At 45.6% G+C, this 72089-nt stretch overlaps 1 protein-coding gene across 3 annotated transcripts; it reads right to left on the reverse strand.

Moving 5' to 3' along the window:
• Positions 1-2643: 2643 nt before the first annotated feature.
• On the reverse strand, positions 2644-42888 carry BDNF (brain derived neurotrophic factor). 3 transcript variants are annotated; one of them, XM_030950286.1, is made up of 2 exons: positions 42574-42888; positions 2644-6351 (listed from the first exon to the last, which is right to left on the reverse strand). In XM_030950286.1, exons 1-2 carry the CDS (start codon positions 42574-42576, stop codon positions 5590-5592), a joined length of 765 nt encoding a protein of 254 aa, XP_030806146.1. In that variant the 5' UTR covers positions 42577-42888; the 3' UTR covers positions 2644-5589. The 3 variants fall into 3 exon arrangements, with proteins under 3 accessions (XP_030806146.1, XP_030806145.1, XP_030806144.1); XM_030950285.1 differs by lacking the exon at positions 42574-42888 and adding an exon at positions 24325-24601; XM_030950284.1 differs by lacking the exon at positions 42574-42888 and adding an exon at positions 23448-23761.
• Between the last annotated feature and the right edge of the window lie 29201 nt (positions 42889-72089).

Raw genomic sequence — 72089 nt, forward strand, 5'->3', positions numbered from 1 at the left:
CCACGTGTGGGACTGCAGGCTGGAGGATGGAGCAGGTCACAGGCAGGTTCTATAGACTGCACAGCAAAGCAAAAACCTGCAGCTCTGTGCCCCTGGCTCAGGAGAGACAAAGAGCAGTTTGTCTCCAAGTGCTTTCTGCCACTGTCTAACAGGATTTAAAAGACTTGAAAGACTTACCAGAAGTGTTTAAAATTCCACAGTTGAGCCCAGATCTTGTGTGGAAAAACAGGATCACTTGTGCTATCTCCAGTCCATCTCCCACAGGCATCAAAATAAAGCTATCACACTAAATTTTCTGGTTTATAGAACACCACAGTCTCTGAGTACTCAAAATGGTAGGAAGTTGTTTTAAAAAACCAAACTCTACATATGAAAAAAATTCAGGAAAAAAAATCTCCTCCTCTTCCAAAACACCACCTACAGACACTCCCTGACTTTAAAATTCCAATTCCTTCATAAGGTCAGATGTCAGTGCTCTTTATATTTACTCAAAACAAGTGCATCAATTACTTTTTCATTTTAATTGACCTGCCAGAAGGTGTCTCCTCAATGAGGACCCAATTAGGGGAAGGAGCCTGTGGAAGCCATGTATTAGATCCACTTGGGACAAACTGAAATAAACATCCTACCCCTCTCATTACACTTCACTGTAGCCTTCACTTCTCTTCAAAAACCTTTTACTGCTTTCTATTATTTTTTTTTTGTTGAGTAATTTTAAAGTCTAGCTATGGATCTATTTTTTTCCTTCTCCAGGTGAGAAAAGCCATGGGAATTCCTTTGTTTTCCCTTCCAGAGCTAGGACTCAGTAGAGTGGCTGGCTGTATGGTTAGCCCAGCATCTTTACCTTCCTGTGCAGCTCAAATCTGTATTTTGAGTGTGTGCATTCCATTCCCTGGGCACCCATGTCATACCATCAACACATATTTAATTGCTGAAGCAAATTCTCTGGGCTGCCTCTGGATGGAAGGAGGCAGGGTCCAAGCAGGGGCAGGCAGGTGGCATGGCCAAAATGCAGCTCTGCTCATCCACATCCCAAAGGCTGCAGCATCCATCACGGTTCCTGCTGGCTCATGGGGGGTGAAAATAAAAAAGCAATGTGTATTTGCTTTTTTAAGTTGTGTTTAATATCAGTGACCATCTGCAGAAGAATAATTCCCTCAGTTTTTGTGAGATATTGCTGGTACTGGGCTCCTGAAAAATCTGCAGCAATAGGGTTTTTTTGGGGAGAGTCTGGGTTTGTGCTCCCCCCCACGCCCCTCCTTAAGTTATATGCAAGTTTTCTACTCATCTTGAGGATTTATTGATTATTAAAGGTCTGTGGGATAACTAAATGTACAGGCTTGGCAGTTGTAGTAGAGATTATTTTAGAAATGCTAACAAGGTGTTAAATCTGAGGAATCCCACTCCTAGTACTCTGTAGGGTCATAAATCTGTGCAGGGGATATAAATATAAATGTTAAAGATATAAATTTAAAAAATAAATTTAAAAATAATCATTTAAAAATCAGGTACATGACTGTAGCTATTGAGTTTATGTGTCACTTATCCCTTAGCTACTAAGGGTAGAAACTCCCTGCCCCTTATGCTCTTTATTTTATACTTGAGTAAAACCATATATATGTCATTCATGGGCTTTTAGTTCATGAGAACTTTTGTGCTGGAATTAAATGGAAATGCATCATCCTGCAAGTATCCCCAGCTTTCATGTGAAGTAAATTCTTGCTATCCCTCCCCTCCCAATGCTAACTATGAAACAGGGGGCTACCTGCCCTCCGAGTGAGATTTTATTGCTAAAATAGAGTAAAAATTGTTTTAAAACAAAGAACACACATATTTATAGTAAAACTCAAGTTTGTTTTACAATTAGAGAAAAGTCACATGGTCCCCCAAAAAACCCCATTTTATATATATATATGTATTTCGAAAATATATTTAAAAACATAAAAAACTCTAGTTAAACATATATTATGTTAATCAGTACACTTAAATATAGCTCAATTATATTTACAATATGACGCAGTTGCTTTTAAATTTTAATGCCAATTTCAGTATTTTCCCAAAAAACCATAAAATTATATAAATATACAATAAATATTTATGTTACACAAGATGAATAATAGAGAACAAGGCCACAGACATGAACTTACAGTTGCAAGAGTCCTTTAACACAGCACTAGGCCTGCTGACATGCATGGAATACTTCTGTCACCAACAGACCACAGCAAGAGTTAATGAAGTTTAATTAAGAGTTTAATGAAGTGATGTGAAGGAAAACCAACCCTCCCCTCTGTGTCTGTGTTAACTAAAACTGCCCAGCCTGTGAGCATGGATGTCTAATGTCAGAGCTGTGGGGCTGCAGGTTAATTGCCAATATCAATAATATCAACAGATCAATCACTATTGCAGGTTAATTGCCAATATCAATAATATCAATTATTGATCAGTTATTGAGCACAGAGCTGGCATGTTCTGGGGAATACCACTCTGGTGTAGGTGTCAGGCACAGTTCTCCAGGTTAATTGCCAATATCAATAATGTCAATAGTATCAATAATGTCAATTACTGATCACTTACTGAGCACAGAGCTGGCATGTTCTGGTGAATATCACTCTGGTGTAGGTACCAGGCACAGTTCTCCAGGTTAATTGCCAATATCAATAATGTCAATTATTGATCAGTTACTGAGCACAGAGCTGGCATGTTCTGGTGAATATTGCTCTGGTGTAGGTGCCAGGCACAGTTCTCCAGGTTGATTGCCAATATCAATAATGTCAATAGTATCAATAATATCAATTACTGATCACTTACTGAGCACAGAGCTGGCATGTTCTCAATCACATCTCTACAATCTCTACATCACTCTGGTGCAGGTACCAGGCACAGCTCTCTGGGCTTCCAGCTCCACCCTCAGTGCCCTCAGCTCCGTGGGCTGTCCTTCATCCTTCTGAAGCCACCATCCCACTCCTCTCATTCTGCCACACCTGCACCACCCTCACCGTGCCAGCTGAGGATTTACAAGTAAAGGATATAGCCACAGTTAACTCTGGGAAGGAAGAAGATTTATTTCTAGCATGATTTGGGCATTAACAGTTCTCTTTTGGAAATTTCTTTGAACTGGCAGTTACTGGATTCCTGTATGTGAATTAGACTCCTGTCAGATCCAAGCTATCTCTTGCAGTCTAGCTGAGTGATTTGTTTGTTATTCCCACATCAGCATCATTCTTTCCTTCCCAGCAGCCAGCCCATGTTTTGAGAGGAGCCGGCATTACAGCACTTGTCTGCTGCAGGTGAGGAGTGCTGCTGAGAGCAGCTCCTGAGTCACACTGGCTTTACTCAACGCAAATTACAACACACACACAGGTGTGGCCCCAGGGGAGTGAAATGCTCAGGAGGAAGGTGGACCTGCCCATGATAAAAATGATCTTTAAGGTCCCTTCCAACACAAAACAGTCTTTGATTCCATGATTTATTTTGCATGAAGATTATCTGAGATGAAGTTTTGAGAATTTCGATAAGGTTTTGGGTTGGGTTGTTTTTTTTTTTTTTTTTTCTATGTGGGAAATGCCCATCAGCAATCAATGGGGAAGGCTGAAGTTTGAAGCTCAGGTGGGTCACACAACCCTCTCTTCTCACTCCGTCTGGTGTGCACATGGCCACTGGCACTTTGACAGGCAGTTACCCTCAGGAAGGGGCTGCCCTTCTACCCAAAGCAGCAGAAATCACTGATGTGAAAGTGTCTGTTACCTTCCAGCATAGGTTTCTACCAGTGATGACACAAAATCAGTTTTAAATATGCTCTTCAAAGAGCATTACTGGGGCAAACATATTTCTGTCAGCTTTACCCAGTCAGAGTTTTAATAAATACAGATTCTACAGCATTCAGAAGCAGATTATATTTTGCAGTATTCTCCTACCTCTTCAGCTATTTTTTATCTCCAGGAACTACAAATATAGCCTGAGCCTCCAGTGAGCTTTCTAAGGAGCTATTTCAGTGCTCAGCCCACTGTGGCCAGTGTGCTGTGCACAGCTCTCAGCCTCACAACCTGCCTTTCTAGCAGTACTTCTGTCAGCAGAGGGGGAGCACAGAGTGAGCACATCCCTCAGACCTAAGCAAGCTAAGCCAGCACTTGCTCCTGATTTGCTTCCAGAGTGGATTTCTAGTGGCAGTATTTGTTTCACAAGGTAAGCCACATGAACACAATGCCAATTGCTTTCTGCTGGAAGCAGCTCCTCTCTGTCCCATTCCCAAGCTGGTTTCCAGGGCTCTTTCAGGCATAGATGCCCCAGAGTTTGCCCACCAGCTCTGCAGGCCTGGGGCTGCTGGCATGCTCTGCAGGGGAAAGGCATCCACGCACATGGCCAAGCTCTTGCTCTCTAACAGAATGCACATTCAGTAATGATTGCAACGGGGACAACCTCAGCCAACCCAAAGCAGTGTTATTTGTTCCCAAACTGGCTGAACTATAAAGTCCCACAACCAGCCTGATTTCAGACCCTCCATCCACTTTTCTAGACCTTTGCTAGTGACACTCTCACCGTGCTTCACCAAGACATTTGATTCAAGCACAGTCTTTTATTATAGGAAAATAATTGCTCTGAACACTATAGAATATTCTCTATATGACAAGCTCCAGTTCTATGGTAAGTGAAATACTTAAAGATCACAACCAATGTCCCTCCAGAGGGAGAAAAGGGGAAAAAAAATTCTCAAACACAAGCAAACATGGTATAAGCAAATGCATGTCTCAAGACTGAAAATGGAAAAAGACCAAAAAAAAAAAAACCCAACAACAACAAACCACCCCCCCAACAACCAAAAAAGCGTGTTGCCATACAGTTAAATAAGTGTTGTCTTTAAGCCTGAAGTTCAACAATGTGAAGTGGAACATCACCATTCTTTTTCAGTTGCCTCTTTTTATTATTTTTTGTCAGTAGTCGGACTGCTATTGCAAACACCTTCACAACATACAAAAACCAAATTTTTTTTCTAATCCAGAATAAGGTAATGATTTTTTTGTTTTTTAATCTGATGGGAGTTCAAAAGTAAAAGAGAAACAGTAAAACTATGACAACAGCACCTTGACATTGTTTTAATTTCAACGCTATCAGAAGTTAGAAGCAGTAAACATATATACTAACAGACTAAAGATACTTACTGTCTAAAATGTAAACAGAATGTTTTGGTTCAATTTATTTTTCTGAAAGAGGACAGTTTATCATTAATTCACAATTGAAGCAGCATGCAATTTTATTTTTTTTTTAAAATTTTTTATATTTTCAATTCTTGGCAACGGCGACAAACCACAATGTTATGGAGGAATGTAATGCAGACTTTTTTGTTCGCTTGATTTCCTTTTTTTTTTTTTTTTTTTTTTTTTTGTTTCTTTGTTTAAACTTGTGCGCAAATGACTATTGTTCCCCTTCAGGTCATGGATATGTTCAATAAATAGATTGTGTAACCACTGTACTGTATAAACTTCAGTCATACATGCAGTCCATAAAATTATTTTTTACCGAATAATTTACCCTGTTATGTATATATACAAATAGATAATTTTGTCTCAATATAATCTATACAACACGAATCCACTATCTTCCCCTTTTAATGGTCAATGTACATACACAAGAAGTGTCTATCCTTATGAAGCGCCAGCCAACTCTCTTTTTGTTATCCATGGTGAGAGCTCTCACGTAAGACTGCGTAGTTCGGCACTGCGAGTTCCAGTGCCTCTTGTCTATGCCCCGGCAGCCCTCCTTTGTGTACCCCTTGGGGTTGCATTTGGTCTCGTAGAAGTATTGCTTCAGCTGGCCTTTGGGCACGGGGACTTTCTCCAGCACGGTGACGGTGGCCCCAGACATGTCCACCGCAGTCTTTTTCTCGGCGGCCGTCACCCACTCGCTGGTGCTGTCACAGACGCTCAGCTCCCCGCGGCGCGCGGGGTCCGAGTGGCGCCGCACGCGCATCGACATGTTGGCGGCATCCAGGTAGTTTTTGTACTCCTCCAGCAGGAACAGCAGCGGGGGTTCCAAAGGCACTTGGCTGCTTAGCATCACTCGGGATGTGTACAAGTCTGCATCCTTGTTTCCCTCGCCGGGCTGGATGTCCTGCTCCTCGTCCAAGAGCTCCTCTATGACGTGCTCAAAGGTGTCTGCCAACGATGTCAGCGCCCTGGAACCGGCACTGGGCCCGTTTATGCTCTCCAGAGTCCCGTGGGTCCGGAGACCTGGGTAAGCCAAGCTGCCTTGTCCTCTTAGACTGGCTTCTTTCATTGGGGCAGCTTTCATGCAAGTGAAGTATGAGATAACCATAGTAAAGAAAAGGATGGTCATCACTCTTCTCACTTGGTGGAACTGTAAAAACCAAGAAAAACAAATTAACTTACGAGGTTTGGAGTAATAAAAACTCACAAGACTCTGCATTTTCTACAGAGGTGTTCGGCATGCAGTTGCAACTCATTACCAGTGATAAAGCATACTCTTGTTAAAGAGTGCTCTTTAATTTAGAGTTTCAGAAAAAGCACAGGCTGCAGCACAGGCAACATTGATCCCAGCAACTCGGTTCCTACACGCTAAAATCACTCAGTGTAAGTATTAGATTAGATACTACACAGACTCCTTATTTATTGACCAATTACACCTATTCCAAGTAACAGCAAAAGCAGAACTGCTATTTGGCAATGCAACATTTCAGCAATAAAAGACAGCTCCACAGCTGTGAGAGGCAAGACTTCCATTTCAAGTGCAAATGTAAATACTTGATTTTGAGGATCTCTCTATGGCAGAAAATAGCTCATCATTCTGCCCACAAAAAAACCCCAAAAACTGAGCAGCACCAGGATGAACTGCATTTGTGTTTTGAAAGCAATCTTCAAAACACAGGAAGAAGCCATACAATTGTCAATCTCTCATCCAAACATAGAAGGTATATATACATAAATACAGAACAGGAAAATGGCCTGGGGCAGTAAACTTGAGCAGGACAGATGCTTGCATCATGTGAACAGCATGGAAAGGGCGTGCTGGAACATAGAGCTGGGAAGAGCTACACTGAAGCGACAGCAGCAGAACCACTGCTCTGTACTTCTCCAGGGCCCCACAGCACCTGTTCTCAGGTGGGCAAAGCATTTATTTACACCTAGTTAGAGCCCAGAGGCCATCATGAAACCCAGCATCACCAGACCTAATGTCACGCTGAAACACAGCAGTTGGCCTGTCTCTCGTATTCTGCCCCCAAATCTGGCAGGTGTTACAGGTTTATGTGCATGCTCATCTCTGTCCTCACTGGGAGGGGAGGGGTAGCACCAGAGAGGAGTGCTGGCCAGGCAATTTCTCACCAGGCTTGGAATCAGCACAGCTCACTCCTGTCAGGACTCCCAGCCGCAGGGAGCTCACATGAACTCCTCCCCAAGTGCTTTGCAAGGCTGCTCAGGTAGAAAATGTTTCCTCCTCAAGGGCAGAGTAGATGCTGTTAAGTCCTGTTACAAGAACCACCCCCAAATCCTGCAGTGACAGAGAGCCATGCCTTCTGTCTGATCCCCAGCGCTACTACAACATCTAGCAGACCAGCTGTTATTTTTTTCCCTTCCAATCCCTCTTCTCACCAGTTCTGTTTGCTAGAAAGCAATGGCATTGTTCACATTTTTGAAAAAGCAGCTAATGCATGTTTCAGAGCTTTTGAACTTCATTTGGAAGTACCTCATACTTGGCAACACACATTGGAGTAAATGCTATTTTTACACAGCCGACAGGGTGCTGTGTAAAAAGACTTACTTTAGCTCCAGCAAATGTACTGTGGGAAATAAGTACGCATGGCTTAACACGGAAAGGCAATTTATCATAAAACATACAAATAAAATGAAATATGCACTAGAAAGGCAATGCCCAAAATGTACTTAATGAAGGCAGGGTGGGAAGTGTTCAGGTTTATGCCCATGCCCCCCTCATCCAGACTCCCACTAAACAAGATTTTGGCCAAGAATCCTTTCTAACCCGGCACAACTCTTCCTTCATCCCTCATCCCTCTTCCTGTTTAATAGTGTTGTTGTGGCATAGATTTATTAAGATTAAACAAACCTGATATCTGTGACTCACAGGAACATAGTGTTTGCTCTAACCATGCAGAACATTAATATTTTGCAGTTTTTTCCTGTTGGAATTTTCAAAACATTCTACAGGGAGTGTCAGATTTCTTCCTCAAAGGGGAGGAAAAGAGGCATTACAGAGGTGATTTACAGGAGAAGGAAAAAGATTGCTAGTCTTCCTTTACCAAATGAGAGACAAAACAACTTGTCTTGAAGATGAGTGGCTCAGCTAACATACAAATGCAGAGCCAGTGGAACAGAAAAATAATATTTATACACTTTCTCTTCAGAGAATTGTTTAATATAAAACCTAAAATGAAAAGAACCTCAAACACTCACATCACACTCTGTGGCCACCAGAGCAATGAACAGAAAACAGATCTTCTGGCTCCTAACCAAGTTCCTGTTCTTTTTATGGAAGCAGTGCCCAGAGGTCCTGGCCAGGTCCCGACTCTGTGGGACACAGTCTCTCTGAGCACGTAGGGCAAAAGAGGCACCAAACAAGCACAGAGCAGAGAGAAGTTTTCCCCATCAGGTAAGCACACCAGCTGGAGCTGCTCTGTGCTTTTCAAGCTAGACAGGTGAACAAAGCAGAGAAGAACCCTGGATCAGGCCACATCCTTCATCCCTGTCACTAGGCTGTTCGCCTCACACGGGGGGAGAACAGAACAGAGGCTGGGCAGCTTCACTCACAACGACCTGCAAGAAACTGTGTACAACTAGACTCTGAAAAGCAACAATTTTTAGACATGCATTACCCACATAACATCGTGATTATACACTGTTTAAAAGCCAATCCTCTTCCTCCCATTTAAAACTGTAGAAGAGCATGTCAAAGTAAGCTTTAGCAGCGCAGATAAAGGAATACTGCCAGCAAGAACCCACAGATCAAACATCTACTGCTCTGCAAGTGAGCCCCAGACTAAGCTGAACTCTAGAAGCAGGATGTAAAAAAATTCTTCTCTCTATCTTGACAGTGACTTGAGCACTATACAGAGTCCTTATCTTTGGCAGCAAAATTATATGAAGTGATTTAATACAAGGGTGTAGTGTTTTATCACCTGGGAAATATCTTCATTTTAGACACCACAGCAATTCATATTAGCAGTTCATAAATATCAACGAGTTTAACATGCTGTAGCAGAATAAGATATGTCACAGGTAGAATCCCACAACCTTTCAGCTACTGTTGAACTGACACACCAATACATGTGTGCTGGTTTTACCTGGCTTGATATTTTGATGAGGAGAGAATAAGCCAGCCACAGTAGTGATTTTTTAAAATACCTTTTTAAGTTTTGAGCCTATTTTGCCCTTCAAGTATTTCTTCCCAATCCTTAACTCATTAGCCCCTTTGGGTTTTTTTCTCCCCTCCTCTGCTCAACTATAGCAGAGGAGAATGGCTGAAGAGTTTTTTCCTGGGTTCCTGGCATTTAGCCAGCATCAAAGCACGACAGCATGGTTCATCTCCTTCTTAATGAGGCAGGACTAATATCCCAATGTAGCACCAAAAAGGTCGCTGGAACACTTTGGATGGCAGCTTCCAGTCCTTTTCCTCTCTGTTCTCCAACCACCAAACCTTCACTGTATTGCAAAGATTAAAGATACTGCCTGTCCTGTTACCTTAAGTGTCTTGTAAACCCCAAACATTAACATATTGTGCACATCCTTCTGATTATGAGCCAGTCAGTGTGCCACCCTGTGGAAGGGGAACTGAGTTGGGAACATGGAAGAAAACTATTTTCCTATTTTCCCAGCCTGCTACTACCACGGGAGGTATTGATCCTTTCTGTGCTGGGCACAGCCAGCAGTGAGAGGCCTTGCATGGAGATGCCCCAGCACTTCTGTGTACATCCATGCCTGAGCCTATGCTGGCAGACTGAGCCACTATTTCCCACAGAGGCTCACCACTGGAGCAACCTGGCTGATAATGCATGCCACACTAACAGCGCAGCCATGACTACTTGTAGTAAGATGTGCACCCAGAAACACACAATAAAAAAAAATCACTGATGTTACAACATCACTCTGTAGTCCTACAATACACTCATTTTCCCTCCCTTCTCAGGTGTAGGAGGTTCAAGTCTCTACACTACACCTTCTAGAAACAACAAGTAAAGGCTGCAACCCTTCTGCACTCCTGTTCAGCCACGCCTCTGGGCATCAAAGATTGCAGACCTCTCTAGGAGAAGAGATCTTGGTCCAGCTGTTCTCCCAGGCACTGAACACCCACTAACATGTACAACACGGATACACACCAGCCTCCCTGAGGTGCTCCCTCAGGACATGAGGTGTGTCCATCAGAAATCCCATCTGAGACCAGCTTTGGGAACACTGTCCATTCTCACGGCCACAAGAACGTACCCTCTCTGCTTTCACACAGCACAGTGAAGCTGGAGCAATGAAAAGAGGTCACCCATTGGAATGGATCTCAGGAAGATGTGACCTACTTCACAGCCCAATAAAGTCCAACAGTTACAGCTAGAGTAAGGACACGGAATTGTGTCAGGCATCTCCACTAATGGGAAGCAGGCTCATTAAATGAAGGTCATGTCAATTAGCTACAGCTACTTTACATATGCAGCCAATTACCTCGCTGTACTATTTATTTCAGTATTTGTATTTAATGAAGATTCATGAGTTAATTGTTTTATTTCATTAATTTTAGGTCTTTTAAACAAAAAAGCAGCCGCTTAACAGGTTATATTTCCAGCAGAGGGACCTAAGGAATAGCTGTGAACACGTACTTGCTTTCCTGCATCCCAATATGTGCCATGTGAGTTGAAGTAACTTTCAGTGGTGAATAGATTCATGCTTTAATCTCCAGAAAGGAGTGCATGAAGGAAGATAAAATTAGCAGCAAGTGACATTCGTTTTGTGCCTTGCCATTTTCTAAGATCTTTACACAAAAGTTCAATTTACTAAACCCTACCGAATGCCACAGGCATGAGTTCCTGCTTTATGCATCATTACCAGAGTGTGTGAACAGATATCAAAATAGGATGCATGTCAGCACATGATTTGCAAAGACTAAATGTACTGAGAACAAATAGTATTAACCTTTATCACATGCATAACTGGATGTCTGACACACTCTACTCATCCTTGAGGCTATTTATGCCGCAAACTATATAATTACATTTTATTACTGCAAATAAAGCACCCACTCCCCCAATACATATACATGCACACCCATATCCAATTTGTATTCTTTTAAGCTGGTGCTTCTTGTCAGGAAGAATAAACCTATTTTATTTTTATTCTCATGTTGGTTTTCCCTGAGGTAATGAAATCTACTTAGTCTTAATGCCAGAGATAGCAGAGACTATGAAGTATTTTGAAGTCCAAGACAAACAGCAAGCAAATTTACAAGTAATGTTAACTTTAACTAGAACTTTTAGCATGAGAAATTGACTTTCATCTTATGTTGCTAAATATGGTCTGTGGTACAGCTTCCGAGAGCAAAGAAACTCAAGCAATGTCTATATTGGCTCTGGAAAAGCACGCATCTGTCTAAAGGAATACAAGGCATTTTTTGTGGGGTTCCAAGGTTTTATTGGACTCTCTCCTCAGTACATACAGGAATCAGTTTCTGACAACAAGAGGTGAGAAAGCACCCAAAGAAAATAATGGCAAAATAAAAATGCCATGACATCACAGTCCTGATCCTTCACAGAGCCACGTATCAGAGTTTCCTACAGACTTTTCTCATACCTTCCTAGACACTCAAGCAGACCTCAAACACTCACTGAGTGAGAATTCAGCTGTTTTAATGAGTGCAGAGCGGATTCATTGCAAACATGCTTAATTGCATTTAAATTGGCTAAGTGCAGGACTGCAAGGCGTTCCCAGCAGGATCTCTGTTGGACACACTCAGACCCAGTCTGCCCATACCAGTAAACAGGAAGGATGAGTTTTGACAGTGTGCACAAGTGAAGAAACAGACCAGATTCACAGATGGTATCATACATTTTCAGAGAGACATCTTTAGAAGAGATGTGCACTTTTTTTACGCTGTGACAATGGGAACTGATGATTGATCCAGTGACACACTTAGCTGCCTTTGCAGCTGTTTGTGCAACATACCACACTTGGGGCACTCAAACCACAGGAAGCTGTGATTCCAGCTGTACTCAAAGAAACTCAGCTCCCAAAGGAGCCTCTGTGTGTGCCACCATTCCCATCAAACACAATATGTTTCACCACAACAGTTTTTGCCAAAATTTCACGTTCAAATCCCAAGGTATTCACTGAAATGCCCTCCACAAATAAAAGCATTACCAACAGGTTTATTTCTGCTTTTCAGAGTACCATGGGTAGAGTAACATGCTGCACTTCTATTCCTGTGTCACAAATACTGTACAGTAGGGGTGATACTCAAAGGTCAACACTTGTGCATTAGCAAATTCCAATTTCAAAAATGACTTCAGAAATCTGCATTTATCACTTTAGAGTATACATCGAGGTATGTTCATGCCATTACTGTGGTCATTCAGAAGTAACATGAAACTAATCTCTGTGAAAGGAAGGTTCACCTATAGAATAGGGTACACACTCCCCCCCAACCCCCCATGAAACCAATCCATTTAGTAATGACTCCATGCAAAGATGCCCCCTCCATGGGGGCAGATAATTACAGTTCTCTGAAATCATTTGCTTCAATAGCCACTAGAGCTTTATAAAATGCTAATTCAACCTGTGTGCAAAAGAGCGTTAAGGCAGAACCTCAGACCTTTGAGCAGCATCTGTAGTTTGTCTTCTGTTTCACTAGGGCTCTTTGATATGAAACATTGCACTGAATCATCACAGGACTAAGCTATTCTGCCAAGTACACACATGAAGCTCACAGAGGAGACAAGGATAATTGGTGCCCAGAAGCAGGAACAGAACAGACCATGTTGTGCAATCTAGCACAAGTTGGATCCCTTGAACAGTGACATGTGCCCAGCACCCTGGAACAACCCAGGAGTTCCTGCACCAGTTGAGCTTGGATCTCAGAGTGCCTGCAAACTATTGAACAGCATGTGAAGCATCCCACACAGACCTCAATTCTGCTGCACGTGGCAGCTTCCTAGGACCTACAGAACACTGGGCACCCAACAGGAACCTAAGTGAAGATTTGCCAAGAAAAAGAAATGGTTAAAAAGCATGATGATCATATGGAGCAGTTACCAGCGGTTTGGGCAGGCAGTGCTTTCACCAGGGTGCAGAGAGGAGAGCAAGGGCTTGTTGCAAGGCTCTTACCTTTGCAGAGATCCTGACTGCGTGTGGCACTACTGTGAGACAATGCCTCACTTTTAGCCATAGCCAGTACTTGAAATGCAGCTGTGCATTGTGATGTGCAGGAACCAGAAACCAGAACTGCTTGTTGTGAGAGCCCTGACAGGTATTAACAGTCCTCCTGCATTTGCTAGTGGAGTTTCAGTCATCTTTTGGCTGTCTGCCCTTGTGTGTGGATTCTCCTGACACATGCTCAGTCCAGCTGTCAGCACAGCATCTCCATGGAAATAATTTCCATACACAGGGCAAGGAAAAAAGCTTACTCTGAGGTACCACAGCACTTCCTGGGAGTATTCAAGTCCAAAGTTACATGGAGCAGAATGACAGCAGAAGCAGGAATCTGTAGGTTTTCAGATTTCACCTCAATCAATGCTAACAGGACTTGTATAAGGATGGAAGGATTTGCTTATTGGGAATTCACGGCACTGGGCAGCCAGCCCTGTATTTGTCTTGCTGTGACAACAGCTTTATCTTTGGAGATAACACTACTGGAAAATTATGTCACTATGTTAACATAACTGTACTGAAAACACTTTGGCAAGAAGTGCTCTTTCACCAATGATATTTACAATGACAATACAGCTTCCCACAGATTTCAAAGCATTATAGTTTTCAGCTTTTTTTTCCCCCACCTTATAAGTGGTTTCATGTTGAAACAAGACTTTTGCACTTCCTATGGTTGGTACTCTATCCCTAATCTATTTTAAAAATCTGGGGCCAACTTCAGCCAGATTCAGCAGAGGGATACACAGGGTCACGTTGTATAACCAGCATGCCAGCACCTGAGAGTGACCAAACAAGCTCTTCTCCTCCTCCACCCTTGGGCAAACACCAGTGTACACTGTATTTTCCCTTTCATTTCACAAGCTCCACTGAGGGAAAGAGTTTGGAATCCCTAGAAGGAGTGAGGAGGGTACATCTGGCAAAGGTGCAAAGGTTTGAAAACAATCTTCATTAGTTGTACTGCTCAAGGTACAAACATTTAATGGAACATGTAAAACAAAAGGCCCTCCCTGAATTCTTACAGGAAAAATTAATTTATCCAACTCCTGCATTCTCCCAGCTGTATAATGGTGAAATTTCTTTTACCAAGAAGTGTTACACTGTGATTTCTGTGAATTACACAGACATTGGAACCTTCCCTTTCCTGATTAAAAATGAGGTTACATGGTTCCTGACTTTTCATACTTGCCACCAGATATACCAGATTGTGGCCTCATGGGGAATTATATCCACAAAAATTATGGAAGCTCCTTGAAGCAGTAAGTTCCAGTGGACCTAATTCTAGTGGACATGGTCCCTGCCTGGTATAAATTCACAGTGTTTCATTCATAGATTTATATCAGTTGCAAAGGTGACCAGTATTTATGTGGTCAGAAAATCAGATGGGGTCACAACCTAAACTACAGCTAATAGCTGTATCGGAACAAAATGTGACAGGTTCCAGCAAAGCAGCTTCCTCAGGAGTCCTGAGGGATACATGGATACTTGGTAATACAGTTTAAAGAGAAAGGAAAAAACCTTTCTAGGTGTGCAGGCTATCTCTTCTCTTCCCTCACTGATATAAGCACATAAACAGCCTAGACATGTCTATAAAGAGAAGTATGCAAAATCCAGCCCAACACCATCTAATGTTCCTCACTTGGGTGTCCCATTTCATGCACAACCCCCCATCGAAGAAAGTGGCTTTGCTGCCAGCAAAGCGCTGTTCTCACTGTAAGAGCCCTTAAGCTCCAAAGGGTAGGTTTGTATATGAGATTTCAGTCTTTAAATAAACACGTCTCTAGAAAAACTTCAATACCTGTCCCTTCATGTAAGCAGATCCCATTATGCTGCAGGGAAGGACAGCTTCTCTTCTAATAGCTGGGGGTGGGGGAGGAAAGGGAAAGTTAAAGCAAGAAACATTAAATTACACAATTAGTCTTGGAAACAGCCGAGTATTCTCTCTCTCCCAAACTTCTCCACAACATAAGAGAAGAGCTGTAGAAGTCACTGTCCTATTCAAAATCAAAAGCAAAAATGTCACACAAGACATAATTAGTAGTTACAGAGAGGAAAAGAGGTTGCCAAAGCTAAGAAATCTGGTACTTAAGCTGTTGTAACTCCAATTGTACAACACTTTTTGGAGAACACGCTATCAAAGCCTGCAAAGTCCTTTGCAAACACTGAATCCCAACATCCTTAGGTGAGAAGAAACCACACCAGAAACTGTGTTTTCCCTCTGGGTAGCCTAAAGCCCACAAGTATTTTAAACATTTTACCCCAGATTGCAGCAAGTCACTGCTGAACCAGAGGAGAACAGGGGAGCTCTTGCTCCAAACCCCTCAATTCAGCCACTACACAAAGCTGCCTTTACCATGTGTACCACAGACATATTTTGCTAATCTCTCCACAGCAATTTAGATGCCCGACACAGAAAGATGCTGATTAAAACCTGAGGGGTATTACTTTGAATACATATGCTAGCTCACTTCCATCTGTGTCATTATTAGTTCCTGACTGTAGGTTAACTATAGGGCATGTTGTCACGAGCCTAAGGTGGGGTGGCAGAAACTCCTGCTATTGCCATATGGCTTTTTGTTTCTGCTTGCATTTTGCAGCTTTTAGCCTCATGCTTCCAATTTGTGGGCTCAAGCACTACATAACAAAGAGCAACAAGGAAAACAAAACTAGTGTTAAAATACAAATATTCTTCACCATTAAAACCTCTAAGTTAGATTTGAAATACAACACAAGTTCCTATCTCATCCAGACCAGAGACTGCTTTTACCTGTAGCAAACTTGTTATGAAATTTAGGGGAGACCTATTCCCATAAAGAAGTACTACTGCACAAGCAGGTATTTACCAGCCCTACAAACACAAACCAGGCAGCTTTGCAAGGACCAAGGGTCAGCCTTAATTTAGATAAAATGGAAAACAGCAAGTTTATGCCTACTTGTAATATGGGTAGCAGCACCACCACCATCAAAGCAATAAAAGGAAAAATGACGACTGAGTTCCAGTCATCTTTATTCCCAATGCACATCCACAGATCCAGCTTTATGTTAAAATACCAATGGCTCAATGCTGTCCTTAAAAAAAAACTACAGGTCGTGTTTTGATGTACACCTGATCATGACAAATTACAAAATATGCAGAATATCAGCAGTTCCCCTGCAGCCATTTTCTAGTGAGCACAATTTGAATACTAAAAGGTCTGTCTGGTGGTGCTTTGCAACTGAAGACTTGCTCCAAAGTGTTTAATTCAAAGCAGACATGGAAGTTATTTATTGTGTTTTCTAGGTCTCACTGCATACCTGTCCTTCCATTAGCTAAAGGCAGGGAAAATGATTTATAGTATTTCCAAGCAAAAGAGTCTGTAAATTTTGTAACAGTTACAGGAATCAGAGCAGGATAAAAATATACAACTATTTCCAAGCTGGACAAAATTGATTAGGAAATAGGTGATATGACTCCATTCTTGAAGTTTATGGACTTCAAGATGTTGCCTACAGGTTTGTCACTCTCAAAGGTAGACTTCTTGGAGGCTTAAACTTCTAACTTATTCTTAAGCATTATTTCTGCCTTTTTTTTTTAATGGAGGCATGTGGAATTCACTCATTCTTTTGCAAGGACCTTGTTCATTGGTGACAGTGCTCATACTTTTCCAATTACAATGGCAAAAAAGTATTGCACAGGGGACAGCAGAAATTTATCATTAGTGCAAAATCAAGAGAGACAAAGGACTAAATGAGTCTTTCAAGGAAGGCAGCGTCATTCCTTGTTTTAAATTCATGTGCCAATCATTAGCCTTTAAGGGGAAAGAAAGCTCATTTCCAGACACCTCTTGCTAGTCAAAAAATCCGTATGTCTGTGGAAGATGTAAAGAAGCACCTGCTTCTTCTCTTTGCACCATTTCTCTGGCATCCATTGCCAATGCCACACCAGTAAATGCTCTGTGGCTGTAATGACATGTGAAGCATCCTTCTTTGCCTCCCATAAAACAAAAACAATCCTTCACCAGCCTACAAGACATAAACTGACAACAACAACAAAAAAATCATGACATTGACATTAACAGTAGTGTTTATATCTGGAAAAGCAAAAATGCAGAACTTCAGATGTGTTTATTTCTAGTTGTGGTTCAACCCATTATAAAGGGTGGTCATGGTGTTCAGAAGGACATTCATAGTTCACCAGAGTTTCCTGGCACAGGTTCTGGTTAAATCACTCTTGCCAGCTCCAACTTGTTATTGAATTTGCTTCCTCCTCACACTGGCTTTCTCAGTACAAATTCTATCAAACATTGCATTTCTCTCTCAGCATTTACGGCTCAGTCAAACTGGATTATCAACTCAGAAGGAATGCAAATAGCAAGAGAAGATCCAAGTCTTAATGGAGGCAGCCAGCAGGCAGAATTACCTAGAAATACTTCAAAACAAGTCCTGTCACTCATTCCAACAGCATCCACACACTTCTGTGTTGGAAACACAGTGGAGCCACAACCAACACCTAAGAAGGCTTCAGCCATCTGCTCTTCATTGTTCCTCAGTACAACCTTTTATACTCTTGATCTTGCATGGATTCCCCTGGGTGCCCTCTGCTCCCTGTGTGGCTGCTCAGCACACCTGGGCACTCCATGGCTTACTGCTGTCAGTGCTGTTCATCTGTCCTGCACAGCTGGAGCCACTGGGGATGAGGCTGGGCCACAGCCCCACTCCCAGTCACCACAAACTGTGTGCCCACAACACTTCTGTGCTACGCTGAGAGCTGTAACTAAGGGCAGAGGTTGGCTTTACTAACCCAACTTTTCAACAAAGTTTAGATTTCATTTCTTTTCTTCTCAGTGTATCATGTACTGAATGCTCTACAAGAGCACCATGGCCAGTGTAAAGATGGATAGATTAAACCATATGGATACTAGATGTTGCACCAAGCTTTAAAAGTGAATGACTAAGGAATCCAGAGATCAGAACCTTTAATTTCTTGATCAAGATGAAACAGCATTTCTCCAGGAGCAGTTAAAAAAACAACAGGATTTAGATCACATTAGATAAGGCACAATATGCACACAAGATTAAGCTTAACTCACGTTAAAAAGATATACAGTAAAGGATTCTGGGTTGAGTCTTTTACATGCTGAATTAATAAAGAACATATAACAGCATTTTGCTCAAGGTTTTACCTAGTTCCATTTTTTCCCAGATTCCTCCTGCATTCATGCAAAGCCTACTTGTAACTCGGTGCACATACCGGAAAGGTTGAGGCTGATGTGGAACTCCAGCGAGCCAAGAACAGTTTTTCAAACTCTAGTTTGCTATTACAACTCTCACGCACCCTGATACGGTACAAGCAGTTTGCAGTTGCCTCCTGACTTGTGGCAAATATCCCTGTATCACAGTTTCCCACTTTCCCACAGGAGAGTTCTGTTCCAGCAGAAGTTTTGGATTAAGCTCCTATCCCAGTCCCACTGACAGACTTCAAATATCTTAAGAAATGTTAAAAACCATCATCTGGGAAGTAACACAGTACATGCAATCAACTAGTGGGTCTCATTTTCGGGGCTCTGTGAGATGATGTTATCAGCTCCAGGCTTAGTTGTGTTGCTTTGCTTATTCCAGAAGGCATTTGATAGCTGAGAGCTAGCAGTTATATAAGCTCCAAAATGTAGGGGGGCAGTAGAATGTAATGGTACCCCTCCATGAGCTGCAGCTGAGATTAATTACCAGAGATTAAGAACACCTGTAACTAATGAGAAAAAGTGCCATAAAAGGGTGTAGCAAGAAGAGGAGTCAGATGGCTGCTGCAAGGATCCAGAGGAGTCACTGCTCAGAGGAGCTGCCCCACGAGAAGCATTAAGAAAGTATGAAGCTTAGAAGCTATGGGATCCTTGCAGCTTAATGATAATAGAACTGTTGCTGTGCACTGTTCTAATATATAAAGCAACACCAAAACATACTGTGTCTCTAAGAGTCAAACAGAAATAACTGAACATGAGATTAGGAGTTCAGGGGGTAAAAAAAGGCTCATTGTTTCCCTCTGTAATCAGGAAACAAATTAAGTAGGGAACACTGCTTTTCTCTCAAATGCAGAGGAAGAAACTGGTATAGCAGTTTGATGTACAAAACAAAAAAACAAGGAGCAGATACTAGTATGTTCCATGTTGTTAGATTTGAGATAGTAATAAATAGATACATATTAAACTATATTTTGATACTTAATTTTTAAATCGAGAAAATTCTCAATCTAGTGAAACCAGTCTAAAGACTGCTGAGTTCATACATTTGGGGAAATCACTGTTTTTCTATTCCAGCAAATATACACTAAAGGACAGTCCCCAACAAGTAGACTTCAAAGATGGGATAGGGAACAAACCAACCTTCAAATGAACTCAAATCCTTAAATCCTAATCCTACACTGCACATTATTGGTGTAGGCTTTACAAAGGCTATGGAGTCTCAGCAGCAGCTGCATCGAACTCTTATAAATTTGACTTGCAAATACTTATTTAGGCGCAGTCTAAATTAAATCAGCAAATGCTTTACTGAAAGTGATGCTTCTTTGCTTACCTACTTGCCACCCAAGGAAGACTGCATAAAACTTACAGGTAATCATCAGTTACAGGGCTAAAAAAGTCTGCACTCATGCACTAAATCTATACTGTGGAGTAAGGACTGGAATTATTGACTCATTTTCAAGGTGCAGGCTCCCTTGCCAGAGGCAGCCCAAGCACCCTGTGTGGTTCGTGCATCTCTAGGTGGCAGCAGCTGCTCAGATTTTGAGATACTGTAAGATGCTTATCTCAAATTTAGCAACCAGTATCCTTCCATCCTCCTAGAATTGCCTTTCCCAACGTGAAATGTGACCCCCTCCCCCATTTCTTCATAATTTATAGTAGTCTGTAGCTGAGTCACAAGGATTTCTGCATTTTCCTAACCAAGTACACAAGAAAAGAACTGAACTGCCAAAGGATTGAGGTAATTTATAGCGTAAAGCATTGAGAGCTTCTAGTCGATCAAAGGACTCGGAGAAACAAATATAAGAACAATCGTGCCTTCTGTTCTCTACAAATGCCACGGCCAGAAATAACTGTCCTAATTAACTGGTTTCAGAAAATGACTTGTCTGAAAAATACAATATTCTTACCAAGGAAAGTATACGACTGCTACAGCCATATGGCAGCTGTCGGCAGGGCATGAAAAAACACTAAATGAAGCTTCCCTTTGCTTCCTCTGGCTGTGCATGGTACTCATCTTTATAGACAGCTGGATCTATTCATGGTGCCTAAATGATGCTGTAAGGGGACATTCCAGCACCCCTGGTATCAGTGTTACCAAGAATCACAATCACATCAGGCCAGTACCAGCCCAGCCAACCTCTGTTCACTGGTTATAAAGGGCAGACATTGTACCTGAGATGAGGTTGGCTTTTTAAAATTTTTGGTAAGACTGTTGCCTGGTCAGTCATGCCCACGGCATTTCCAGTATTCCAGACAGTTTTGTGTTCACTGCTGCTGTTGGGTGTAGCAGTTGAACTCCACCAGTCCACAGCTGCCTGACAGTGAGGTCCTGAATGTTGGAAAGGAGAAAAGGTTGAGGCTGACCCTACAGATCACCCACACGTCACACATAAGACTGTTTGCCCTGTTCCACATGGGCAACTCCTGCAAACAGTGTTCCTCCCTGGACTGCTCAGCGCCTGGAATTGGTAACGTGCAAGTTTAAGGTGCCATGGCAGAGTTGCCTGTATGCACTGCACAGCAAAATCTGTTATTTATTGTTTGTATTACAAGAGCATCAGTGAGTTCTTGTTGGGTACCAGAAAGAGCAGACAGGCAAGACTACCTCTGCCTCAAAGAGCCTGCAGCCAAAGGTAAGACTGAATGGTAGATAGATAAAGAAACACAGTAAGTAAGATTTGTGAGCTGACAGACGGGGGCACAGCCTACCAGCCCCATCCCAACTCGTGTATCAGGCAGCTCACTCAGTGCACACCTGTGCTGCTTCCTAACGGGCTATCACAGCATCCACGGGCTGCTACAGAGCCTTCCCCGCTGGAACTGAAGGCAGTGAGTTATTGGTTAACAGTTCACTTCAGCAATGCACAAAACCAGCTTAGCTTCAGTCCCTTTAAAAGCTTCCTTTTAAAGGGTGTTTACAACTAAGGATTACCAAGAATGCCAGTGTATGAACTGATCTAAGATATGATTGAGAGTTTCCCAATTAAGCAGCATTTCAGCTATTTAGAAGAAACCAAGTGCTCACAACATACGCTTGAAAACAGGTCAAGACAAGTTGGCAATTAACCTATTAAAAGCACATATCCTTCTCTAGTGGAGCCTCCAACAATTCACACAATGCCTCGTGAGATTTCTAGTGTAGGCATGGGGCACATTCTTAGAAGAACTTTTCAGCCTTTTATACAAACCAGGAAGGCAGGTATGATAAATACCTTTTTTTTTTTTTAATAGGATCATACTTACTGCACAAGTCACTCAGTGGAGTGACTTGTTTCTCCTCTTCATACAGTGCTTACCCATAGGAGGGCTGAGAGGGTCTCCTTATCCCAAGTTTCTTGTGACCTGCTTTTCTATGGGCACTCCCTGAGAGAATTCTTATCTGAGCAAAATGTGCAGCTTCTGTGTTTCCCTTACAGCAACAGCAGAGTTGCACAAATGCTTCAGCCACTGCAAGGACTTTTTAAGTGCAGCCACTTTCAGCTCAGCACTATCACATATACAAAGCTTTTAAGCAAAAGCACAGAACCTTATTTTCCCCTGTATTTTTTCACATATTAACTAGCCTTTGAATACCTTTGCAACTGTGCACTACATTCTGTAGTATTCCAGCATATTGCAGTACTTCCCAAGCACTACTGTTACAACATAATGCCTTGCTGCTTAACAGCTTGAAGTTGCACTTTTTTTCAGTTTAGTCCTGCTCTGTCTAAGATAAAAGTCTTTTCCCATCTTCCTCCACCATTATATCTGGATTTATTCAGATGAAATGCTCTTCATCTTTCTGACCTGGTTTACCCTGATTTCACAGCCACGTAACAACAGGATCTACCCTGCAGTTCCGGAAAGCAGAGAGCACTTGCAGCACGAACAGAAGGCACACTGCTTACAAATGGGTTTTCCCAGACAAGGTTCAGTGAAGCTGAACATTAGTGGTAGTACTACAGCAGAAAATAGATATGTTCGAGTTGAAACAGAGGCGCTGCTTTGCTCTGAGACCCAGGCGAGGGACGGCACTCATTCCTGCAGAACATCGCTGCCTGTCTTCTCCCTTCCCCGGCTCTGTTTACCCAGGCAGTGCCCTGGAACTCTGCTCACAGGAAGCTGCAGCATCCCCCGGCAGCTGCTGCCTCCTCTCACATGCCGAACTACGGGATCCGCAGCGTGCCTGACGCCAAGAGCATCCCCTCCGCTGACGTCCTTCCATCCCCACACCAACCCTGGGCCATCACTGGGCTGCAGCTCTCACCTGAGGGCTTGCAGGCAGCAAGCAGCTTTGTAAGCAGAGCCCACGGCTCACACAAACGTGCTACCCGACACAAAATAGCAGGCAACATGATGATCTTCTTACTTAGGACAGCCACTCGTGTTAACAGAGCAGAGTCCTCACGTTTGTGACCAAAAAGCCATTAAAAACTTGGTGCTGTGAAAGTTCCTCCTGCCCACAAGTAGGAGGCTCATTATCCAGCCTTTTGCTCGTATCTATAGACAACCAAGGAAATTCATTTATCTATTTATCACCATGAATTAAAGATTACAGAAATACTGGCTGAAGAAAAATGTATTGCCAAGATAGATTCTTTGCATTCATTAGAACTGTGTTACTAGAAACATAAATAAGTAATGACTATTGATCTTGCATAACCTCAGAAGAGCAAACTACAATAAACTGAGAGGAAAAGGACAGATCTTAACTGGAATGTACAAACCAAAACACCAACAGCACCTCTTAAAAACAACCAAGCAAAGCAAGCGTGGCCAACAGCTGTGACACCTCACGCTTTTAATCCTAAGGGGAAAAAAAGAATACATCTGTGGGACAGCCCAAGGTTCCCAAAGTATTAACTAAACCTCCGCCGAACAAATTTACCATTTAAGCCCAGTTTTTTTTTCCTGGGTGCGGGCGTGTCTGACCCCGATATGAATCCACAGCCGGTGGGTCGAGGCCAGTCGCCGCTCCTCGCCGAGCCCCGACAACTCCGGCCGCTCCGTGCGCCACCCTGCCTTCCCCTCGCTGCCGGCGGCACCGGGCTGCCCGCGCCCGCTGCACCGCGACGGGCAGAGGAGCGGGCGCCCGCGGCACCGGCTCCCGGAGACGGTGCCGGGCATGCTTCACATTCCAGCGACGGTCCAGCTTCAACAAGTGCATCGCGCCCCTCCCTGACGGCGCCCGGCCCTCCCCGCTCTCCGGCTGCTCCGCGCCGCCCGCCCCACGGCCGGGCCCCGCCGCTCCGGCCCCACAGCCGCGCCCCGCCGCCGCTGCCGCCCCACGGCTGGGCTCCGTCGCTCCCCCCGGTCACGGCCCCGCCGCCGCTGCCGCCCCCGGCCCCACCGCTGCCCCGTCACGGCCGGGCCCCGCCGCCGCTGCTGCCGCCGCGCACGGAGGGAGGAGGCCGGGCCGCCGCCCCATCGCGCGCCCGCCGCCAGGGGCGCGCCCCGCCGCCCGAGGGGCCCCGCCGCGCCCCGCGCCGGGCGCTCGCTGCCGTCGGGGAAGCGCCGCCGGGCCCCGCGCTCCGCGGGCCCCGCGCCGCCGGCACCGCGCTCCCGCTCCCGCCCGCCCCGGCAAAAGCCCCGCCGGGCACCGGCCGCACCGACAGGTGCGGGAACAAAGGGGCGCAGGGCGCGCCGGCCCTCGCCCGCTCTTACCGCTCCCCGACGCCTCTCGCCGGCCGGCGCCCGCCCGGCTCCGCGGCCGCCCGCACCCCCTGCTCCCGGCCCCTTAAGTTTCCCGGCGGGGCGCCGCGTACCTTGTCGTCCACACAAAGCCTGTCCGGGTTCCCTCCGGGAAGTCACATCCTCTCCCGGGCGCCCAGTCCCACCGACCGCCTCCCGCCGCCTCGACAACACAGGCGGCGTCTCAAGTGTCTCATCAAAGCTTTATGAGGGGCGGGAGGGCAGCGCGGCCGGATCCCACACTCCCGCCGCTCCGCCGGAGCCTCCCGGCCCAGCCCCGCCGCCTTCTCCTCGCCGAGCGGCTTCGCCCCCGGCCAGCGGCTGCGGCGGCCGTAGGCACCGCGCTGCCCCGCTCCGAGTCTCCGCACCGCCTCCCGGCCCCGCCACCGCCCCCGCCCCGCCCGCCCGGCCCCGCTCCGCTCCGCTCCCCCGGCGCTTCCCGAGCGGGGAGCGGGGCGGGGGGGTGCCGGTCCGCCCGCGGCGGGATATTGGCTTACTCCGCCGGGTATTAAGCAAGCCCAATCCATTTAAATATCGCTCCCGCGCTGACCTCTCCGTAGTTCGCCTATTAAGAATGCAATCAAGATAATAACAGGCATTGCTTATTAATGAGCGCCCCAGGTAACGTTACACCGGTGACTTTCTGCAGGCGCCCAGCGGGAGCTCAGTCCCGGCGGTCCCGAGGCGGCTCTGCCCAGCCCGGGACCGGGATGGCACCGGCACCGGGACCGACAGCGGGGCCGCCCGTCGCATCAGCGCCCGCAGGCGGAGTCGGGGCCGAGCGCGGAGCCCGGGGATGTCGGGCGGAACGGGCGGCTCGGCTCTGCCCGGCCGGCTGGCCGGCCGCCCGCGGGGAGCATTCTGTACCCCCTGACAAAAATCTGTTTGGCCATCTCCTCCTCCTCCTCCTCCCGCGCGTGCAGAGAGCGCAGTAAATTATTGATAGTGGAAATTGAATGGCGGAGGCAATAATGGTATCCCCTGATTGACCGGCTCCATTTGATCTCGGTAAAGACAGAGGGATGGCACGCTCCGGGCTGGGCTGGGCGGGCCACGGCCAGCGGGAGCGCACGCGTGTGCCGCCGGCAGGAGCGAGCCGAGCCGAGCCGAGCCGTGCGAGAGGAGCTGGCTTCACCCCCTGCCTGGCATGGGCTCCGGCAGCCTCGCCTCTCCCCTTCCCTCTTCCCCCACAGGTAAAATTGGAAACAGCTGATTTTCAGGAGAAGCTAGCGCAACTCTTTCACGAACTGGTTAAAACGTATTTTTCTACGCCTCAAAGCCTGACTACCATCTAATTTGCAATTAATGCCAAGGGCCCATTCAGTCCAAGCACTTGTGAAAATTTATTTATCCTAGGAGAAATGTGTGCAACTCATTGCTGCCCTCAGACAGTCTGATTGTCTGTATGCTTTTGCTATGAAACACCTGCATTTATCAGTAAATAACCCAGGTGTTTGAAATTCGAGTACACCTAAGGCCTTCCATATAAATCAGCTTTTAATATATAATAAAGGAAAGATTCCTGGTGGTTAATAACCTTTGCAGCTTTAAGAACTTTAAAAAAAATCATGCTTGAGTACCACATCACCATCTTTCTTGCACTTGGGGGTTTGGTTTTGCATGTTTGAACTAAAAATGTCAGCGAGAGTGAAGTGTTTTCCAGTCCAAATCTATCCAATTTATGAGAAAGGAGACATTTTCAAAGCCTTCACTAACAGCCTGGGCCTGAGGAATCATGTCCAGTCCTTGCTGGCTGGTGGATAGTCACTAATCCAGGTAGCTCTTCACGCCAAGGCCTGCTCTGCTATTTCTGTGTTATTCAAATTCTGCCATTGGGGGATACATCAACCATTCCTTTCCCCACTCTGATAGACCAGTATAAGCTTACAACTCCCAGCAGCAGTGCCAGGTGGATGTTCCAGAGGCATTTCAAACCCGTGGTTGTACCTGGAATCTGCAAAGTTAATGTGTGCATTTTATTTTTCTGTTTTAGCCTTGGCTCCACAGCACCGTTTAACTTTTCAGGTGTGACTGTGTTAGTGGGGGTACCTGATTTCACCAAGGCAGCACATTTTCAGCAGCCCTTTTGCACAGTCACAAAACAGCAGAGTTCCAATATTCAGTGTTTATTAGGTGGTGTGTGCAAGTATTTGGATGATCTAGCAGATAAGTTAAACAGCAGCAGGAGAGGCTGCTTCAATCAGCTGTAATGTAATACATTGCACACTTGTTATTCCTGGAGGAAAGGCTCTTCTGCTAGGACACAAGACATGCAGATGAGCAGCAGCAAATATCATGCTTTAGAAACACTGCTGGCTTTTTCTCAGGTGTGAAGGAGAAGGGATATACTCTGAAAAAAAAATCTGCTTGCAATCAGATTTTTTTTTTAATTTTGGAAAGGAAGCATGTTACAGACAGCCTGACACGTGCTCACTCTGTGGGAAGCGCTTCAGCTCAGCTCTGCTGAGAACATGAGGACCATTAATTCCATGCACCCATGAAATTCCCACTTTTCTCTGCTACAAATGTGTTGCCTTTTGCATCAGTGTAGAGGTTTTCCCAGGGAAGAGGTGTGGTCAGAGGAGCTGCTGTTTCTTGCTGGTGTAATCAGCCCTTGGAGCATTATTACCAGCCAGTGCTTGATTACTCAGAAAATGAAAAATAGCGTAAATAATGACTTGTTTGGATTTTTAATGCACATGCAAGGTGGGTTCTGTGTTGTTAAATCAGATCCTGACTTCCAAGAGAATTTTTATGAATGAACCCCCCAAAAATTGTGTCTTCAAGGTATTAGTTTGTGAAGCAACTGATAGTCCTGGGGACATGGAGACACTGCTCTGGTTGGAGCTCTGCTCCTTAGTCCATAAAATGCACTATAAATTTGGAGGTTACATGAGTAAATCCCTTTGGGATTTGTGGGATACATAGGATGCAAAGGTCAGGCATCCTGATGTTTTCTGGGTACACCCAAAAGGAGTTCTCTCTTGTTCTGTCTTCCAGCTGTGTTTTCCCCATTTGGATTGTACAGATGTCACATGTAAGAGGCTCTTGAAAAGAAAGTAACACCACAATTGCACGGGGAAGAAAAGGGCAGGCGGATCCTATTCTGGTGGTTTCAGATAATTCAGTGTATCAAGCCTCTTGGTGCTGTCCCAGTATGCCCACCTTAGGCATTCACCTTGGAACCAAGTGTTTTTTCTATTCATGACTAATGAAAATAATTTTTTGCATACACAAATCATACTTCGCCATTTTCCAAAGAGCAGCAGGGAAAGAGTATGAGTTGTCAGTCAATAAAATGTTGATTTATCCCTGAAGTAATATTGCTTGCAGGAGGGTAAGACCATTGCTTTTTGCTGAATTCAATTTAAACTCTAGCATTGGCACTAAGGATGCTGTAGATACTATAAAGAAGAAAGCAGAAGCACGCACACCTGGTTTCTGTCTCAGTGGAGGTTTATGCATTATAGTGATTGATGTATGAGGTCCAAATTTACTGATAAACTAATTATATGATAAAGTAGTTTGTGGGGCTCTTAAATTCCCCCATTGCAATTGTAGGAGAAGCAATAAAAAAGTCGGTATTTGAAAAGAGTAACATTCATAAAAGGTACATAATTAGACAAAAGGCAGCGGGAGATTGAGTCTCTCCTCCCCCAGACTGTCTTTACACTCCCCATTTTATTCACGTAGGATCTTGGCCTGTTTTTGAATGAGAATAAGGTCAAGAAGCTGTAATTTGGAATTTGTCTCACTTGGCTGTCAGGAAATATAAACTAATCCTGATTACAAAAAGGACAATGCTATTGATGTACTTGGGTTTTGATGCTACAGGGTTTTTTTTCTGTTTAAAATTTTAATTGGCTGAAGTAATTCCTTATATTATTACAAGCATTTTATATTTGATTATGTTTATTCGTGTTTCCTAGTTACCTTTATCTGCTATTTTTTTCACATGAAAGAGATGGAAAATTCATGGAAATAAACTTTCCCAACTCCAGCAATGCTAAGAATTGCAGTGGATTATATACACAAGTTATATACACAGCCAGGGTTGCAGACATGGTGCATTTGTAGGATGACAGGGTTATGATGCTGCTCTACAATGATTCAGTGGCTGCAGCACACACAAGAGTGTCCCTGATGCCCCACACCAACATCAGTGCACTGGAAAAATTTCAGCATCTTTGAGGACCAAAGCTAAATTCTGCGTAACTTTGTAAAATCTTCCTATTTTAGAGGCTTTGACTGAGAGATGAGGAGAGAAAGATGGTGGGGGTGACCTGCCCAGCTTTCCCCTTGCATTCAGGGGCTGGCCAAGCTGTGGGCACAGCCCCAGCCAGCCCTCAGTGTTGTGTGTCAATACGCTGGGGCTGCTGGCTCTTGGGTCTCACAAGCCCAAGGTTTACATTGGTTCAGCCTACAGAGTTGCTGCTGTTCTGGTCTGCAAGAGGCTTGCTGGCTGGCCAGAACAGACCCTTACAGTCCCTTAAGTAGTGCAGGGTAGCTGCTCTTAATTTCAAGCATAAGTTCACCTTCAGTGAACAGCAGTTCTTGAGAGGCTTCATTTTAGCAGGGAAAGTATTAAGTGAAACAGCAAGGATGGAAATACAAACCCAAAGATCTTAGACATGGTTTGAAGGCTGCATGTATACAGGATAAAGCAGGAAAACCTACTCTTCAAATTGCAGGCACCAAAACCACAACATTTTTCCTGGAGAAAATACCACTTAATAGCTCAGAATTGTCACCCTGCAGCTGCAGCAAAAGTGACTTTAAAACTCTAACCAACAATTAAAATAATTGTTTTCTTCTCATGTCCGCTAAAGGTATGCCAGCTTTCCATCCCATGGCAGGATCTGTACCCTGAATTGTGTCCCATGCCTTCTAATCAGGGATTTCAGCACAATTTATGTGCATGAAACCACTTCTCTGACAGAGTTCTGTGGTAGGTGCAGATTAGCCTTTTGCAAACAAGGAAATGCATGTGTCTATCACACATCCATCTATTAAGCTGCTCATGAACATACTTGTTTGGTGAGCACGCCTGGTCTGGGTTTGTTCCCTGCCACTGCTCATGTAGCTGTCTCTGCTCTGGCATGAAGTGTTGTAGAAATAGAACATGTGATATGTGGCAATTACCACCTGCAGTGACCTGCACACACACACCAAACCCTCCCCATCCAAACCTCTGGGCTTTTCTTTTGGGGCTTTGCATGATCTCCACGCGCTGCTGGGACAGAGGGACTCCTAAAGCCCATGTGAAGGGCTGGGGGAAGCCAGGAGGATAACTCACCCTTCCTTCTGACACCTGCTCCCATGGCCAGTGCTCAGCCACACCAGGCTTGCCCCACACTCTGGGGTGCAGGGCAGCTGTTTAGGATGATGGCACAGAAAAAAGAAAGGTGAGAACAAGGAAAAGGAAAAAAGTAAGGAGAGAATTAATCCAACCCCGCAGAAACATTAAAAGTTTGGTTTGTCATTTCCTGATGCTCTGACATTCACTAAAGCTGGCAATTCATCTCCTGAGTGTCTCTGCCTTACTGCTGTTGTTTTGGAGGCATTAAACACCCACTACCTGAGCAAAGAGGAGAGTGTCTGGGCTGTGCCCAGGAGTATCCAGTGTACCAGGTGTCTAGTGTGCAGTGCCTGAGCCTTCCTCCCTCAGCCCTGACCCTCCTGCCAACAGCCCAGCCAAGGCTCCAGCGCAGCAGACAGAAAAGAGGGCCCGGGACAAGAACAACAAAAATGCAGAATCTGAGGGAGCAGCAGACATGGGAAGGGAGAAGAAAATCCCCTCTTCCCCAAAGAGGTTGTGTGTGATTCCTTGGGATGGTGGAAACCTGAGCCAGGTGTGGAAAGGTTAGATGGCTAGAGATGCACTCCTGTGACGAATCAGGCCATTGGAGCTCTAGGATTAAGGGAGATCAGAAAACTGGTGGTGCACTTGTGGGTGAAAGGTGTTGGGATTGACTCATCTCTCCTTTCCTCTGAGTATTCAGTGGGTTTCAGTTAGATGCAATATAGTGGATTATTTTTAATATTTAAAGGGATCAGATTCCAAGGGCTTTATAAACTTAGCCAGGCATCTTATCAGAGCAGGTTTATGCCTTAGCAAACCCTGCTCAGTTCATAACTTTGGAGAGCTTATTTTGAGTGTGTGCTAAAAATAAGCAAGCCCCAAAATCCCAGGTCCGCAGCCCTATGAACGCTCTTTTGCAGCTTATTTCTGTTGAAGCCACAAAGATCTCCTCTGGCATCAAGCTCGAGCTCTGCCTTGGCCAGGTGCAGCAGCTCAGCGATACTGCCCGAGGGTGATGGCGATAAGGGATCTGCAAGCAGCAGGGGAGGGGAGGGCAGGTGCAGGTGGAGCTTGGCACCAGGGCCAGGGGCTGTCCCGGGGTGCCCACCACCCACCGGGTCCCACTCTGCCAGGAGCTGGCAGGAGGGATCCTCCTTGGGTACACAGAAATCCTTGGGAATGCAAAGCATGTGTAAACATTAAATAGTTCTGCTGGCTCTCCTGCCCTTCAGGACTTTCAGATTAACATATTTTATGCTGCACTTAGATGGTTGTCTTCCTCTTTCTGAAGGGGTTAAGGTACCTTGGCTCCATCCCTTTTCAAAGCAGAGCCACACCAATGCTTTAAACAAGCTGATGTGTTTAAAGATAAATTCAGGATATTTTTTCTTTAAATAGCATATTAAGCTATTTCACCTAAGAAACAAAACATAAGAGTTCAAAACATTTTCTATGTTAACCACCTAAAGCATTAAAGAGAGAAGTGTCTGCGAAACAGTAGATATTTTTGTTAATTGCAAACTAAAATTATCAATGCAGCAATAGACATTAAAGAGAGTCCTCAAAATGAAACTCAGACCCCATTAGGTTCTCCTCCTCCAGTCACTGTGACTTGTGGCTCAAGAAACAAGTACTGGATTAGTCACATAAAAGCAAAAGTTTCCCTTGACTGAAACATTTCATTTGTGTGGTGTAATTTCTGTATGTTGAATACTTGGGATTGTTAATCCTTGGATAATTTAATGGCTGGAAGCATGTTGTGTGTTACTGCATTCCCCTCTGGAGATCAGTGGGCAGCCATGTGTCTGCCCAGGCGTTCTCATTTGTCCAGCTGAAAGAAATGGTCTGCTCATCCATGGCAGAGGGGTGGTGCTCCCCCACTCCTCAGGGCGTGCTAATACACAAAAAATGCAACAAAGAAGGTGCAGTCCTCACTTCCTCTGTCCTCCCACTGCAACACCCAGCTCCAAGGAGCGGGAATTGCACAGGGGTTGTGATTAACTCTGCACTGGCCAGGTGACATTATTTCACTGACTTGCATGGCAGAATTGCTTTAAATGGTGCCAGTACAGCTGGGTTTTGGTACCACTATTAAAACCTTCTTTTCCACCTCACTAGCACAGCACGGGGGTAGTAGGATGCATGGCTGGTTCTCTCTCTACAGCATGTGATGTGCTTAGACTATCATTTCCAGATGCAGAGAGAGGGGAACAAAACCCAGGCGGATGTACGACTACTCGGGAATTCAGAAATCCTGAAATATCGACCCACAAAATCAATACAAATCTGAAGCTATTTTAAAATAACTTTCCTCACGTTCCACACCATTTCTCAAATGGGGAAACATATTGATTTCTGTGCCCCAGCCTGCACAAGGTTCAGGGTGGCTTTTGAGGGGTAAGGGGTGGTTGGGGTGGGCATGTCCAGCAGTGGAGACAGGGCCACCACCACAAACTTCATTTGAATATAATCTAAAGCAATCCTGCATTCTGATGCTCAAAGGCCCTGTATTTTTAGTGTTGGATATGACTCAAAGAATACCCAAGTAAAATCTACCCCTGGCTTTGGCAAGACATTTAGTGGGGCCTTGGTGGTTCGGGACTTGTGCCATTAGAGTATAAACTCATAAACAACATAATATACATTTATTTTCTGGACAATGTTTATTTTTCACATAGTTTATACATCTGAAATAGAAATGCTTACAAGGGAGTGTTTTAAACACCTCTTTGTATTTCATTAGCTGGCTGTTTAATCTGCTATAATTTATTGCAAATTGCAGTTGTACTATATGGCCTCATGGTGCCTTTACTTATTTGAACATAAACACCACTGAAGTCAGCAGGAATGCAAAGTTTTTAAATCAGAAAGGAGCCAGATGCTAGGTTTTCAGCAAGGACTTTGCACCAAGGCATTAAACCTCTTATTTTAGACTTTTGTTATGTTTCAGTTTGATGCTTTCCCCTGCTATGTGCTCCAAGCAGAATCATTTTCCCTTACAGGCATGTATAGCTCCTTCCCCTTTGGTTTCTTAATTTGGGTTAGATCTCGTAATATGAAAAATATACTCAGATATTGCACCTAGAGCACATTGATGAGACCTAAAGAGCTCTTCTGTGAAGGGAATTAAGATCAAAAAGAATGTGGAATTTAAATATTCAACATTTCTTCTTGGATATGAAACAGAAAAATTGTTTTGATGCAAAAGTTCTTGTGACAGAATACGTTACTTAGACTCTGAGACCATATTAGGATAAAATGCCTTTTTTATATAGGAATTGCACTCCTTCATATGGAAATTATGACATTTTGCCTATTGCCTCTTACTACAAATGTTTAAAGGATCTGTTAAAAATATTCTTTTTAGAAGTTGTATTGAGATAAAAGAAAGTAAATAAGAGCCAGTACAATTTTCAGGCTTATTTCTGATTAGTTTCTTGATTTATACCCCATTAGCTGCCAGAAAATTGCACCAGCTACCAGAGCTGGGGAAGCATGTAGCTGACACCACAGTTCACTTTGCAGTTGGGGTTTGCTGTGCTTTTGCCAGACCCTCACCCTGGCAGAAAAGGAACACTGTGTTAATTCCATGAACTGATGGGCTTACAGAGACCCAGGGAAAAGGGCTGAGCCTGAGTGCTGACACAAATGAAAAACAAGCAGATGAAATACCCATTCTCATGGTCTGACAAACTGCTACTAGACCTTCATCTACATTTAGCTGATGGATTTTTAACTGACCATTCATCTTTACTAACACCCCACAAAAAGCATGGACTGGGAGGGTGGTGGGCAGCTTCCCCCAGCAAAGCCTCAATTAAATAGGGGCAGGACACTTGCAGGTGACTGAGGGATTGCCAGATTGTTGGGAAGGCAGAGGCAAAGGGAAGAACCTTCACCCTGTGCTCTTCCACAGGAGGCAAGACTCAGTGCTATTTCTTTTCCGTCCAAGCACTGCTCCCCCAGTGTGGGAGGGCTCCAGCCAGGACTCCAGCACTCTCCACCACTTCTGTCTGCCCTTCCCACACCTCCTCGCTGGCAGAGCCCCGTGGGGGTCCCAGGAGCCCTGCAGGGCTTCCCTGCAGGCAGGGGCTGAGGCCAGTGAGAGCCCCAGGCAGCTGCCAGGGCCTCTGGAGAGTCAGGAGCTGAGCAGGTACACGGCTTTGGTCCTGCCCTGCTGCTCTTGGACAGGCTGATGCATCCAAAGAAAATGATTTGGAAAGGTCCATCATGGGATGCATCGCACCCATCAGCCACTTCAGAGACTTTTTCCGTCAGGGGACTGTGAATTTGCACTCCGCATCCTTTCTCCTGGCCTGAAGTGAACGCCTCACATCAGTCTGAATTTCTTCCCTCTTTGTCCCTACAGAAAATGAATAGGAAATTCTGGCCATTCCAAATGAACTTCCTAGGTTTGTCTTTTTTTAAGGACTTAGCCTTCTTGTCAGATGTTTTGGCTTCCTTAAAATTTGGGAGCCAGCAGAATTTTCTTAAGGGACTGCTGCAGAAATACTTTGATGGGAAAGTAGATGATAAAAATAACTATTAGGTGCCAAAGGCAGTGGACTGGGAATTAAAAGCTCTTCTGAAGTCAGAGACATATGTGTCTTTAAAAGAGCTCAGAAAAAGAGGTGAGAAAAGCTATAAGCATGGCTGGACAGCTGACTGAGTCCAGGTGAACGATTTGGGGAAGGAAAACAACAGGTGGTGGGCAGGAAGGGCCATAGAATCAGATCTGCCTGGGGAATAGCCTGTGGATAGAGTGACTGGTGCAGGAGCAAACACAGAAAGAAAAGAGCTGAAACTAGGATTAAACTTTACCTCTTGCTACCAGCAAGAGCTTAGTGAAAGACTTATGCACAACAATTAAACCCCTCAAAAACCAAAACTAGGGAAAAATCCTAGAATGAAGTACTTGTTCCCTCAGAAGAGGATGAGAACAAAACCTCTGACAGAGGTTATTCATGTCACTTACAAAGGTGTTAAACGGTGATCAATGATGAGTGTGCTGCAAGCACTTAAAATATCTCAGTAAATAAACCAAATTTGGGGCACAAAAAGACATTCATATGGAAAATACTGTAAGATTCACTCTTTCTGTGGATGACCAATAGATACAGTAGTTTCTTCCCCTCTCTGATGCAATGAATTTTCAGCAATATAATAAAGGCTATCGCACTTCAGGCTACAGCAAGGGATTGGTACAGTAACAAAAGACATTTGAAATGTATCAACATCCACTGGAAAATTCCAAACCTGGAATTTAGCCTCATTTAAAAACTGCTAAGTATTTTTGTTTTCCTGGTCAATACTATATTATCAGCTATCTGTTCACAAAATTCAGCCAAATACTCTCTCAGATGGTTTTACAGACTTTTGGCAGGTGTGAGTGAACATGTATTTTACAGAGCAAACCAACACATGAGCAGCTCCAGCCTCTTGACCTCTGCTCATGTCTCTTGCTTCATCTCATTCTCAGTAGAGTTGGTTGGGTTTCAAAAGGTATTTGCTGTCAGAAAACAGCTGCCTTTTTTGTTTTCTTTCCTTTGGTAGCCACCTGTTTACCTGAAATCTATTAAATCCATTGTCTTTTCATGATATTGTTTGGGTTTGAATCTGAATATTTTATCAAATGTCATTGTCAGATTATTGAGGATAGCTTTAGACAGAAGTACTGAAAGCCTCTTTGAATGCTCTGTTAAACAATAGAGAACTCAGTTTGTGCTGAAAATACTGGAAAAAAATTAATTTTGAAATGTCAAATATTTTCCCAGCTCTGTCTGCCTTGACAATGTGTGGCCTTTTCTGATTCCTGAGAGGAAATCTGAATGGGAGCTAAGTGACAGATGCAGAACTGCTTGTGGGCCACCATACAACCTCCTCCTCCTGCTGCTGTTTCAAGGGGTGAAACACGTAAAAGGATAAAGAAACCTGAATGCAGGATCAGGGCTGACGTCAATATTTTGACATTTCCATAGCTGTACAGGTTTAGTGGCTCTAATATTAGAATAATACACTGCAAGAGGTAGCATGTGAAGCTATACTGCTATGCTTTGTCTTAGACTTGAGCAGTAACCATCTAAACAGCCTCCATCATTCTCTTCCCATTCTCAAATGTTTCTTAAAAACATATCCTTCAGATAAAAGGTTGTGAGCTTTGTGGTTGGGGTTTGCTCTGGTTTAAATTGGTGGCATATTTCCCCTTATTCAGTGCCCGGGGGGGAGCTTGGTCCCACCTCTGCATGGCTGTGGGACAAATGGAGCTGAAGGGGCTGGGAGGATCTGCCACGCAGCACACGAGCTGCACAGGAGCTTGGCTTTACTGTGGCTCGTCCAAAGAACCAGCCTGGCTGCTCACACCCCTGTTTGCCTCTGGAGAGCACAAAGACACACACAGAAAGGCAGCCCCCTTTCACAGACACTGCCTATGTGCCACTTCTACTCCTGCCAAACAGATGAGAGAAAAGTTTATCCTGAAGCCTTCCCACTGCCAGGGTCCCTTCCACCTCAGCATGCCTCACCCTTTTTTTTTTTAACTGCTTCAATTTGCAGCTTACCATTTGTTATAATAATGGAGTCTAGTGAGAAGCTTGTGGCCCCATAAACTTTGGACATAATTTTAACTGTGTCAGCTTTAAAAAGTCAGTATCTGCCTCATCAAAGGGCAATCATGTCCAATGTGGGTGTCTCTGTCAATTGTGTTCTGAACTGCAGCAATAATCCAACCAAACCGTGCAAAGATCTTTTCTACACCCACATTTCTTAATTATCATCATGAGACTGAGGTAACTGAGACCAGATCTATAATGTTTTCTGGATGTCAAAATGCCCACACACCTTCTGTAATCCTTGTGCTACCAGCCCCCTTTCATATTGCTTTTAGCTGGTCCATCTAATTATCTACTACCATAACTTTTTACTGCATTATTCCCAAATCCCACAAAGGCTCTGTTTAACAAAGAAGAAACAACTGGTCTGATGAGACCTCCTTAACTGAATAATCCTATTAACATTTTAGTGGATGATAAACCCCTGTTCACCCCTTTCAGAAATGAACCATTTTTCTTGCAGTCAGGGAAGACCTAGGCCCTTATAAGTCTGTGCATACATTGCATCCATAAACAATGCAATTTCTTGGGAGTTTTGGGGTCTACTGTCCATTTGGAGAATAAATAACTTCGTTATTTTTACGTGTGCTATAGTCAATAAGGATCTGGAATGGGAAAGTAGTGAAAATGTTATGACTTAATGAACACGTTGAAAAATCATTCTTGCCAAATGTCAAAATAAATTGGAGGCCAGAGTGCATGGTTTATGCTTGTTAAACTGGGGGTTTAGGTGCTATTTTGGGAAGGAGAAAAAAACCAACCAAAACCAAGACAGGTCACAGTATGAAAAAGCAGGGGGAATAGAAAGCGTACACTTGGCCACTCATGGCAAGAGCTTGGCCCACTGCAGTCCCTGCACCAGTGCTCCCCACAAGAGCCAACACAGCACATCTGGCTGTGGGGAAACCCCTCCCTGACAGCACAGCTGGCTCTGGGACACTGCCCTGGCCCCAGGGCTCTGCCCCAGCCAAGGGAGGGAAGGGCCAGGCCCCACAGCCCAGCTGGGACCACATCCCTGCCCCTCTGGAAGCACCAGCGCCAGGGTGAAGATGCATCACACCCACCAGCCACTTCACAGACTTCTTCCATCAGGGGACTGTGAATCTGCACGCTGCATGAGAACCATGCAGTTCAAATGACAGCAGGGACAACGTGACTGGAAGCAGATGTGCTTCTGCTGGAGACTCCTGTGCCATGTCTGGTCATTGCCACAGGAATCCCACTGATGCCACTCCTGGCACAGATGTGCTGAGAAGAGCAGGTTGTGCCTACATTGCAGAGAGTTTTCTGTTTGTCCAAGCAATGAGCAGCTTCAAAGGTCTAAGTTTAGAAATACCCACACAGCTGAGGACCTGATCCTTTGAACACCAAAGCATGTCACAGCTATTTTCCCTTTGAGATTGCCTCAGGAAAAGACCAATTAGGATTACATGATAAGTAAAATTATTCCCATACTTACATGGTTGGGAAAATAGGTCTCTCCAACTACATATTCAAAAGGAGATCAAAGCAACATTGTTCTTTTGCAGTTAGATTTTGACTTATTTATGTTTTTCCCCGTTATGTGCCTGTTCCAGCAGCACCAAGAGGCCACAGGCATGTGCTTCTTACTTCCCCTCTACATCTAGTAATGGGAGTGCCATGAAAGTGCCTCTATTTCTGGCTGCCTGCATGAAAATGTGTGGATACATATATGTGGCTTTCACTTATTTTACTTCACGACACAAGGAGGGAGGGAAAATCTTTTTCATACACCTACATCTATCACAAAGCAACTAAGAATAGAAGCAATATTGAGACAGATGGAAATGTTAATGGTGACAGCTCACAAGCAAGAATCACACATTTGTGAAATAATGAAATGGGTGGGCAGTTGTTATATGAACTCCATGTCAGTCGGTATGTTTTCCTGGCTATCATTTTGCAGAAGTATGTCTCAGAGATATTTTCAGTTCATGGGAGAAGCCTGTGCCCTACCCTACACCTTGCTGCTGGCACGTGGGTGTAGGAATTCACCAAAGGTGGCGAGCAGCTTGCCAGTGACGCTGTCCATCACGTGCCCTGGGGGCTGCAGGATGTTCCCTGACATTTCCCTGCCAGGGCACTTCACTACTCCTAACAATCTGGTGGGAGAGATGCAGAAGGGAAGGGTAAAAATATTTGGAAAACCAAACATGAGAGGAACATGGGATACCCACACTTATTCCAAAATCTTACTTCCACACATACAAGCATTACCTTTTCTTTGACATTTCATCTGCCCATCTTCTGCAGTCCTTATTGTTAGCTGGACTTGCTGACCACAAATGAAAACGAGCATTACAAAACCAGCCCTGCATTTCTCCACTCTTCCTTTCTAGCTCTCCATGCCCCAAAAGCCATCAAATCCATTTTAAGGACCACTTTGACAAGCCTGCTTTTGCTAGCCCCAGTTTCTTAGACCCAATCTAATGTTAGCTCAAAGGGGAGGAGCCGTGAAAGTGTCTTTTCAGACATATTTTACCTTGCACTACCTGTCTCATTCCCACAGTCTGGGGAATCTACTGATTTTCAACAACTTTGATAGGTACTGTTTCTTGCAGATGCTGTTTACTGCACTTGACGTTACTATTTTTTGCCAGAGGAATGAACTAGTTCTCCTGAAATCTTAGGGATGCTCTCTTTGTTTGCGTAGCTGATTAAAAAAAAAAAAAAATCTAGCATCTACATCTTCAAGTGCTTAGTGGTGATTTACTACAATGATTCATGGTAAGACTTACAGCTCCGAGGAAAATCTGTCCCTCGGGATTTATCCACCTTTCCAGAATTTCTCATGGCAGGGCAACCATATGCCACTGTATTTAGGAAGCAACTTATGGTTACTGAATGGCAGCCAGTCTGCATTTTCTTAGTGCATTTCTAAGAGCTCAACAGCATTAATGTGATAAAGAAAGGAAAAAAAAAAAAAGGACTCTCTGTACAAAGCCAAATGTATGCATCCAGCCACCTCAGATTAATGAAATGCTAGACATTAATCCACTGGCATACATGCCTGTGAATGCTGGCCACTAAAAATAAATAGTGAGAAATATCAGACTGTTTGAAACAGGAAATTGTTGAGCAATCCTGAAAATCAAAAGGTTATCCAAATGGTGAGCTGCTGAGAATGGCAAACTTGCATAGAGACAAGGCCTGTGTCAAACACCATATATTATAAAAACCATCTCGTGCTGAGCACAGACACCTGACACTGAAGCCAACACTCGTGGTACCAGGTAAAAGAAAACCTTAAAAAAGAGGCAAAAAAAGACTGCCACACCAAAACTTTGGAGGATGAAGACACAGGCCAAGGACAAGGGCCATTTTACAGTACCAAAACTTTAAGAGATGAAAGGTGGTGATGAACCACCACCAAAGCAGTGACAGCTCCTGGAGAAACAGGAGATACTAAAATCAATAAAGCTACTTGCAGATGAAGGTATGAGTCACCAGGATGGGACCAAAACTGGCCTGTGCCATTTGTTAGCAGCCGTCCATCCCAGGCCTCTCTGCAGAGAATGATTAGAATTCCAGAGAAACACGGCAACAGAGGCAGAAAGGGAAATGCTGGAGTTTCTTAAGAGCTGGCAAGAAAGTAATGGGTGCAAACTTAAAATACAGGAAGATACACAAAATTATGCACGGAGTGGAAAATTCATATAACTAGAAGCTCCTTGACAACCTCCTAGATAACAGAAAAAAATATTTTGGGAAGTGGGTAGGTTTTTAGTAGGGCATATCAATCTCTAATTCAGAGTGGATGTATTGAAATATTAGCTCTACCACATTACTTTTTCCTAAGTGAAAAAAGGTCAGAGGACGTTTCATTATGAATTTAATGAGACCAATACTGCAAATCATGAGTGTTTGAGTGTCACCCAGCCTCCTGACGAAGGTCGCTGCCGAGACCTGGCTCTTCTCTGGCTCCTCTCTCATCGCCTTAAGAACTACCTCCTACGGCACCCTGACAGGTATCCCCAGCAAACGCGAGTTCTCCAGGTGGAAATGGAAAAATCCACGGAGGGATGGTGCCTGCTCCCTCCTCCGGCCGGCCTGGCGGGGTTTAAAGGGGGACGGCGCTAAGCCAAGGCCGCCGGTAGCGCATCCCCGGGCAGAAGAGCGGCTGCTCCCGATTACCGACCGGACCCCGGAGCGGACACGGCCGCAGCACAGGCGGCAGATGCCCGACTTTATCCGGAGCGAGCCCCTCCGGAGCCGTCCTGCGCCACCTCCATTTTGGCCGTGCCGTGCCCGGTGCGGCTCCGGTGCCGCCGTCCAGGGGCTGCCGCCGCGGAGCTGCGCCCGGGCCGCGGGGCGGAGGGGGCGGCGGAGGGGCGGCACCCCCGGCGCCCCCGCCCCGGGCACCGCGCCCCGTTTCCGCAGGACGGAGCCTCCCGGGGGAGGCGGTCGCTGTGGCAACCGCGCTGGGGAGGGAGGGGGACCTGGGGGACGCCGGCGGGGGCGGCCCGGCCCGGCGGGCGCGGTGCCTGCGCGGCGTCTCCGCCCTGCTGCGCGCTGGGGACGCCGCCCCTTCCCCGCGGCGGGCCGGCCTCTCTCCATCCCTCCTTCCCTCCCGCCTGCCGGGGGGCTTCCCTGCCCGGCGGCGCTACGTGCGAGCCGGGCGGGAGGGAGCCCGGCGGGAGGCGGGGGCGCCGGGGCCCCGGGATCCGCCCTCGCTCCGCAGCGGGGCCGGCCCGGGGCGCTACCGCAGCGGGCTCGGCCGGGCGGCGCGGAGGGGGCTCCCCGCGGCCGGGATTCCCCGGGCGGAGGAGCGCGGTGTGTGCGGAGCGGGCACGGCGGGGCTCCGGGCGGGCTCTGCTGGCGGAGCGGGGGAGGGGGCGATGCTCAGCCTCCGTGCGGAGCCGGAGACCCCCTGAGCCTCTCTACCTGCGAGCGCTGCTGCTGCCGCCGCGGCTCCGCCAAACTGCTGACTTTCCAGAGCTTATTTTTAGCCCGGAGACTAAATATTATTAGCTACATTTCTACGTAGGAAGAATCGGAAGCGCGGGGAGGGCTGGGGGGAGGCACTAGAGATAGGGAGGGAGATGAGCAGAAAGCTTATCCGAATGATCTCCAGTTGGGGGGGCTGCGTTTGGGTTTCAGCCTTGCCAAACGCGCGCGCACACACACGCACACACACCATTAATTATAGCAAAGTAGATGCGGATATTGGATCATCAGCAATACATGCACGGCTCTCCCTTCGAGCCGTAGGTTGCGCACACGGAAGGGTCAGTTAATCTCCGTGTAGGTAAAGATCAGCTGCGCCCCTTTATCTGTGAAAGATCAGTCCTGCACAGTGCCAGCTAGAGCTCAGCTGCATCTCTTTAGCTATGCAAAATCAACTTGCATCCTTAGCCAGGAAAAAAAAAAAAAAACCGTCGCATCTGCTTCTTTTGGTAAAGATCAGTTGCATCTCTGCCCAAAGCATGCACAAACACACAGACGAGATTCCCAGGTTAAATCAGGCACAACTTAAGTTAACTCGTAGTTAAATCTCATCCAGCTTTTCCCTCCTTCCTCCTCTAGCCCTCACACACATCAAGCAGCCAGCAAGGTAACAAAACTAGGCGAAGAGCAGGCACCCATCCCCGCACCACAGAGAGGGAGAGGCAGGAGCCAGAGGGGCCGCCGGGGGTGTCCCCCCTGTGCTTACCTTGGTTACAGCTAACACCACGAGCAGTGGCTAGATCGCGGAGATAAATAATGGCATTTCCCAAAGTTGACACCGTCAAACCAACCCCCGGAGCTTGCAAGACTCTTTTTTTTTTTTTTTTTAATATATCCCTCCTCTCTTGTTCCTATTCCAGTCGGCACCGCTAGGAATTCAACTTCGCCCAGCTCCAGCTGGGGCGAGAGGGCGGCGGGCGGGGGGGGGCGGGGAGGGGAGTGGAAGGAGCGGGGCTTGGCGGGGGAGGGCAGCCGGCGCCCGGCGCCCGTCGGGTCGCGGAGCACTGCGGAGCCGGCCCCCGCCGCCGCTGTCCAGGGTGCTGCCGGTGCCGCTGCCGGTGCCGCCGCCGGTGCCGCCGCCTCCCGTCACGTGCCGCTCCGCGCCCCCCGGGCAGCCCCGAGCCCCCGGCCCCCCCCCCCCCGGTGCCCGCCGAGGGACGGGAGAGCGCCCGGCGGCAGCCCGGCCGCCGCAGCTGCAAGTTTGTGGCTCAGACGCGCCGTTTCCATCGCAGCCCTAAATCAAAGAGCGCCGCAATTAAAGTTACACCGTCTAAAGCACAATTCTGCCGGCCTCCGCGGGTTACGCTCTTTGGCGTATTAAGTACTAGAAAGCCGAGCCCGTGATATCAGATCCTGTCGTTAAGCAGCATCTCGAGCTTTTTTGGTGTAGTTGTTTTGTTCCTCTCTCCGGGTATTAAAAATAAGCTTTTTTTGCAGGTACTCACCATTGTTTCTTTGCTGTCCTGGAGACAGAAGTGGTTTAAAATCCAGTCTCTCCAACAGATGCTGGAAGGTAATGTGTCTTGTTTGAAGTCATCATGTGAGAACTTCTGCTTTGCTCAGTGGATCGCCCACCACTTGGTGTGACTTATGAATCTAATAACCCTTTGCAATATCCGCAAGCTTAAACTCTCCACCACCTTGGTGCCTACAGAAGACAGAAAGCAACTGGCAGGGAGTTTTAAAAACCTATAGATTTACGCAAACGCCTTAGCTCAGAGTCACGTTTCCCTCTGAGTTCTTACGTGATCTTAATGAATGAGAGGGGTTACCAACCAATACAATATAAAACGTGATCGCAGCCGCCTCCCAGGAAACCGGAGCGGGACGCCAAGTTCCCGAGCGAAGTCCTGGCGGCCGGGCGCGCTGCGCAGCGAGCCCTGACTCCCACCGCCCTCCTTCCTCCTCCCGGCTCGCACCCGGGGCCGCGCAAGGCGAGCCGGCTCTGGAGATTTACGCTCGGGACGGGTAAGTCAGCATTGGGGGGGCTGTTTGTTTGTTCGTTCGTTGGAGTGGCACGTTCACCGCGCTCTCACGGGAAGTGCTCCGGGGACTTGTTGCATACTAGGTCCTGCCACAAGAGGAGCATGGCACAGTTGCCAAGACGAGTTCCTTTCCGAAACCCCTGCCTTTCCCGAGCTGCAACTTCCCGCACGCTTTTCCTCCCCCTCCTCCCTCCGCCCTCGCCGGGAGGCGCATCCCGAGGGCGGGATGCTCGGCCGGCCGGCACCGAGCCCCTGCCGCCGCCAAGGCACAGCTTGAGAGGGGAGGGGAGAGCATCCCCGGCTTCTGCCTTTGCTCTCCCCCCTTCTTCCCCAGCAGCGCCCCGGCTCCGCCCGTGATTTCTATGGCCAAGCCAATTCCGGTCTGCTTGCGCTGGGAGAACGCTCGCACACCTGGGCGCCACTGCAGCCCCTTTCCCCGAGAGAGGTGGCCGAGCCCCAGGGTTACTCCTGCCAAGGATCCCAGAGTCCCCGTCCCCATTTTGTCCTGGCATCTGGGGTTTATTCTCAGCGGCTGCCCCGCCTCCCCGGCTCCGAGAGCCCCGCGGGAGCGGTGCGGGAAGGGCTGTGGAGGTGGTGGGGAGGGTTTCTTCGCTTCGAAGGCGAATTGCAGTCAACTGGACCTGGACTTGCCAAAGTTTATGGGCGCTGCCTCTCATAAGGAAAAAAAAAGACCAAGACCGAGGAGCTCCTCGTCCACTCCCGCTCTCTCCTGACTGAGTGTTGGAATTACATTTACGGGTCATTTCTCTCCCAAACGCCCGTTTCTTCCGCCCCCCAGTCCCAGGTACCTCCGCCTGGGAGCCAAAGCAAGCAGCCTCTTCCATGACAACCATCTATGTTGATCCATGCAATAACCAGCAGATGCTGCCCTAAGACTGGTACACCTGGTACTTTCCTGCCTCGGCTGTCCTGGGGCCAAGGTGTTAGAAGAAAAGTCAAGTGGCATCCAGCAAAGCTGCCCTGAGGAGAGCCACGGAACCCCCTCAGTGCACCACACCCTGCCCGTGTGCCATGTGCAGGCAGAGCCTGCTGCTGGTGTAACATTGCACCCGGCAGGTCACCCTGCCACGGACACCGTGTCACCCGAGACACCTCCTCAAGGGCTGAGCCTCAGGCAGGAAGCTGAAGTTTTCTCCCAGCAGTTGGAAGTACTCATAGTGAGTGTTAATACTGGTCAGGAACAGCAGTTTTAAGTGGCATTAAAGTTGAAAAAATAATAAAAAAAAAAAAAGCCAAAGTGTTTCAACAAGTGATAAGACTGTAATGAGTTCGGCTTTCTCCCACATTCTTCTAAGCAATTTGCTCATGCCTCTTCCTCAGGGGAATAAAATAACTTGATAGTATCTACTTTGGGTAGTAAGTTGCAAAATTCATGTTTTGACTACATAAATACATATCTAAATCTTAAAGGTTTCTGACCCTGTGGAGTCCTCAGTGTTTTAGAGAGAACTTCACAAAGTTATAATTTAAAACATATTTCTACATACTTATTTTTAGAGCTCAAGAAACATAGTCTTTGATTGAGAAATTAATTCCCTCTGTAGCACGTGTAAGAAAGTACTTTGCAGCACTGTTCTCCCCTACTCCTCATTTCCCTAACTTCTAGGTATCTTCGCTTTCTGATGAAGGTCTCAGTTGTTAGAGATGCCCAGGAGAAGCCTTTGGTGGGTCGTAGTATCATATTGATGTAATAACATTAAATTTACAACAAAAAAATCCTTCCACAAAGCTTCTCCAGGAGGTCCAGAGCAGGAAGTAGCCTGGTGTCATTCCAGCCCTGTGCTGATGCATTTCTACAGGAGACTGATGGGGTTTGCCAGCAGTGATAAGGCAGGGCCCTGCCTGGGAGAACTTGTGTTTGCTGGGGATGCCTGTCGGGGTGCCACGTGGGACAGAGCCACAAGCAAAGTTACTTCTTTGGACAGCTAACGAGAAGAGCTCCTGGTCAGTATTTCTGCTGAAGGACAAGACTCCACCCACCTCCCTGGGGATAAGTGACAACTGATAACACATCTCATTCTCAATAGACCAAATTAAGCATGTGTTTGCTGAAGGGTTTGCTCTAGGTAGTGTCAGTGCAATCAGTGAAATAAACTGGGCTGCAATCAAGGGGATGGTACAAAACTCTACGGGAAAACAAAAGGTCATTGGTAGGGTAATAGGGGTGCTATGGAGAATGGGAATTACCTGGCAGAAGACGAGTAGGAGGAGGAGGCAGTATGAAACAGAGTTCTTTCCTTGTAGTGGCACTCACAGGAAGAGAACAGCCCAAGTCATTCTGCTGGGCCAGAGCTGAAGTTGAAACACCAGTCAATGCACCAGTCAATCCTCTGTCAGGGATTCCTGCAAGAAGGGCATTAGAAAGGGGATGACTAGAATTAAACCTAAATGCCTGTTGAGTTTCAAGGCATTTCCTTTCCCTGTGTCTTGTTTCCAGCTATGTTGTTTGTTGGTTTTTTTTTTTTTTCTCTAGAACATCTTATCCCCAGGCCATGGGAGACCCAGCCACGAAAAATCACTGGATGTGACTTTTTGCTTAGTACCATAGAGGGGCACAAGTGACTCAAGGTTACTCACCTGACAAGTCATACACTTCAGTAAAAGCTGGAGCAATGAGCAGAGCTTAGCCCATTATTTCAAACTAATAATCAGGTGGTCTGTTTCCAGGCTGTTGAAATAGAATAGCTGCTAGCATTTGCCAGAATGACATGGCACAGCATTGGCTGCATGCAGGTAGTTCATACATATAAGGCAATGTACATCTCTTGTTCCAAGTCTGTTTATCTTGGAATCACATTGTTACCAGATGAAGTATACAGCTGCAGGACCTGACTTCAGTGGGGACTACTCCTACATAAATAGTGACAGAACTGTTTAGCAGACGAGGCCTAATTAAGTGGGAATCAGCCATACATTTTCCTTCTCTTAGACAAAACAAAGTGAAGAATCCTGCAGGGGCATTGCTAGAAAGTCACAGTGCCTTGAATCAGCTTGTGAAGCATCCCAAAATCCTAAGCAAGCTGCAAATGCTCTTTCCCTGCCTTAAAACACCTTAGAAAATGATGAACTGTTACTGGTTGGCTTTTTCATGTAGTTGAAAGACTACCAAAATATGTGGATAACTGCTAAGCACCTAACTGCTAAGGTGCTAAAAGGCACCTTCCATTCATTATGTACAGCTGCTCCCTCAGGGACCGCTGAAAACCTGCCTCAGCCACCAACATTAGCAATCTGGGCAGAATCAGAGGAGATAGCTGTCAGCTTCACAGAGATGCTTCTGAAATAAGAGCTGTGTGACATCATAGCTGGTGTGAAACGGGGCTGCCAGCTTCTCTCCATGCCAAAAATCTAATGGTGTGTTTGCAAGAAAGGTCCCCCAGGGTTATGGTGTGCTAGTTCTGCTGGTAACCTCCTGCTTCTTCAACAGGCAGATTTGGCACCTGCCCTGCTACTGCCTGGAGGGTAAATACCAGCCTCCCAGTAGGTATTTAGGGTAGCCTCCCATCAAGTGTTGATTTTCTGTGCCTGATTTCCTCCTCCTGCAGATTATCCTGCTCTGATATTTCCATCTTTCCCCTGATCTTCGCGCTGCAAGTGTTAGCAGTCTTTCACTCTGCCTCCTCCCTCCCTGGAAGTTTTCCTTTCTTTCTGAGCCTACTTGTCTTCAAAGTGCGTATATTCCATGCTGGTAACATGCAGATGAACATCGTAGTCATGATCCCACTCAGATACTAAACAAGCCTCCCACCAATGCCTTGTCCTCCTTTAGAGTGCTGGAACATTTCAGCTTGCTTTCAGTCTCCTGCAAGCAGCAGGAAATCCTCTGGAGCAGACAGGCAGCAGCACACGTGCTCGCTGTGGTTGTACCTCCGAGGAGGGCTCAGCACCAACTCCTCTCCAAGTGTCTGCCGGGAAGGGAGGCTGAGATCCCCACAGGAATCCCACAGATGGGCCCAGAGCCAGCGCAGAGCCTGGGCTCCAACCCACCTCAGCCCACAAGAGAAGGGCTTCACTGTCACCATCAACGGGAGGTATCCTGCATATTGGCTTCTTTTAACATCACAAACTGTGCCGAGCTCATATTCACATTTGGTAAGAGAGGAGAGCTCAGTATGCTTAAGGAAAGCCAGCCCTACTACAAGCCAGGATAAATCAGGGTTTCCATCATCCACAGTGTCTGAAGCAAACACCCTGGGACAGATGCCTTGGCCAGCCTCCCTGATCTGTGGAGGCAGCAGCACAGGTTACAGGGGGAGGACGTGCATCAGGTCTGTCAGCTTTGAGCCAGCCACCAATTTGCTGATCCTGGGGAAATCCTCTGTCCTGCACTTTCAGCTGTCCATAGGTACATCCCTCTCACAGGGGAGTGGGACTGTAGCAGGACTTCAAGGACAGGTCTGAGAGTTTTGCTTTAATTAATTATTTGCCATCAACTTACAGCAAAAAAGCACTGTTGTAGAAAAGTTTTGCCTAAACTATTTCTGTCATTTATGGAAAAGGTGTGTTTCAGGAAACCTTCTAGAATTAAAGTTTTGTTTTTCTCAAACTACCACACATGCAAATGTAGTTCAGTACTTGCATTGCACTCATTTAGGTTAGCTGGAAAAGACAGGAGATTAGATAAATGTAATGGAAACTATTGGCCCATGTAAGTTCTCCTGCCTGACCCGAGCAAAATGAGACACCGGGTATCTCTTACGAGAAGAAAACCAGAGATAGGGAGAGAAATCAGAACCTAGAGAAAAAGAAACATGACAGCTGTAATCTGTTACTATTGCAACCTGATTATAGGATTCATTGACAAGGTGGGGGACCCTTTCTTTTGGCATTAAAGTCTACACCTTGCCTCATGTAACCACAAGAAAACATCTCCAGGCATCAGCCTTTAAAAGAGATTCTTTCTTCAACCTTCTTTAAAGAGAAAACATACAGCATGACTATGAACAAAATAAGCTGCACCCCTGCCTCATCATATTTTTAAATGCTGTTATATGCAGACCTGAGTTAGTAAAAAAAACCAGCACTCCCAGTACAGATACACAACTACAGGGGATTAGCCTTAATTGTACTTACAGGTGAAAAGTAAACACATACCTTAATTCCCTTCCAAAGTTAATGTTTTATAAGGAAACTACCTTCCAAACCACATGAATTTACTTCTCACCAGTCAAATCCCCTCTCAGCTTCCATGGGAGCTTGCAGTCACAGCTTGGTGTTTGAGCATGGCAGAAACCTGTTATTGTGGAGAACAAAACATCTGCTGGAGGAATTACACCCTGAGTTAGAGAGAGCAGGAGGAGCTGGATGCCTGTCATGTAAGGGTTATTAAGGGATGCTGGCAAGCTCTGAGTTAGAGTGACCCTTGGCTTTGTCCCTGCACTCACCGGCTGAACTCTTTCAAACAGAACTGCGTTCTCTGCAAGGCTCTGTGTGACAGAGGAAGAGGGTGAGATGACAACTGAAGAAGACAGGAACAGGGCAATAGTGGCATGGGGTAAAAATGCTGAAGGAAAGTAGAAATACAGATATACAGAGAAGAAAAAGTAGAAATACAGATAAACTCTTACAAGGCTACCGCTGAAGCGGGGGCATTCAGTAAAATAATAACCTCCATCCAGGCTCTTGCAACAAGTTAGCTAAAAACACCTCCCTACCAGTTAGGTATGAAATTGTCCCGTCTATTTTTATCCTGGCATTTTCAGACTAAAATGACAAATTCTCCCCTGAGATAGTATTCACAACAACCAGGAAAGAGTGCTAATGTTGACCTAAATAAATAAAGCTGCTCCTATGTAAGAATTCCTGCAAGGATCCTTTAAAACAAGATACTTTGAAAACATTTGCTGCAAAATGCATAAGAAATCCTGGGGGACAAACAGCCTGCCAGACACTATGGTCTCACTATCCCAGTTTCCAAACTAGGCTGAGAGCTTTACAAATGCACTCCAAGACAACAGGGGTGTTGGAGCAAGACTTCTGATACCAAAGCACAGGGTCCTAGCATTCCTTCCAGTTAGGGCACAAATAAATTTTCAAAGAAAAAAACGTTATTTTGTGGAGTTGTACACACAAGGTGTACATGAAGCTTTTTTTGAGCCAAGGTGCACATGAAGCTTTAACTGTGCCTCATGACAATTTGCATGATGCTTTCTGTCCCAGGTGATGCTGTCTTAACTTTCTGACAGGATCATTCATTACTGCTAAAGAGAGCAGTCACACACTCAAACCAAGCAGATCTCTTCAGATGCATTGTTTATAGAGATGAATTAGATCTATTGTCCTTATTCAATCTGAAGCTGTGGAGCTGAGATCTCTTTCCGAAACCACGCTTCACAAAGGCAGGGGCAAGTCTAGGTGAAAATTTTGTTTAGGAGGTTTGTTTGGGATTTCGTGGTAAACTCACCAAATGCAGCAGTGTTAGAAGTTGTTGGTAAAAATATTATTGCTACTCCTACTTTGTATCTGCAGCACAGGTTTGAAGACATGGCTTTTCCATTGGCAGCCCATATCCTGCTGCAGCATCCCTTCCTCTGCTCTGCCTGATAACCTGTCCAAAAGGGAGGCTATTAGGAAAACCTCTACTGTGCAGCAATTAGCAAATCATCTGTTCCAGCAGAGATGAAAAAAAAAAAAAAAAAGACATTTTTCCCCAAGACCTGAGCAGTTTACCCACAATAACAATGCCAGTCAAGATCTGGCAGTCCCAACATTTTTTCTAGGAAATTTATAATGACTCTTCTCCTGAGCCTGCTGAGTGTATTACTTTGACACTGGGAAAAGATCCACGCCAAGATATTTGTATCATAATATCAAGGATATGCCATATCATTCAAGACTTGAAAGTAGAATGACCAGAAGGGGCCATTGCTTTCCCTCAGTGCCCCTTGTAATGTCACCCATTTACCTTGAAGATGTTCTGCATGGGCTCTGGGAGTCAGAGCCTTTCCTAACTGCAGAGCACATGTGGAGATTTTGGATGCACAAATGTCATTATGAATTAATCCACTTCAGCCAAAAAAGGCCTTTTTACCTTTCACATCTCCACTGGAATTGAACCAGATACAACCCATACATTTTCTCTTCCACTTTCTTCTCTGATGTGCTCTCCTGCTCTAACTACTCCTCATAGGAGCTGAAGGAAATTTTGTTTGTGACTTGGGGAACTTTATTGAATAAATATACATAGAAGTGTCCCTAACGCTGAACAGCACACAGATTGCATGATTACTTTTAGTGTCTCTTATTGAAATAAAAATATTTTAATAACTTGAAAGATTTTTCAGTGAACCATGCTGGATCTGTGCAATTTATAGCATATTTAAATATTTTTACATCGGCACCCGAGATTGAATTCCAATATTTTTCTTTTGTCTCTCTGTGCATTTTAATACACTTCTGGGAACACTTAGCTTTTATGACTAAACCAATATTTTCTGAGGTAAATTGGTGATTTCAGCTTAAGCGCAACCATATGTATCTTAGGGCACAGGCTTTTGGTTCTAAATAACTGGTCAATGTTAAGCATCTCTCACCATGAAAATGTCACAAACTACCATACACCAGCTTTCTCAAAGAAACCAAGATAAAACACAGAAGAGCAGAGCTTCTATAGTTAAGGATAAATACTTTGAGGCACAACTAAAAATTGAAAATTTTTTTTCAATTAAAGTGGTATAACTACAGAGTTATCAAGTCTGCTTGATTTTGTGAGCCTGTCTCTCTTGATATGAATTAGATAACATCCCACTTTAGTTTACCAGTCTGATAACTGATGGGTAACAACACCACTGAACATAATTGCACAAAACTATGCATATAACTTATTCCTGAATCTGTGCAGCATATATCCCTCATCAGTAGCTGCATCACATCTGATTATTTTGTTTCGTTGCAAATCTCTCAGAAACCTGAATAAGTCTTTACAGCTTTGAGGGACATTTTTGTGTCCATTTTCCAAAAAGACAAACTGAGGCAGAGAGCATTTAAGCTGCCAGTAAATGACTCTGATAGTGCAGCTTGGTCCCTGAGCAGTTTACCCACAATAATAATGCCGGTCAAGATCTGGCAGTCCCAACACTTTTTTCTAAGAAATTTATAATGACTCTTCTCCTGTGCCTGCTGAGTGTATTACTTTGACACTGGGAAAAGATCCATGCCAAGATATTTGTATCATAATATCAAGGATATGCCATATCATTCACAGCAAAACACTGGCAAGGAGGAATTATGAATATGGGGGTAAAATTACTTGAGTTCTTTGAAGTGTGCATAAATTAGAAGAAAAAGCAGAGGACTTGGGCAAACAGTGAGAAATAGCAATCAGATTTTCCGTCTCCTATGCCTTCTCAGGCTCACATTGTCTACCCTAAATGTTAAGGGTCACCTGTGTGTCACAACATATTGTGCATTTGCTGCATGGCCTGCACCCCAGGTAGTGAATTTGGAAGTTTTGTGGAAGAACTTTGAAGTCATAGAACAGAATCCTAGAACTGTTTGGGTTGGGAAGGACCTTTAGGGTCACTGAGTCCAGCTGCTAACACAGCACTGCCAAGCCCACCACTAAACCATGTCCCCAGGTGTGCCATCTTTTAAACACCTCCACAGCTGCTAACAGCCACCTCACTGGGCAGCCTGCTCCAATCCATGATGAAGCTTTCCATGAAAAAGTTTTTCCTAAAATCCAATCTAAACCTCCTCTGGCCTGGAATTTAACACATGATTTGATGCATGGCCTCACCAGTGCCAGATGCAGAGGGACAATCAGTGCCCTGCTCCTGCTGGCCACCCTGTTTCTGACACAGGCCAGGATGCCATTGGCCTTTGTGCCCACCTGGGCACAGCTGGCTCATGCTCGGCTGCTCTTGGCCAGCACCCCCAGCTCCTTCGCCACTCTGCCCCCAGCCTGCAGCACTGCAATGGGTTCTTGTGGTTCCAGGGACAAGATTTGGCATTTGGCCACACTGAGCACTCCACTGACCTGGGCCCATGGATCCAGCCTGTCCAGGTCCCTCTGCAGAGCCTTCAACAGTCCCACCCAACTAAGGATTGGCTGAAAACTCACTGAGGATGCCCTTGATCCCCTTGTCCAGACCATTGGTAAGGACATTAAATAGAACTGGCCCTGGGGAAGCTGACCTGTGCCCAGCTGCCAGCTGGGTGTAACTCCACTCACCATCCCTCCCTGGGCTCAGCTGGCCACGCAGCTTTTACCAAACCCAGAGTATATCCATGCAGGCCATGAGCAGGCAGCTCCTCCAGGTGTCAAAGGCTTTGCTAAAGTCCAGCTAAACAATACCTGCAGCATTTCCCCAATCCACTGCATGGGTCACCTTGTCACGTGGGCATGTCCTGGGAGCTCATGGACACAGGACCTGCCAGTGCTCCTCACCCTCTGCCTTCCCTCCATCTGTGGCTGAGTGTCCTCCTGAGCCCTGCCCTGCCCCAGAGCCTGGAGCCAGGGGGGCACAGGGCTCACCCTGCAGAGCCTGGAGCCAGGTGCTGCTGTGCTGGGTGGCACTGGCAGCCAGTCTCACCTGGGGAGCCCTGCAGTGCTGGGGGCCCTCCCTGGCACAGCAGGCACCCCGTGCTGTGCCACCAGGCTGCTCTCTCCAGTCAGGCTCTTTAGCAATCAGCACCGGGTCACAGCACAGGCCTGAAGAGCACATCATGCATGCCAACATTTTCTGATCTCTTAAGGGTGAATCATTTTTGGGCAGCCTGCCCTCTGTGAGGAGGAGAAGGCAACCCTGATACCAGCAGGGAAGGAAGATGGGCAGATTCAGATAAATACAATAAATGTCACTCCAGATTATCTGTTGGGATAACAAGATGTCTATCATTATTAATAATCTGAGTTAGTGCAGTTATGTGAGAGCAAAATGAAACTTGGCCTAAGGTTTCCCAGGCTTTCAGTGGGTTTGATTGTTGGCTCAAGTACGCAGTTCCTATGAAGTGGCTGTCTCTCATAATCTCATAATTATCTTTTTTCTTGTGTTTCTTACAAGCCTTTTGACATTCCTTGCTCAGGAGTAATCCCCATTATACCTGAATCATGTGGCAATGCTTGAAGGAAAACAATTGTGACTAAAATCTAGGAGATAAAGCATATGGTGGAAAACAAATGATTAATTGCAAGTAAATAGATAAGAAGAATGTAATGGAATAATACTACCTCTCAATTACTTAATTAGGAGCATATAAATCACTGTATCTAAACATGACACCCTCCTGTACTATCAAGTCTCTCTAAAAAATATATTTTGGTTATTGGTCTAAAGAGCATTCTTAGAGATTAGAGCAACACGAGCCAAAACAACAGCAAGATGAAAAGATTAAAAAAATTACATAGTTAAATAACATAAACAGCTTTGAATACTTTTAGATAAAAGTAAAATTTACATGCACTTGTGTGTTTCTTACATGCAGACCAAGACTGACTATAAACCACAGTAGAGATATGGCAATTTAGAGGATAAAAATGAGACTTTAGAGAATGACTGAGAGCAATCACATGATGTAGTTTGAAATGAGCTATCTGAAGTCTTTCCTTGGAGGAACACTGAGGCACCACTGCCAGCACGGGTGCTGCAGTGAAACCAAGTTATTTGTGTGAGGTATGGTAAAAAACATTCAGGAGGACTCCCTGTCTCTGCCATTCTCTCCTACAGATGTGACCCTTTAATGTGCAAAGCTCTTGGTTTGCAGGAATGAGATAATGACAGCAAGATCTGAAATTCTCCATATTTATCCCCAGTCTTATCAAAAGCAAAGCATCTTAAAAAACTGAAATTGGAAAAATATTTCTAATCCATTGTCATTATTTCCCACCCATAAATTAGGGCTAGATTGGTAGCCATAATCTATTATAATGATAATTATAAACATTCTTACTTCACCACTCTTCTATATGATGCACAGTTCAAGGGCCAACTGCTAAATGGAAAAGTGATCACTGTCACTACAAAGTGACAGTGCTTCTCCTAACAAACCTAGAGCAGTTCAGGGTGTAAAAACCACTGCAGCTCTGCAGTCTCAGACTCCTTTACCTTCCCCTCCTACCCATGCATGGTCTGTAGAGGACACAGGCATTGGTGAGTTAGGCATGCAGTGTGAGGAAAACTCTAAACCAAATTTGCTTCCTAGCTCCCCACACCTTCCTGGACAAGCAACCTGGTCCCTCCTCTAGAAGGTGTCAAGGTGAGCTCCTTACCTCCTGTACTACCAAGTCTCTCTAAAAAATATATATTTTGGTTATTGGTCTAAAGAGCATTCTTAGAGATTAGAGCAACACAAGCCAAAACAACAGCAAGATGAAAAGATTAAAAAAAATTATATAGCTAAATAACATAAAGAGCTTTGAATGTAATTTGAAAAGTGCAGCCTGGATTCTTAGTTGCTTAAATTGATGTAGCACCACAGCTTTGTGGAGCTCATCCACCTTGCAGAAGCCATCTTGTAACCTTGCATCCATGCGCCTTGGAGCTCTAAAAGAAACAACAACTGTTCAAATCAGTCCAGTGATGGCTTGACTACACTGATTACTTAATGAAGCTACAGGGGACTCAGTGCTCAGAGGCAGCAGGGAGCAGAGCAGCAGGTTTGTGCAGGTGTGGGTTGGTGCAGGTTGCGTAAGAGCCCGGGTGATCTCCGTGTGCTCTCTGCAGATGGGCTGAGCTGCGCTGCCTGCAGTGCGAGTCTGCAAGTCCTGCAGGGAAGTTTGCAGGCTCCTACACGCACAGCCCGAGGGAGCAGAGCCCTTGGAGCCCAGTCAAGGCAGTGATTCAGAGGCACAGCAGCACAGGCAGGCTGAGCAGCTGCTGCACGGGGACTTGCTGGGTGGGCTTGGGCTGATTAAGCTGATTGGAGAAAGGAATCAAAGATCCAGGATTGAGAAGAGAACAAAAATGCAAGTCAAAATTCAGCATCCATTAGCTTGATGTGTAATCTTATGGCAGTTTACAGGCCTATGCATGAGAACAAAGTGGAAAACATCTATTTTCATGTTGTGGAGAGACGCTGAGCTGAAGATGAGACAGTTCACAAAACATGGTTTGGCTTTTTAGTCTTAATCCACCTCCTGTTACACACTCCTCTGTTCAAAACACCTCACATCTTCATAACATTGCTTGCATGCAGGGTAATATTGTTTTGTTACAGGACTGGGATCAGGGAGGAAATTGGTTTCTGATGCTTGGAATGGCTTTGTAAATGAATGATGAATGAAGATGCAGGCAAACAGGGAGGTACAGGGAAGAAATTGATAAATAGAAGAGAATGCTGTAGAAAAAAACCCCCAGAGTATCTAAATTACTTACACAAAAGGCACTAGTAATTTGTGTGCTTGTTATTAGGTATCGATGGCATCTCTCTCCCTGCTGCACCAAAACATGCTTTATATGCACAAGTAAAGGAAACTGCCAGCCACTCCAGCCTTTCTGTTAGTTTTAGAGAACCCCCACATTTAATTTCCAAGCTTAAAAGCAAATAGGAAATCTGGAGCTCTAGAACTCACTGCTGTTTCCTTTCAGAGCAATTCTGCATGTTTGACATCCCATCTATTGTTGATGTCAGGCAAACAGAGGCTGGACAACACGGAGTGGGCTGCAGTGCTGAGACAGGGAGTGAATACCTATGAGCCTCAGTGATTCATCCTTCCAAGGAGCTCTTGCTTTAATCACAGAGGGCTGCCAGATGAGGAAAACCATCAAGATTTATGACTTTGGGGCAGAGTGACAGCTGTCCTAAGCATTTCAACCCAAAACTACAAATCAAGACTTTTATTAGAAAGTGACGACGAAGGGCTGAGCAACCAAACATCCTCCAGGACAGAACTGCCATGTGAAAGAGCAACCCTGCTTGACCCACGGAAAAATCAATCTGAAATCAAAGCTTTTCAGAGGCTGAAGCATCCACCTGTAGGATTCCCTGTAGCTAAGGTATCTGGCCTTTCTGGGTGTTGGTCTGCCTGTTTTGTCACAGAAAACAAGAAGCATTAAGTTCAGTGCTAGGACCTGGTAAGCAGTAATCAACCATGGAGCATCACTCAGCCCTGCCAGCATCCCTCCATGGCCACTGCCCTTCATTGCTCCACTTTCACAGAGACCTTTCCACCCCCAGTCTGCTGCTTTAGATGGTGTCCAGTGTCTGTATTGTGGTTTACATGAGACTGATGCTCCCTTCACAGCTGCACTTCCCCCCTGCCACAATCAGCTGTGTCCTGTCTGCAAGCAGCAATCCCTACAGGCCATGGAAAAATGAAAGCTTCCCTCAAAACTTGTGGTTGGATTGTATAGCTGGAAATGAAGAGACCTGGGCTCTACTGTCCCTGACAGCACTCACCTGTGCAGGTGAATAGTTTAGTTATCTATGTGACTTAGTTTCTCCATCTCTGAAATGGAAAAGGTGCCTTTTTGCAAGGATTTTTCCCAAAAATGGATTTGAGTCTCAGTCAGGAGGAGACATAAAAGTACCAAGTGCTAATATGGGCAGCAGCTGTAGCCTGATTCCACCCAGAAATAAAGAGAATGAACTAGCAAATTCCTTCATATCTCCTACTGCACAAGCCTCTACCTAAATCAAGAAATGCATTTTATTTTACCAGAGGGACCTGCCCTGGATAGAGCATGGAGGTACAGGGGAGCCTTCTGTAGAGCCTTCTCCCAGACTGACCTGCTCCAGTAAAGGTGATACCTGATTTCCAGCCTCAGAGAAATTCCCACTGGGAATATATTCCCAGTCCTACTTTAATCACTTAGAGCTGGAAGATTTTCCAGCTTGCAGACACCCAAAGATCAAGATGTTTTGGCCCATACCTGCCAGGAGGACTGAGCCATGTGGTTGCTGAGGTGGCCATCAGAGCTCCATCAAGGCAGTTTAGGGCTGGCTGACTGGTCTGCTTGATTTCAGTTCTCAGTAGTTGTGAAAACAGCACAAATTATCTAAATAAGGGGGAGTGGGCAGAGAAAAGACCTCAAATGCTTGCTTTCCACCTGCACTTGTTTCCCTGCAGAGTTTTTTGTAGAAAGCACAGTCAGGATCAATTGTGTTCACAGGCAATGGCCATTTTGCCATCACAAATGTGTGGAGCTGAGGGCTGGCACAGCAGAGTGGGCACCTGGTGCTGCAGAGGCAGAGCTTTTCTGCAGAGAGAACAGGGGGGAATCTTCTGACAGACACTGCCAGGGGTACGTCTGCCTCGCCATACCTGAGGAAGAGGAGGGTCACCAGCGCCAGAGCCTCTGGAGGCTGTCAGTTGTCACTCTGCAATAGCTGACAGGGCTATCATTACCTGCTGGGAGACCAAGCACAAGCTCCCCTCCTCCTGAGAAATGCAGCCCACTCGAAGCCTTAGGGCTGTGATAACACTCCCCTGCTAGACTCCATTTGCCTTCAAGAGAGATAAATGTAGCACTGGGGGAAGAGAGACTTTTGAGAAACTCATGAACCACTTGAGATTTTGTTGTATCCTTGTGGTATACCTTTCCCATTTCATTAGGAAATCCTGCTGTTTTTTTCTTGAGCTCTGATCCATTAGAGAGGTAACATCAGTAGCCAAAATCACCACTCGAACTTCTGTATAGAAACCTCACCTGAAACTTCCAAAATTTTACACCAAAATGTTGGCATAACATTTTCCTGCTTCTGCTTTCTCTTCTGCAGTAGGTCAGCTCTACCCACCACATAAACAAGATCAAGTGTTATTTCTGAGGATGCGAATTTTCCATCATTGATGGGAGAGATGAGTACTATCTTCAAGTCATTGCAGTTATCAAGGAAAAGCACTAAAAATATTTTGACACATATAGAATAGAACGGTATCAAACAACTTCAAAATGAAAAGAAAGTAAAAATAACAAGTCAGCAGCACATTTGAAATTCCTGTAATAATGAGAAACACTATTCTACCACTTCTTTGGAAAACGATTTTCTCTGCAGTTGCCTCTACATGTGCAAGGCAACTGTTTACATGACTAGTTCCTCAAGTCCATGCATTTCCAGCTGAAAGATCAGAAAAAATGGACAAGTTTGAGATTGTCATCTCAGCTGGGACTTCTGATCACAGGAGATTCTTAGTAACAACAATCTTTCATGGGATAAGATGACAGAGTGTTTGAAAGAGACAAAAAGGTGATATTGTCAAGATATTTCTGGTGACTTGAGGAGAGTTTGGCAAAGATACAACAAATATTGATATTGTTGTGAGCTGTGATGCTCCAAACCATCTACCTGCTTAGCACTTCTGAGCGGCAGGAAATTTGAATTATGACTGTTTTCCTCTGTCCAAAAGGGGATGAATAAGCAGGCTTGGAAAACAACAGATTCCAAGATCTGCCATTAGAGGATTTCTAACGTTTTAAAGACCTGGAAGCCCACAATTTTTTTTTTAGTTCTGTTTTTTTTCTGGCGGGGGTGGTTGGTTAGTATTTCAGTGACATGCCTCATATGTTTTGCTTTACTCCTTAACCTCCAACATGGTACAGCACAGCCAGGTACTTGAAATATATATTGTCACAGGCAGGCATGAGGAGTGCTGGATCTACAGAGGGAAAAATGCAGCAGTGACACACACAGCTATAGCCAAATGCACACTTGTTACTATCCAGTGGCACACAAACCACCCAGGTTCACATGTTATTTCTATTTACTCTTCTCTCAACTGTGGAAGATTTTTTTCTCAGAGCTTATAACCTGCTCCCTTCCATCAAGCTTGCACTGGAGAATGGACCTTCAGTGAGTTTCTTCCCAGCTCCTCTCCCATCCCAGGTGATATTCGGTAAACGCTGGCTTTTAACCCCTAAGGAATTGAACTTGACCTTTGCAACCACTGCAAATACCTTCCTAAATAAATGCTTGAGTAACAAGGGAGGACAAAATGAGGAAGGATTCAGGAGAAAAATAACACATGCAGAACTCAGTTGAGCCGTTTGGTCCCTACATCCTCAGACAAAGGTGGCTGGGGGGTTCTGTGATGGATGGCATGTCATTCTCGGGGCTTTGTCTGTAGCTATCAGCACAGAAAGTGACCCTTAAAATTCCAGCAGCTATAGCCCTGCTAGGATCCATCAGGAGAGAGCACAGACACGCACCCTCCTCCCTGGCCAGCACATGAGCCCAAATGGCAAGAATAAGTCACAATCATTGAGTTACTCAGCCATGAGCTCCCAACCTGGGGAATACACTACATCCTTACACCTGAGAATGACTGATCTCATAAAATATCTTGGACAGGAGATCACTGTTGTTCCAACTTCCATTTGCAGGCATTAAAGTACTATTGTAACCCAATTAATCTTTTTTCCCCCTTTTGATTGTCACCCATCACATGGTGTGCAGAGTAGAAATTGGTTTTATCTGCCTTTGTTTGGATCTCAGCAGCCTTAATTTTTAATTGAAAGCCAGGCTCTTACACCAAAAACCAGATGAAACTGATTTGAACTTCAGTCCTTTGACTGGCCTTTGAGAACTTTACATTAGTTTAGACTAAAATAATAAAAAAAAAGCGATCTATGCAATGCACTTACCCTTCAGAATGTTTGGGGGGTTTTTCAGATTTTCCCAGCTTCTCACCCTGCAGCTCTTGGTTACTTGGTCTGGTTCCCATGCTGCTTATTCTGGCTTAATGCAGACTAATTTCTACCAGAGTAAATAGCACTTCTCAGTCGGTACAAGGGCATGTGACTTTGCCTGAATCCCAAATTCTCCACGGGTTACACCTGTGGCCAATAAGGCCTGAGGGATAAAGGAGTGTGAAAGCAGGTTATTAATTGGGTAAACATGGGATGGTGCCATGAGGAAGTATTTGACTCACCAGGTGGCAGAGAGAAACAACAGCCTTCCTCTGCTGCTCTGCACTTCTTCCTCAGACTGCGAGCCCCTGGCCATGTTTCATCCCTCACAGCTGCCTTCCCTCACCCCTGTGGCTGAGGCTGTGCTTTCAGGGGTGACACAATCCAAGCAGGAACCTGAGCTCAGCAGCTCTTTCTCCCACTGGTTGGAGGCACCAGCTGGAGAACACCTGTGATGAAGAGGAGCAGCATTTCAGCACAGAGGACATGGGGCAGCTGGCAGAGGATGGTAGAGCTCATCACCCTTGGTTTGCATGGGGCTAACCAAGGTGGACATGTTCCAGTTGGAGCAGATTCATGCCTCTGTAGAGTCCCTTTAATTTCATACTGACTTTTCTGGGCTGTAGGGGTGTAGTATTTGCAGGGTTCCAAGATGAAGGGAGGAATGATGAATGTGACTCCACGTTCTCAGAAGGCTAATTTATTATTTTATGATATTATAATATATCAAAGAATACTAAACTGTACTATGCTGAAAATACAGAAAGGATACAGACAGAAGGCTAAAATGGTAACAATGAAAACTCGTGACTCTTTCCAGAGCCCCGACACAGCTTGGCACTAATTGGCCAAAGAGTGAAAACAATTCACATGAAACCAATGAAACGATCACCTGTTGGATAAACAATCTCCAAACACATTCCAAAGGAGCAAAACACAGGAGAAGCAAATGAGATAATATTTGTTTTCCTTTTTTTTCCTGAGGCTCCACAGCTTCCCAGGAGAAAATACTGGGCCAAGGGTTTTTTCAGAGAATGGGAATGTGACAGAGGGTAGCTACCTGATGGAGGCAGAGGGCTGGGGTGGTTTGGCAGCCCACCTCCCACAGCAGCCTGGGCTGGCAGGAGGGCTGGGTGACCTGTGCGCATGGCTGGGTGCAGGCTGGATTCAGATCACCCCTGTGGCTCAGGCAAGGGGAGCTCTGTTATTGACGTGCACACACAAACCAACACCAGGAGCTGTTATTGACCGTGCACACACAAACCAACACCAGGAGCTGTTATTGACCGTGCACACACAAACCAACACCAGGAGCTGTTATTGACTATATACACACACAACCCAACACCAGGAATCTATTATTGACTGTGCACACGCAAACCAACATCAGGAGCTGTTATTGACCATGCACACACAAACCAACACCAGGAGCTGTTATTGAGTATGTACACACACAACCAAACACCAGGAGCTGTTATTGACCATGCACACACAACCCAACACCAGGAGCTGCTATTGACCATGCACACACAAACCAACACCAGGATCTATTATTGACTGTACACACACAACCCAATATCAGGATCTATTATTGGTGCCTCTCCCTTGCTCGCCATCGTGACGTCCAAGCTGGAGGCAAGTGCTCCTGCCCTTATAAGGCTCTGTGCATACATTTGCATGTGTTATCCTTTGGCCGATGATACAAACTGCTATCTCAGTAGCATACGGCATGGGGAGGTGGGAGATTTTCTTGGCTCTGTGGTGAGAGAGGAATTAAAAAGGAGCCTACAATGCTGAGTCACTGTGACAAATAACTTACTATGGAATGCATTCAGGCTTTAGCAAGGAGGCAGCTGATAGTGAGTCAGTGACTGACTAGTGCCTCCTAGATTTTCCTCCTTGGGAAAGATTCAATTTAATGGGATGAGGTGCCAACAAAAAGTCATTCTCACTGTTACTGAGACAATGTCACTAATTATACACATGGTTAAAACTGTCAAGTTGTGTTATATGTCACATAAGATGTGCTTTTTTTTTTGATGAGTACAGCATCGCCCTGTTATAAAGCAGTTTAAAGTCCCATTACAAACACTGACTTTCAGGAGCTAGAAATTTTGTTAAACTCCAACTCTTTGGCTGTGTTAATTCAAGAATCTTCTCTCTTTTGGTCCAGCTTGGTAGGCTTATGGATGTCCTATTTAGTGTTCTGGTTTAGCACTCCATGGCACAACTTAAACCAAAATAGATAGTTAAATGTTAAAAAAATCCAACCCTCTAAGTACAAAGTGGGTAAGGATTTGAGGCAGAAGGCAGAAGAATGTCACAATTTTTTGGTTATGAGTAAAGTCAAATTGGTATTTGTTCAATCATTACCAAATTAGTGTCCTCTCTTCTCCCTTCTCCAGTCTGACAGACCTATCCTCAGTCAGGGAATCAGGATCTTGCCCAGAGAAGTAGCTCACTCAGGACCATGGACCTAGAGGAAGGAAGAAGAAAGGAGGTCTGGGAAGCTTTGCTCTTGCCCTTTTCCCTGGACCATGTACCTGCCAGTAAAACAGCAGAAACATCAGGAAGCAAAGCCTCCCAATATCTGAAAAGCTCTAGCCAAACATCCTTCCTGTTCACACATCTTTCTGTTCATGCTGCCTGGCACAGCTGCCAGTTGTTCTCAAACAGCCATGTAACCTCCTACCCTCACCTGACTGAGGCTGCTCCTGACAGGACACTTTGCTGTCTTGATGAATGTAAAAAACATGGAGAAAAGTTAAAGGGCAGAGCTGTCACCCCAGAGCCAAGCAGCAGAGCCTTTTCAGCCAGTCTGTCCTTGGCAGCAGGGGATCCAGGGACCAGAACAACACGATCCCTGCTGTGTTTCCATTAGGCTGCTCCTCCAGCTGATGTTCCTTTCCCACTTGCCTGTGCAAGAGAGACCCCATAGCATCAGCCCTGAAATTCCTCAGACACCATGCTAACCACTCCATCATGGGGGAGGTTATAGCTGTTCCCCAGCAGACCACAACCAGAGGGAAAGAACATTCTGCCTCCACCTGCACTCCAGGAGGAGACATGAGGCTCAGACTGGCAAGGGGAACATTTTCCCTGAAGTGATTCCAGCTGAGACACTGCAGTCAGGCTGCTCTTTCTGAGCACGTGTATCACAAAGGCATGGAACAATCTACTGCTTGCTTCAAGTGCTGATTGGCAGGTGAATTATACTAATGCTGTTCTCTTGTAAAGATTGGCTGCTCAAGTGCAACACCTGTGGCCCAGCTCATATGAATTCCAGTGGTCCACTTGCCAGTGAGTAAGGCTCATAAAGCTGGTCAAATAGTTTTGCATGATACTTTTGTTAATACACGTTTGTAAATACACCTAAAGTGTGTTTTTTTCTCCCCCTAAAACAAAGCTTTTCCTGAGAAATGGTATTGTCATCAACAGTTCCACTGTCCCTTTTTAGCCCAGTGCACCTCTCCCCAACCCTGTGGGACAAAGGGCCTCCTTATTTCCCCCACAGCTCTATTAAACCCCACTATCAAAGCAATTTGCATTCCTGATAGAAGAGCAGAGGGGCAGCCAAGGGCTCTTCCAGGCCAGGGGAGAGGCATGTCTAACAGGGCTGCAGGGAACTACTCATTCCACCAGGGCCAGCATCAGATAATTTGTGGCTGCTGAAGGACTTGGGAGCGAGGACTTGAGATGGTAATGTTGTCTTAAAGTGGATGGGAGCACATAATTATGATCAAAGGAGAAAGGAGTCTTCTTCTAAGGAAGAATAATCTATCTGTGAAAAATCATACACAGACTCTGCTTTTAAAGGGAGCAGGTTCATACCATTGTAAAGAAAGAAAGATAATCAGGTTTTTCTTTGTATTCATGTGAAGAGAGGCTCTCAGCCATGACCTTTCCAAAACACCTGTCAATGTTCAGCTGTGAAACAAGAGATCCCAGTAATATTTTTTCTAATGCAGAGTAAAGAGCAGCCAACTTCCCATAGGAAGGGTTTTCTCCAGTTAATTTTATTTCCTTATCTTTAGTCATCTGTTGAAAAGAAAACACTAAATATATTTCTCAGTCTACTCCTTCCAGTGATAGCTCGAAGGAGTAAAGAACCATATGGTCCTTCAGCTGATCTCTACTGTCTCCATGACAATGCACATTCGCAAAGTTTCCTTCTAACAACTCGGTAGTAGGAGATCCAACTGCTTGTAAGTGAAGGCAGGAGAAGCCTTTTGGGAGGGAGGGGCTGCTTGCTGCTGAGCCTGGGCTCTGCTCCCACCCCTGCAGGGGCACAGGGCTTTGCTAAGGCCCCTGTGCACTTCTGTGCAGAAATTCCCAGCACTTCAGCTGGAGGAAATTAGTTTATCTTCAGCCATGTCAGTCCAGTTTCAGCCAAGAAGCTGACACACTTAAATCCTTCAAGTTCTGTACAATTTTTAACTCATAGGACACCTTGAAAGAGCTTTTGTTCCTCAGGAAATCTGGGGTTTTCAGAGTCTCCTCTTTGCTAATGCTCCTGCATTGGTTTAACCCAGTGAAACCAGATTTCCCACAAGTTCTCCACTGTGGGCTGCAGAGGGGTCTGCACCTCCAGGAGCAGGAGAGAAGAGGGGCTCAGCAGGGGGACCCTGCATGTGGGCACCCACCACAGCTGAGACACAGCCAGGGGAAAGGTGGGACCTGCTTGGCAGGGCAAAGAAGCAGCACACCAGAAAATCAAAGGGCATGATATTCTAGACATAGACATATTTTAAACTAGGAAAAAATTAAAAATCCTTGTTTGATCATCTTCCCTTTACTTAAGGCAGAGTGAAAGTCAGAGAGCCCTGTATTTAAGGATTTTACTCCTCTCTCTGGGCCAGCCCAGTGGGCCAGCGTTTCTCCCCAGGCTCAGGGGAATGCCAGGAGAGCTGTTCCTAGCCTGGGAAGCAGGTGCCACCATCCCAGGGAAGGACACTGCCTGCCCTGCAGGGACTGGGTGCTGTGAGCATGGCTTGGGCTCCTGCCCCTGCCTGCTCAGCACCCAGATCCCAGCAGTGTCCTGAGCCCTGTGGCACTGCCAACTCACCCCAGGGTGGGTTTGTGTGGTGCTGCATTTTCCTGCTGTGCTCTGTGATGTGCAAGGGCTGGGGAGCCACCCAGCCCGGCACTCAGGCTGGGGCACCTCCTAAATGTAAGGACCTTTCCAAAAACAGCCTTTGGGGTGGCCAGCTGTCACTTTACAGCTCCAAACACATCATATCAGGCATGTCCTGTCAGTAAATACATAACCTGTCAGTAAATACAGTCAGCTTTTGCATATAAAATAAATACAGTTTGCCCTTTGCAAAGCACCTGTTGTGGAATATCTGGGAGCTATCCAGGAAAGACAACAGCCAACAAAAGTCAGCCACCAGCACTCCTCCGGCCCCACAGCTCTGTCAGGGCAGTGCCAGGAGAAGCACACGAGAGGTGATGGTGCAGAGGCAGATTGTACATTTTGACCCCTTAGATCTTTTATATCTGTCTTAACAAGAGTAAAGAAAGGATCTGAAATGCCAGCAGGTGGGCATGAGAGTGATTGATGCCATGTTGGTGGGCACAAAGGAGCACAGTGCCCACCATGGGAGCCACTGCACGTGGAGGTGCAGGTGAGCCAGCTGAAACAAGGTCTCACCACCAAAAGGGTGGTGGATCTCCTCATTCTCCTTTAAACCCATAATATTTATGTTTTTCCTGACTTTCTTGGGTTTTCTTCTTTTTTAAAAAAGTAGTAATAATTTAAATAATGTAAATAATATAAATTTAAATAATATAAATAAACACAATATTAAATAATACAAATAAATAGAATTTAAGTAATAGAAATAAATATAATTTAAAGAATAGAAATAAATATAATTTAAAGACTTTAAATATAAAGCAATAAACAATAGTTTGTTTTATATTTTTCATCTACATTATGAGGGTTTTTTCCCTATCACAACTGCAAAATTAGCTTCCAGTTGAATACATCATTTGCCAGAAAGTGTTGACGTATTCCAATACTTATAGAAGCCACTTCACATACCCAACAGTGCACAGTAGTTTGGATTTACTTCTACCCGAGCAAGCCAGGATGTCCCACTACTTTAATGGACAAAAATAACCTTACACAGCAATACAAGAGCAGAAGAGAGTTCAGGCTGCATCTGGGCCACAGGCTGTCCACAGAGATATTGCTATATTGTTATTTCCAGAGCCTCTTGTTTCACTATTCCTCAGTTGGTACAATAGCTGTCAACAACCTTGTTTTGAATTTCACACATTTGCTTATCAGAAACCAATAAAAATACTCAACCACTTGAAGTGGTGCACAAGGCAAGTATTAATTTTTAAAATCAAGGAGTGGCCTAAAATATGAGTTGCAGATCAGGTTTAACCCACATAGTTTCAAATGGACCTATAGCACATATTTCAACTCAATAAAAACTCCAGCTGGCTAAGATGTGACTGTAATAATAAAAAAGTATTCAAGGATAATGATACATTTATTTTGAAACAAACCTGACACACTTATTTGTCAGAAAGACAAAAAGCTCCAAATGTTTCATTCTGTAATTTGCATGCCCATAAACTGACCCAGGCAGCAAATTCCCAGGAATTTATGAGGTATCTGGATTTTTTTCTAGATTGGTGGCATTCACTAGGAAAGCCCTAGCATTAACATTTTCACTGTTTGTATATCACATTTAAACACAAACAGGACTTGAAAGCCCTGCTCCTCTGAGCAGCTCCCTGCTGACCTGGTGGTGTTCACAGGGGTCCCAGCACGAGGGGAGAGATGAGAACCTTGACTCCAGGTTCCAGAAGGCTGATTTATTATTTTATGATCTATATTATATTAAAAGTAAACGATATACTAAAACTATACTAAAAGAATAGAAGAAAGGATTTCATCAGAAGGTTTGAAAGGAAAAGAATGAAATGATAACAAAATCTTGTGACTGACCAGAGTCCGAGCCAGCTGGACTGTGATTGGCCATTAATTAGAAACAACCACATGGACCAATCACAGATGCACCTGTTGCATTCCAGAGCAGCAGATAATTATTGTTTTTATTTTCCTCTGAGGCCTTTCAGCTTCTCAGGAGAAAAAATCCTAACGAAAGGATTTTTCATAAAACGTGTCTGTGACAGACCTGCTGCTCCTCCCAGCTCTAACCCCAACCCAGCTCTAGCCCCAACCCTGCTCCTGTGAGCAGCTCCCTGCTGACCTGCTCCTCCCAGAGGTCAGGCCACTGCTCACAGAGCATCCCCACATCCCCTGGACCCCTGGAACTACATGTCAAGATCTACATATGCATAACAACCCTCTGGAAATTCAGATTTTTTTTTTTTTTTTGCCTGCCAGGTTCCTCCTGCAGCCTATTTTGGGGTGAAACTGAAGTTTTTCTAAGGAGAGCAGAGCCTGCAGTTCTGTCTTCACCCCACACACCAGGAGGGAAGGGAGACCTGCCAAGAGGAGTCACCTCCAGACGAGTCTACCATCATTATGCAATGGAAGGAGGCGTGCTGAGCAAGGAGGGAGAGACAGCTCAGAGGCACAGCTTCCTCCTGAAGGCTCCAAAGCTCACCAAGAGTTGGTTTCTCTGGTCAAAAACGCCCCTCTTTTGGGGAAAAGCACAGACTTGCATGGGCCTTGCTGGTCTGCCCCTTCAGTGGGACAGCACACGAGGCGCCAGGAGCTGAGGGAGCAGCACTCAGAGCTGTTTGGTGCCTCTGGAGCTCCCTGGTGAAAGACAACCTAAGGGATTCAATGTGTGCCTCCAATATGCTGCCTGTTAAAGGCTCCAAGGACAGGAAATGCTTTCCAGACACACCAGCCAGTTCCGAGGGAATTGCTACCCTGTAGGATGTCAGACACTTCATGCCAATGCCATAAGTGTGACCAGACAGCAGTTTTCATTCAGAAAACAGATGACTGATGTCAAGAAAATCCAAAGAAACACATCTCCCTTTTAATTCCTCTTACCCCCTGTAATTTTTTTTTTCTGGGGATTTGGGAAACAGGCTTCAGGAGAAGCTTGGAGGAGTCATGCAAAATCAATTGTCTCCAGCTTTCAGAGGGTGGGAAACAGCTAAAAACTTGCCACATCTTTGGTGAGCACCAAGAAAGGGGTGCAGAGCTAGCACAGAGCTCCAGCACAGGCTTGGTGCTGGTGCCCTGGGCCCCTGATCCCCACAGAGCTGCCAGCACAGCCCCGGCAATGAGGAGCTGCTGTCCCAGGGACACAGCAGAGTTCTTCTGCCAGGAAGGATTTCAAAGCAGAAACCTGTCAGGGAAAAACAGTGAAGGCAGAAGAGTTGCTTACTTCTTGCAAGATTATTGTACTTTAGCAAACAAAAAAAAAAAAAAAAAAAAAAAAAAAAAGGTATTTTTTCCTATCCTGTTTGGGGCACACATACAACAAAGAGCAGATGGAGCCAGGGGCATCCTACAAGGCTGTGGTGAGACAAACCCCAAGGAATGCAGGGATGGCAGCAAACCCTGACCCCTGGGCTCAGCAGCATCTCTGCTCCTATAACTCTGACTTCACCCTGGCACTGGGATGCTTCTCCTCCCCTTCTTCAGCTTCAGGGACCCCCTTCCATTCCCTTTCCCACTTTAGGAGAGGTAACCAATTTTTCTTATTCCTATTTCCTATTTGTTCACTTTGCATTTCCCTAAACCCAAAAGCACTGCTGTATTTGTTGGTTTTGGTGCCAGAGGAGCTCCCCTGGAGGGGCAGGGCAGGTGGCCTTGCATGGGAGCACTCCTCTGTGCAGGGAGGCTCAGAGCTTGGCTATGTTCATTTAAATGCCTCCAGCTTTATCAGTAGGCAAAGCCAGCCAGCTCCAGGGGTAAGCCCAGCCCAGAGGGACTGAACACCATGGAGGTGAGGCTGTGCAAGGCCTTACAGCAATGACCCTCCTGCTTTAGATGTGCTGGACAAGGGGGGGGTTGGTTCAGGCTGGCTCAGGGCTGCATCCAGGCTTGGCCTCAAGCTGGAAGAGGAGCTGTGCCCATATCCTTGAGGGCTCAGACCCAGGTCTGACCTGAATTGTCACTCAGTCCCTACTTTTTACTGTTCCTGTTGCATTTTACAGTCACTTTGTAAAGGTGACTTTCTCCCCGCTCAGTTCCCAAGATGTGACTCCCCAAAGTGGGCTGCTTGTCCCCCCAGCAGAAAATAGTCACAGCAGCAGCAGAGGGTGTGGGGGCAGATGCTTTTTGGGCATAAGAACTGGCAGTTTTTAGAGCCTCCAAATGAGTAGGTGACTGTGCTGAGGCTCTTTCTCCCACCATAAATCACGAAGCCAAATATCTCAGTTGCACTGCATGTCTGCAGCAGTTCCATCTCCAGGGCTGGCTAGTGTGGGAAGGAAGGGCTCTGTTGGCACACAGCTTGCCCAATCTCTTGCCTGTGTGTGGACAAACTTGAGGACACCATGTGTTCAAGATGCACATGTGGGCAGGGCCCTTCTGCCACTTCTAGCCTGCTTGGCTTCATCAGGGACACCCAGAGCAAACATGGACCTGCCTGCTGCCAGGCAGGTCTGGGCCTCGGAGAGCCCTGCTTAGGCAGGGCAGATTCTTGTCTGCATCCCTCAGGGATCCTGCATCCTCCTTGTCTGCTTCCTAGAGAAGGGAGGGAAACCAGTCAGCTGCAGGCAATAGGAGTAGCTGAACCCGTGTGCCCTGTAACCTACAAGAGAAAGGCCTTTTCCAGTGGAACAGATGGGTTTAGGTGCCATTTAAAGCAGCTCCTGCTTTACCCAAGAAAGCCTCACAAACTTTCAGTGTGGATTACACAAGCAGTTTATAAAACAGAGAGTCTGGCAACATGTCTCCAACACCACAGAAAGCCTTTTTAAGCAAAGCTGAACAAAAGGAGTCCAAACCAGCCCGTGTCCCTGAAATTCAAGCAGTGCTACTGCCTTAAGCTACCTGTGGCTGAACTTGAGTCTGAAACTGCTGCTTCTCCTTCTGTTCCTCTGCTCCCACTCGTGGTAGCTCAGTCAGTGGAGACTTTTTGGGAATGTGTAACAGCATGGCTCCATTGCTCCTCATGAGCTGTAAAGACAAAAAGTGCAAAGGCAAAAGGTGAAGGGATTTCAGAATAGCAATCACACAAGCAGAAGTTGCCATTGGTGTCATGACTTTAAACCTTTCAGAGTCTAGCCACTGATTTAGCATGTGCTGCCTCAGCCCCTTAGCACCTTCCTGTACATTATTTTCTTCAGGGATCTGAGCAATGAGAGCTAACAACAGCTGTCAGAGACTCTTCCTCCTTTCTTTGGCAGTCATATGAACACCAGAGTTACAACCAACATTGCATTAGAGGTGCGAATGGTCACAAGTTTGCAGAAGACAGCCAGTTCCTCACCATGTTTAGTGAAAAGGCCCTACACACAGAAAAAAAAAAAAGTAATTATTTGTTCCCTTCCAGTCAAAAAATCAAAGCAGTGAAAGTGATAAGACAGTCAGACTTTGTTAGAATAATCAGTATGGACAGAGGAAAGATTGGCTTGAATGAAATTTAGAGAGAAAAATGTCGTCCCATCCTTTCTCCATGCAGAGTTGTACAACCACTGCTGCCATTGCAGAGGTGATAGCTTTGAGAAGAGCCAGGGCTGGCTTTCAATGCTCAGCTGATGAAAACACATGCATGCAACAGAGGAGCACAAAAATTCGCAGGAAATGAAAATGTTTTCAAAAAGGAAAAAAAAATAAACCCAGGAGTACAAACCAGAGTGGAGGAAATAGAGCAGAGTCCAGGCAAAAGGCTGCCAGCAGTGAAAGGAAGGCCACAGTTTTGGCTCACTGCTTAAACCAGGGCTTAAGAAAGTCTCGTTCTGACAAAGGGACATCTTCAACTACACCAGGTTGCCCCAAGCCCCACCCAACCTGGACTTGAATGTTTCTGGGGATGGGGCATCTCCCCCCTACCCTGGGCAAGCTGGGCCAGTTTTTCACCACCCCCACTGTAAGAACTTCTTCCTCATACCTAATCTAGTTCAACTGCCTTTCAGTTTAAAACCATTATCTCTTGTCCTGTCATAGCGGGCCGTGCTAAAAAGTTTGTCCTCATCTTTCTGTGATGCTGAAAGGACATGATGAGGTCTCTGCAGAGGCTTTGCTGGGTGAGTGCAAAGCACTGGAGTAAACATGGATAAGTCAGCAAAACTGATGGAGCAAAGTGTTCTCACACATCTGAAAGCAAAGTGACTGAAATGTAGCTGCTGTTATAGGATGGGACTGCATGCTATGAGGGTATTCTCATATCTGAAGGTATTTCCACAGGATAACAAATTTGTACAAATTTTCAGTCTCTGTATTTCCCATTTCTCAGACCAGATTTCTGGTGGCTCTTTCTGCATGGAATGTTTCCACAGGTGTTCCTTATCTTTCCAACCTTCCTGCTAATAAACAGAAGGAAAACAGAGGGAAATAATGACAAATAAAGGATTTGCAGGGGTTTAACTCTTCTTACCTCAGCGTGGCCCCTTCTGTCTTGTACCCTGGTGACAGTAAGCCAGGGTTAGAGCCTGCTGGGTTTGGTCAGTGCTGTGGACAAGGCTCTGAACAGCCCTGCCTCCTTCCCAGAGAGCAGGAGCTGAGTCCTTTCCATGCCTGTGCCTCATGCCACACCATTCAGAAAGGCATGCAGAAGTGCAAATACCCAACCAGCACTTAAACAGCCTGAAGGACCATTCCTGAGGAGATAAAGGGTGAGAGAAAAGCGTCAAGATGAGGGCAGTGAGTTTTGTGAGTGTAGCCTTAAAGTAAATATTTGAACAGCAAGCTGGAATTCAGCCAGCTGGAGCATTTTATTCAAAGGAAGCATCTTAGGGATAGCTGAAGCTGGCATCAGAGTGGTACAGAGGAATTAACCACGTCCTGGCCACAACCAGAACTGAAGGGTTTGGGCAAAGCAAGGGAATGACTGAAACTACAACATTAGGAAGGAAGATACAGTCATAATTGGACATCATTTCAGCATGATGCTGGTTTTCAAACCAAAAATAAAACCAACAAATCTTCCAATTGAGTATGCACGGAGCATAAAAACATTAGAAAGATGTTTAGAACATGTTGTTCATCATTTAGAAAGATGTTTAGATGTTTAGATCTTTAGCAACAAAAAGCTGTATGAAGGCAAAAGAGGACTTCATGACCAAAGAAATCTGTTTCTCTGAGGGCGGTTGTACAGCACCCAGTGGTTTCAGTGGAGCAGGCATTCAGGCTGTTTGTTGTAGCCTCAGACTCCGCATAAACAGGAGGATGTGGTTTTCATGTCAGGGATGATGAATGGGGAATCTGTTCCTAGAGCCAATTCACCCCATCCCTTCTAGGGAGTCAAAGAGAGCAAAATTGGCTTTTTTACAGCT

The sequence above is a fragment of the Camarhynchus parvulus genome, chromosome 5, assembly GCF_901933205.1.
Source record: "Camarhynchus parvulus chromosome 5, STF_HiC, whole genome shotgun sequence".
NCBI classification, from domain to species: domain Eukaryota; kingdom Metazoa; phylum Chordata; class Aves; order Passeriformes; family Thraupidae; genus Camarhynchus; species Camarhynchus parvulus.